The sequence below is a fragment of the Scomber japonicus genome, chromosome 3 (genome assembly GCF_027409825.1).
Source record: "Scomber japonicus isolate fScoJap1 chromosome 3, fScoJap1.pri, whole genome shotgun sequence".
Taxonomy (NCBI): domain Eukaryota; kingdom Metazoa; phylum Chordata; class Actinopteri; order Scombriformes; family Scombridae; genus Scomber; species Scomber japonicus.
In genome coordinates, this window is record NC_070580.1 from 2,389,432 (window position 1) to 2,450,379 (window position 60,948).

A 60,948-nucleotide genomic window follows, 5' to 3' on the forward strand; every position below is an offset into this window, starting at 1 on the left:
TGTTTGCAACAGAATCATATCCTCCTGACTCTACCCTGCTACTGCATTATCTGTCTATTACAGCACTCTTGTCCTCATACAGATAATACCAATATCTTCTTGACAGGGACCGGGCATGCTGAAACGGTTTAATATATCATCTTTCTCTCTGTCAGTGCTGCTGCATTATCAGCAGAGTAACAGAACCTAAAAAAATGTGATTACATTTTTTTTAAAAAGGTAAATTGGAGATTAGATAAATGTGGATAAATTTAAGATTAGGGTGTCAGGGTGTTTATGCTTAACCCTAAAGAGACATACTATATATAATTAAAACTATTATTTAGTGTCAAATGATTTAATGGTATAATGTCAGAGAGATAGTTTCAGATAGCTTCAGAGTCCCTTTACTCTGCAAACATGCTTGCTGAAGAATAATGGCCACCAGACCAGTGTCACTGGGAAAATAGGAAACTTATCTAGATGGTAAGTACTGATAAGGGCAGGGGATCTGTCAGGACTTATCACAATGTGAGTGTGTTAAGTAGTTGTGTCTGATTTTGCACCTTCACCAGAATTGAACATTTTCCTCTCACCATTTCTTCATTGCCTCTCATTTGAAAATGAGAAGGAAAGGAATAAAGAAAGATCAGTGGTTGCACTTGATTTTATTCAGTATGCATGATTTGATTATTTATTTATTTATGAATTACAAACATAATAAACAAATAACATGTTAATGTAAAAACACTTATTTCAAACACATTCCCAATATGTTAAAATAGAAGACATACATGACAAAACTACACTAAACTTTTCTGAAAAAAGTATTTCACCACAAAATGCTGCATGCTAGTAATAATATCTAAGCAGTCTATTACACAGGTAAGTTGTTACACATGTACCAGGCATGTCAGCATAATTCTTGTCATTCTCTATGCTCACCTACATACGTACATTTTCACTTTCAATTTAATGAATCTTTTATCCATAATTAGATCATTTTTTTCAAAATGCATGTGTTTGTATAAGGTGGCAATGAAGCATGAAGTAAACTGCTCACTCATACACACAGACATAAAATAACCAATCATGTACATCAGAGAGAGAGTAGAAACCACTAACTGTCAAGATGTGATGACATCACATAAATTTAATCATAAAAAATAATACGAAAAAATTACCTCACCGATGTCCCGCCCCCTCCCTTCCGGTCCTGTGAGAGGCAAAGGCGTGAATTCAACAAAGGGTGTCTTCTTTGATAAAACCATGATGTCATGGTTATTCTCTTTCCAGAGAGATAATGATGTGTGATAATAAGAAACAGGGGTGTTATTGTATATTTTGGAAAATGGATGTGTGTGTGTGTATACAGCGATGTGTGTATGGAATGGTGGCCGGAATTCTACAAGTGACTTCATGAAGTCAATGGGGTCATTGACATAAGAGTTACCGTGATTGATATGAATGATTAACTTTTGACCTGGATGACGTAGTTTTTCTCTTTCCAGAGACAAAGTAGGCGTGGAAGTATATACTAGTGTATATAAGATAATGTAAACTGTGAAGTCGTTACTAAAAAAAAAACATGGAGAAACATGTGTTCAGGAAAAAGACTTGGCAGCTTGATGGTGATCGTGTGTTGTCAGCCGAGTTTAGGAGTGGGGGGCTATCCCCATTCGTCAATCTATACAGCTATGAAACCACACCGGAGGTCTATCATCTGAGAATCTACCCAAAAGAATTTGCTGGTCTGAAGGCTGCTATTGAAGAATTTATTGATTATATGGAACGTGTTGATAGTCGTGAGCGTGTACTACTTGACTCTATGTCTGCAAGTATACTGACGGGGACTGATCCAGAAGTACGCCCTCTAGGTGGTACTTTCGTGGTGGACTGTTCCAGATCTCACATCTGGTTGTTGGTGCGATTTCGGAGCGATTTCCACCCTGAAGAAAGACCAAAGACTGTGATGGAGAAAGAGCGCTACTACCCAATTCGGCTGGCGTTCAAGGTGGTAGACTTCCCAAAGATGCGTAACCTCTTAAAAGAAATCAGGTGTTTTTTCAGCGAGGAAGAAATGAAGCGAAAACGTGTGCTGTTGGAAAAGAGGTTAACAACTCGGTCTGGAGATCACATTTCAGAGATAACTTTCAAACGGCGGATAACGACCGATTCGTGTATCGAATTCGACGGAGCCTGCGGGGAGGAGACTGAAACTAGACTGAAACTAGAGAGCCCTCCCCTCTGACCTTCCCCTCAGCCCCCGCCCCCTTCCCGTAGGAGTGAAATATATACTTGAATGCTTGAAGCACAAATAGAGGGCTATACTCATACACTGCACCATGTCAGATTTTTCAGTCAATGTTACGCACTCACCCGAGCATGATCTTCACGATGAGGAACTTCTCAGCCTGCTGCCGGGCCTTTCTCAAGAGTCTTCAGTTTCAGAGAATCAGGTTGATTCGCCCCTTCACGCAATGTGTAAAACCGAAGAAGAAGCGGAGGTGTCGAACGATTGTGTTGAAGGATACATAAGCTCGCCATATGGGGCTGGATATAGTAGACTCTACTATATCCAGCCCGACTTTCTCCAACGTATACTTGAGAGCCGGAAGAAATTCCCACGATAGCACGTCCACCATTAACTCTTCAAAGTTAGCATAGAAATATCCTCGGTCGGGTGGATAGAGACACGAGTGCTGTTTTTGACTCGGATGATCTACTTGACACCCATAACAGTTTTTCTTTATATGGGCTTGCACGACAACTTGCACGGCTCTAGCCACACAAGGTTTCACAATATCTAGGAAATCGCCACTCGTTGACAATCGAGACTGTGCCAGAGGTGAATTATACCCCGCCACAAGGTTGTTGAGAGTGGCCGCGGTGTAGACTCTACCACCCAGAGGGTCTTCAAAACTCTTATACCCCTCCCCCCAGTATGAGCAGTACGGGGGAGGACCACATGGTACATCCCACGTGCCGTCCGCCGTGTGAAGAGAGTTTGCAGAACATGATCCAGCATATGGCGAGCTTATGTATCCTTCAACACAATCGTTCGACACCTCCGCTTCTTCTTCAGTTTTACACATTGCGTGAAGGGGCGAATCAACCTGATTCTCTGAAACTGAAGACTCTTGAGAAAGGCCCGGCAGCAGGCTGAGAAGTTCCTCATCGTGAAGATCATGCTCGGGTGAGTGCGTAACATTGACTGAAAAATCTGACATGGTGCAGTGTATGAGTATAGCCCTCATACACGTAGAGTCTACTATATCCAGCCCGACTTTCTCCAACGTATACTTGAGAGCCGGAAGAAATTCCCACGATAGCACGTCCACCATTAACTCTTCAAAGTTAGCATAGAAATATCCTCGGTCGGGTGGATAGAGACACGAGTGCTGTTTTTGACTCGGATGATCTACTTGACACCCATAACAGTTTTTCTTTATATGGGCTTGCACGACAACTTGCACGGCTCTAGCCACACAAGGTTTCACAATATCTAGGAAATCGCCACTCGTTGACAATCGAGACTGTGCCAGAGGTGAATTATACCCCGCCACAAGGTTGTTGAGAGTGGCCGCGGTGTAGACTCTACCACCCAGAGGGTCTTCAAAACTCTTATACCCCTCCCCCCAGTATGAGCAGTACGGGGGAGGACCACATGGTACATCCCACGTGCCGTCCGCCGTGTGAAGAGAGTTTGCAGAACATGATCCAGCATATGGCGAGCTTATGTATCCTTCAACACAATCGTTCGACACCTCCGCTTCTTCTTCGGTTTTACAATTTGCGTGAAGGGGCGAATCAACCTGATTCTCTGAAACTGAAGACTCTTGAGAAAGGCCCGGCAGCAGGCTGAGAAGTTCCTCATCGTGAAGATCATGCTCGGGTGAGTGCGTAACGTTGACTGAAAAATCTGACATGGTGCAGTGTATGAGTATAGCCCTCTATTTGTGCTTCAAGCGTTCAAGTATATATTTCGTGCTTCAAGCTTTCAAGTATATATTTCACTCCTATGGGAAGGGGGCGGGGGCTGAGGGGAAGGTCAGAGGGGAGGGCTCTCTAGTTTCAGTCTAGTTTCAGTCTCCTCCCCGCAGGCTCCGTCGAATTCGATACACGAATCGGTCGTTATCCGCCGTTTGAAAGTTATCTCTGAAATGTGATCTCCAGACCGAGTTGTTAACCTCTTTTCCAACAGCACACGTTTTCGCTTCATTTCTTCCTCGCTGAAAAAACACCTGATTTCTTTTAAGAGGTTACGCATCTTTGGGAAGTCTACCACCTTGAACGCCAGCCGAATTGGGTAGTAGCGCTCTTTCTCCATCACAGTCTTTGGTCTTTCTTCAGGGTGGAAATCGCTCCGAAATCGCACCAACAACCAGATGTGAGATCTGGAACAGTCCACCACGAAAGTACCACCTAGAGGGCGTACTTCTGGATCAGTCCCCGTCAGTATACTTGCAGACATAGAGTCAAGTAGTACACGCTCACGACTATCAACACGTTCCATATAATCAATAAATTCTTCAATAGCAGCCTTCAGACCAGCAAATTCTTTTGGGTAGATTCTCAGATGATAGACCTCCGGTGTGGTTTCATAGCTGTATAGATTGACGAATGGGGATAGCCCCCCACTCCTAAACTCGGCTGACAACACACGATCACCATCAAGCTGCCAAGTCTTTTTCCTGAACACATGTTTCTCCATGTTTTTTTTTTAGTAACGACTTCACAGTTTACATTATCTTATATACACTAGTATATACTTCCACGCCTACTTTGTCTCTGGAAAGAGAAAAACTACGTCATCCAGGTCAAAAGTTAATCATTCATATCAATCACGGTAACTCTTATGTCAATGACCCCATTGACTTCATGAAGTCACTTGTAGAATTCCGGCCACCATTCCATACACACATCGCTGTATACACACACACACATCCATTTTCCAAAATATACAATAACACCCCTGTTTCTTATTATCACACATCATTATCTCTCTGGAAAGAGAATAACCATGACATCATGGTTTTATCAAAGAAGACACCCTTTGTTGAATTCACGCCTTTGCCTCTCACAGGACCGGAAGGGAGGGGGCGGGACATCGGTGAGGTAATTTTTTCGTATTATTTTTTATGATTAAATTTATGTGATGTCATCACATCTTGACAGTTAGTAGTTTCTACTCTCTCTTACATCCAGACATGTATCAGCCAATGGGGCGTTACAATGATGGGTTGTGTACGTGTTCATGTGACTTCAGGCCAATCATTGGCAACATCTCAAGTCACAATGCTGCATCCACGTTTCCCTCACTCAAGTCTTTTCCTTGCTTCTCTCTGTGGATGCACAGAGTAGGAGGAGAGAGAAGATGAGGAGATATGATTTTAGAGACTTGAGATGACCATACCTGTCAAGTATCTCGTTTTGGCCGGGAAAGTCCCGTATTTTACCCTTCTTTCCCGCCGTCCTCCCGTATTAGTATTTTCCCGTAAATATCCCGTATTTTAACCTGCGTTACAAAAAAATAATAATACCGGGCCCGGGCGGAGTAAAAAAAAAAAAAAAAACATCCCCTGCCCTGAGCTCTGTCACTGGCCTCGCGATAACTGCAGTAGCCTAGGTGTAGGTGGCAGTTGTCGCGAGGTTAGCGTCAGATGATGGTGACAACGCGAGAAGTAACAGAGAATAGGATGTCACTTGATAACACAACTGCTCTTCTCTCATGCAAAATCAACTACTCTGGCCCAGTTCACACTCCTTCAAAAACAGTATTAAGGAATGCTAAATCTGCAACAAACTTGTACAACAAGTCTCTAAAAGAGTAAGAAAAGTGAAAACTGAAAAGATAAACTGTGAAAGAAAAGCAATATGAAATGAAAAGAATGTATGGAATGAAAATAAAATGTAAAGACAAGCAATGTTGAACAGAAAATATGCAAATAAGACATTGAATAAATGCTTTTCATATATACCCTTTTGTGTTTTCATTTAGGCTATAATGAATGTTCACAGCATGTCAATGTCAACAAAGGTAGGCCTAAGTGGTTGACAAGTGGTGATTTTAGCTTTCTTGTACATCTGTCTTAAAATGTAAGGGATACTGGAATTTGGTTGGGGTGGTGAGACTGCTCGTGGCGGGCGGCGGAAAATTTCCCTTATTTTCAAATCCGAAACTTGACAGGTATGGAAATGACGTTTACTCCAAACCATCACATGAAGCAACGTATGTGTCTGATGTCAGTCAGCTTTAATAGCTGCAGCAACTATTGACGGAGTTTGCGTCTGCACACACAAGCACTGTTCAGTTCAGTTGCTTTTATTGTCCCCTAAAGGAAACTTGACTTGCAGACAGGTTAAAAACTATCAAAAACATAACATTATCACATGTGAAAAACAAGACAGACAAATCACAATCAAGTCTGGCTGAATTAAAACCACTAAAAAGAGAATTTAAGACTGTGAATCAGTATTGTGTAAATTTAGCAGGGTTATCGCTCTGGGGACAAAGGAGTTTCTGGTCCTGTTACATTTGTAAAGTGGAACTCAAAATCTCCAGCCTGAGGGGAGAGTCTCCAAGTTGAAGTGGTGCAACTTCTGTGCTAAGGTGCACAGTTATCACTGACATATCAGAAGTGTTTTCTTTCTGCAGACTGTTATATTGCAGCCTATATTACCTGTTTGACAAACGCCTGCACATGAATAAAAACCTGCATTCCTGGTGTGAAGCCTACTGTGTCTTGCTCAGATCACTGATCATCAGATTGGCGGTTTGATTCACGGCTCCTCCAGTCCACACTGATAGCCGGGTTTACATGGCGCCTATTATTCTGATCAGAATCGGTTTAGAAGCACAAACCAAATGAAAATGCTTCATGTACACACACGGAGTGTCAGAGGGGTAAAATATTATTTTCCCAAACCGATCAAAAGTAAAATGTTATCATGTGAACAGGGAAACAGAAAGTTATCTCACTTTCGTTTCCTCACTTGTATGGCGGCTTCCAAGCAGAGCAACTGGTCCACGGTGGAGAGCTTGTTTCTAATTCAAACTCTAAAAGACTTAAATATTATCACACGTATTATCGTACGTCTCTTCCTTAGTGCCTCCAGTATTATCAAGCTGTTGCTGGAATAAAAGTGCCAGCTGCAAAACGTCTGTTCTGATTAAATGTGGTGGTCCGTGTAAACACCAAATCAGATTCATTACGATTGAATGATTTCAATCAGAATGAAAAAGTCTCCATGTAAACCTGGCTGATGTCATCAGTGTGTCCTTGGGCAAGATACTTAACCTAAAGTAGCTCCTGATGGCTGCACTAATGTTGTATGAATGTGTGAGTGACTGTTAGCTCCCTCCTGATGAGCAGGTTGACACCCTAGATTTAATGGCTATTTTCATTTTATTGGGAAATATGCCTGTTTGGAGTGACTGGTTAAAGATATGGATTAGTGGTTTCACTATATACACTACATGATATATTTTACTAGTGTCATATCAATATCATTACAATCTGTGTCTTTTTTATTCTCAAAATCATATACAGTATCAATTAATATCCCTTTCTTAATGTTTTTGGTGATTTATATCAATAATATCCTCATTTATATCCTCCTTCATTTTTGGTCATTTTTGCTAATATCCAGCATTTACAAAGAAAATATTAAATGCATTGGAAATCTGTTGTTTCAGTTCATTTTTGGTTGATTATTTGTAATCGAATAATTTGGATACATTTATTTTCCTGTACCTTCTTTGATTATGCTGTTAAGTACTTTCCATGTTTCTTTTTATGCTGTTCCAATAGTTCTCAAATCTCATTATAATTGTCAATTTGTTTCTATTATTATATTTATTTTCTGCTTCCCTTTTTCTACATTTCAAGAACTGTTTCTTTTTACAGTCATTTTCTATTTCCCTAGTGATCCAGGGTTCATCCTCATACTTGTGCTTCTTTCGAGGTTCTTATAGGTGGCTTTCATATTGATTTGTAAAAATAGACAGAAATTCATTGCAGGCTTTGTTGCATCATTATTTGAGTAAACCTCATTCTAGTTTTGCTTTCTTAAAACCTCCTTAAAAGCTTCTTTTTTCTTATTCATTTATCAGTGTCATCATTTTTATGTCTTCCTGAACTTCTGCAAGGTTGCAAGAACAGGAAGGTGGTCACTTATGTCATTAATAAGCAGCCCACTTACCACTATCCTCGTCAACTGAATAAAAATATAAGTGTAGCACTGTCACCTGTTACTCTGGTTGGTTTTAAGATAGAGGAGAATAAATGTATACTGCACATTGTGTCCATAACATCTCTATTGTTTTTGTGCCCATTTAGATTGAACAAATCCACTTTAAAGTTTGTCATTAATCTTATCATACATATCAAGCGAGACAGGTTCTATTGTTGTTGACATGTATTTAATTATTTTGCAGTTGAGGTCATTATTCACAAGCTCCTCCATCTTTTCTTATGTTCTATTGATTGTGAATAACTCATAACCCTCAAGTTCAACATGATCTCTTTACTGTGCCAAGTCTTTGATACAGTAATACATTAAACATGGTGAATTGCCTGAAATAATCCTTAATTTTGGAAAATTGCTATTAAGACTACTATTGTTGAAATGTATTACAATGCACCGTCCATTATTATATTTCTTTTAAATTGTTCATCTGTATAATACTCAGTTATTGTTGTTATTATTGCAGTTGTGACTCTCTGCATCACTGCTATTCTCAATATCATACATTTTGTGCTCTGTAAAGTCAAAAGTTTAGTTCAATTTCTTCAAAATCATTATCGTCCACATCATTAAATGGAAAAGAGCAATCATTTTCTCTTTTCATCGTAGCAGTCATTGTCTATTCAAAATTTATTCCAGTCTTTGTCATTTCAGTAATTCTACAGTTCATGTCAATGTCTGACTGATGAGTCCCATCATCAGTACTGATCCGGGCTTCTCTTACCAAGTCAGTGGACACTGTGGATGACGTCTAGTAGTTTACTTTTGAGCAAACCCAAACATTTGCAAATCTCAGCATCTGTTACACCTTGACAATTCTTGGATAGAGTTACAGCTCCATTTTTTTCTGCCACTTTTTCTGTGCATACGATTAGCTATTTCATATATTTCCTTAGTTTTTGTTGCAATCGTATTCTGGCCAATTTTGTCATCCTCAAGCATTGTTTTGCCCTTGCTGGGGATCTGTGGGAATTCATATTCATGGCAGTACATTTGCATTAGTTGTTGGGAGCCATGGGATTGTCAGTTCAGATACAGAATATTGAATATTACCTTTTTGTTCTTTTTTGTTTTATAATCTAAGGTTGCTTTTAGACTTAATATGCTGCTATAGGCTTAGACTGCCAGGGGACTCCCATGATGCACTGAGCTCCTCTCTCATACATCTTAGGCACATTGCACTTTCTCATTTGCATCACACATCCACCATTCCATCATGGTGGCAGTGCCAAAATTCAAAACATGTTCTTTCTACATGGAAATAAGAATAAAAATGAGTGTGACAAAATCTGTGGAATTCTGTATTATTTCATTATGTCATTTTACATATTCAATGCATTTTCTTACACTCATCTACCTATTCATATACAGTTGTTTGTTGTTTTGTCTTAAAAACCTGCAACAATTCCATTCTACCATAAAAGATGTTGTTGTATCTAACAATGGCCTGCGACATGATGGTATCTCTGAACAGGCCAACATATTATTTAAAGAATTAAAGGACACATTATGATACACATAGCTAAGAAATGTTCCTGTAACAATTAGACTGAGAAAACCAAGCTAAAACATGGTTAAAAGGGGAATTATTTCTTTTTCTTCCCACATTAACATAATAATCACTGAAATTGCATTTATCAGTGTGTTTATACTAACAGCAAATCAAGGACTGTTTAATGTGAAAGGTTACTTGAGTATTATCACCTAAATTAAAGCTTTCTAGTCTCTTTTTGCTCTTAGTTTTGGTTTGCAGGCCCATGAACAACTCTCATGGACCTCATTTGCTGTAACAGCTGTTACATAGTGAGTATTTAGTAGCAAATGTGTTCACCAGTACACAAGCAGGACTCCATATGAGTGCTAGTGCTTTGTGTCTCTAGTTGTGTCAGTAGGCAACATGTATGTTGTATATCATGTTTAGTAAGCTTGTCTTGATATACACCAGTGGTCAAAACATAACTTAATGTAGCTTTACAGATATCAGTTTCAGTCGGGTTGTTTCTTCCACTATACTACACATTTTTGGAATAAAAACCAGCATTGAATGTTTAGATAAAGTATTGGGTGTTTAAAATATTTGGATCAGTACGGCCTTCAAATCACACATCATCCATGTTATATATATGCAGCCGTCAGTGACTCCCTACAGGCAGGCGTGGCAGGCAGATGTAGGCCTGAGCAAACAGGTTAATGTTCAGGGGGTTGCCATCCAGACGAATGTCTTCCAAGTTGCGTCGAATGAAGTTGCGATCATGGAGGTTGCAGAAGGTGTCCTCATGCAAAGACTGAATGCTGTTGTTCTGATAGGAGGGGTACAAGGACGTTGAACTTTTAGCCATTTTACATTTTACTGTACACTCTACTTAGTTTTGCCAGACGTGTGTGCTCCTACCTGCAGATGTAACAGTCTCAGGCTCAGTGGCAATGGTGTAGGAATGTAATCCAGGTTATTATTGGACAGATAGAGGAATTCTAACTGGCTCATATCCTGCACAGAGAAAAAAGAAAAGGAAACCCATGAAAATATTCATAACAGGGAGCACAGTACCCACTGAGTGTCAACTTTCTACATCTTGAACAACTTATTGAATTCAAGCATGGTCGTTACATTTTCTATGTTTTCCATCCAAGGATACTCAGATGTATTGCGCAAGAAGAATAAAAGGAGGACTCTGTTCCTGTTACCTATGTTGGCAAGCAGTGGCTATATATAAGCATTTTATGGCTGCCATAGGAAGAGAGATAGTCTCTACACTATGGATGGTTACCATGTAGAATAGATATAAAGCTTTATTGTCATTATATTAAACATATATATATCATGTCAAAACAAGGACTCTGTAACACACACTGCCAAGCACCAAGCCACACCTGTGGGAGTGTGGCAGTTGAATTCGAATGAGATGTCACCGCCATCAGAATCACTCGTGCTCAAACCAAGGAACTATTTACAAATATACACTATGGAAATGGGTGGAAGGTCACCTAGCCTGCTAGGTATGTCTAATCTAGAAAGAAAAGAAAAGGTGTGTTTGGCTATGTTCTACTTCACTAAGCCTAGCACATGGTCAGTGAATGTGCTGGCTGCCACATTCTTGCAGTAGAACCTAATAAAGGTGGATGGGTTAACCAAGACACTGCCATATACATATCAGACAGAGGGGCACAAATCCATGAGGTACTAAGTTCCCTCAACCCTTCACTGTCCCGAGGAGTGTAGAAAGAGCACAGCTCAATAGACTGACCCATGTGGGACTCGGAACAGACCTTACTGTGGATTGCAGGATTTGAACGCACCTGGCAAGACGTGGCAGCATTCCTCATGCACTGAAAGGACATGGAGCTCTTCCAATAAGAAGGCTATCTTGAGAAAAAGTCTTTTCAGCTCAACTGTTTCCAGTTCCAAGTGATAAGCCAAATGGGAGGACACAGAATTCAAAGGTCCAGTGGTGACCCTTAGGTAGTGTCTGTGCCCCTCCCATTATCAGGATCTGAGAATACGCATCCTCGTGGTCAATTGTGGCAACCCAGTCGCTTTGAAGTATGGCCTGTCGAACCCTCAGCACAGTCAATAACTTGCATAGCAGGTGCCTCAAAAACTTGTTGAGCCCCCTCAAATCCAAAACCAGGCTGAGTATCCCACCTAAGTAACGTTAATGAAAAACAGCCTGCTGATTGGCCTGCATCACCTCCATCATGGCCTTCTTCACCAAGAGAGTGCAGATTGCTACAGCCAAGACCTCCTTGCACTGAGAGTCTGCCATCACTGTAAGGCACAGACAGATCAATAAATCTGTCTCAGAGAGGGTGGGGACAGAAACTGCGAACCAATACTAACATGGAAACAAAAGTATAGCCTGTGTAGGCGTGATTGTTTTTCTTTCATTCAGATTCCTATATGTGGCAGATATGGCACTGTGTCAGGCAGCACTGCCGCTGACACAAGCCACACTTGGCCACGGTTGTGTAGCGATTATCTGTGAAGCTGCCCCTGTTACCTCCGACAATGTTGAATTTCACAGGAGACAATGACTATGTGGTCCGGCAAAACTCATGTCACAACCACACTATTACCAGGCTAAGTTAGGCTCAGGTAAGTTAATAATACTGCAGTTAAATACATCCAACACACAACTGCTTGCAGTGGAAATCAGAGACAGATAAACAAATCTAATAAGCTTCTTAAAAGTCTAAGTAGGGTGTCTACCTTGAACACTTCTGTGTGCAGTCCCCGGCTGATCAGCCTGTTGTTGCGTAGATCAATGTGCCTCATGGTGACTGGCAGCTCAGGCATGACCTGCAGATTGTTATCAGCCAACAATAACTGATGGAGCTGCAGCAGAGAGCGAAACGCATCCTCATCCATCTCTGAGATCTGGTTCCCAGTTAGATCAATAGACTGGAGCTTATCTGTTAAACAAACAAAAACATATACTATATCTACCATTATTTGAACAAGCTTTTATCTGAGACTTTACAAAAGACTTCATTGTGTCCTACTGAGGTTGATGAAGTCTGTGTTCTTGACATGTCGAATCTTGTTGAAGCGTCCATAAAAATGGGTGGTGTCTTTCGGCAGTGGTGGGATCTGTTCCAGTCCGGTGTCGTCACAATACACACTCCCTCCAATACATACACACAACAGGCAGGTAGGCATTCCTGCATTTAGACAGAAGACAGTGCCACATGTGCAAACAAAAATCCACACAAAATATTATCTCTTTCCCAGGTCAAGGATGAGGAATGCCTTGTTTGTGAGAATATTCAGCTCACAAAGGGCACAGAGCACTATATCTGACACAGCTGGCAATGAATAAAACAAAGACAATTTATCTGTTACACTGTTAACCTCAAAGTTCTACTGTTCATACTGTTGATGTGAAACACTTGAATGAACATGAAATTACAACTTAACACTGACAATGTAATATGTTTATTATAAGGGACATATGTTTGCACTTATATATTATATATATACAAAGACATTCAGATACTTTTAATAAAAACAAGAACCACATGAAATATTCAAGTTTATATGGATGCATTACTTTTGACCCACTCATGTTACTTTTGTCCTGACTGACATGGTTGAAAGTAACAATACTCGACTCCTGTTCCACAACATCACTGAAGTTGTTCCACATTTCTACAAAATAATGTGGTAAAGCTGCAACTTTCCAATAGTGTATGGTCCCTTGTTTGGTCTGTATCTTCGGTTGACACGCTTAGACAACACACAGAGTCCACGATTCCTTTTTGTTGTGTATTTATTTTCCGTTTGCATTCAAACACTGTCACTGTGGTCATGTTTTTCCATCCGTCTTGACAAACAAAGAGGAGCAGACACGTCAAATTAAAGGACAAAAAATGAACTTGTATCTAGTATCTAGATTCAAGTGGTCAAAAAAACGTATTGCTACATAACCAAAAGAGCGACTGTCACTTACGGCTCCTCATCTATCTATCTAAATACCAACAGATACTACCTGACTTGCAATTAATTACATCCTGATCAGCTGGCTGATTGAGTATGACGGTCCCACTGACAATCAGCTGATCGTCAAAGTGCATGCATGTCACAAACTGATTGAACTAAAATCAATGACTGTCAATTCTTAAAAATAATAATAATCTTTTACATAATTCCGTAAATTATCAAATTATACTTTTGGCTCCAACATGTGGTACTGATCACATGTGGGTTGTTGATCACAATGAATTTAGTTTGTCTATGGGTCAATGACGTAACGCTACTTTTTTTGTTTCCATGTGGTTTAGTCAAATTTAAAGGGGTTAAACTTTAAAAATAAATGCATGAATACCTTGCACACATTATTTTCTCGTGGAATGAGTATAAAACTTCTGCTTTTAATCCATTTTGAGAGAATATATTAGAGGATTATCGCAAAAATGTCCCAGTGGTGTAACCATAAAAACTTGAAACAAAAAATGACACTTGCCCCACCACATCAAGTAGTTTAGCATAATCTTACATTAAAACTCTTTCATATTAATTAAAAGTTTTAAACATTAAATATAATTTGGGAAATCATGTCAAGTCAAGTGAACCACATGGAGTGTCTCAAAGTGTAACCACCATTTAAGAGGCCATTTTGTTAAAATTGTGAAGAAGAAAAAAGGAAACCATGTCACTACGTAGCGCACTGACCCACAGAGTAAGCACAAAAATCGAGAAAATTGACCAAATCAACAATGTCTGAGCCAGTCAACAAAATCAGGTTATTTAGTTGCATTGCTACTGCAGCAATTACAGTAGCCTACAGGCACTCATTTGGCTTCAACTAGGATGCCATACTGTACCAACAGTGCAACTTAATTGAAACGTTGGGACCTTCTTCTGCAGGAACGGTATGACAGAACATTTTAGACTTTTTCATACCGTGATATACCTTGAAACCGGTAACCGGCCCATGCCTAGCGGAGAGGCGACATTGTGCTACTCAGAGAATTGTGGCAATGGAAAGATGTATTGCTCTTCTGTGGTTGTAAATGCTGATAACTTACTTTGCTATTTCAAAGCATAAAGTAGTCAGGGCTGACAATGATAATATTAACCACAATAAACAGCAGAGCTATAGGCTAGCTACATACTGCCATTCCCACATCACACACTACATAGCCATGAGGCCACACCTACAGTCATTGCTCTGTGTTGCATTTTTCAAATACACTGAAATGGAGGGAGCTAATATAACAGCTTTTCATATTAAAGATTGTCAGACATTTGTGTACATAGATAAACACCCAGTCCTTCCTTTGACATACCCAGTCCAGTTTCAGGACCAAAGAGACCTGGTCCCTTGAAGTCCAGGGTGACAGGAGATGGAGGCAGGGTGGCCAGGATCACCTCCTCCTCATGGTGTTCAGCTGTGTGTTGGTTGGCTGGTGCAGGAGTGTCTGGAGCTACCGTACCCACTTCAATCTGTCATTCGGGTTATACAGACATTGTTTTTTTTAAGATTCCACCCAGACATATGAATATGCTGTTTTTTAATTTCAGAAGTGCATTAGCTAAACAAATGCTGTCTTCTGTTTCACTGAAAAATCCAAAAAGACTCCATATCACACTTCTGTAAGTTACATACTGGATCACGTCTGACTCCAACCTAATTGTGATCTCACAAATCACTTCTTAAACTGAGATTAAGGGTGAGCACCAGTGACGGCAGGTGACAAAAATGTTTGAGGGGGGGGGGGGGGGGGGGGGCGCAGTTTGATGTGCTGGTGGTCCTAGGGTTAGTGTCAAACAAACCGTAGCACCACTTCATACCATAACAAAAAAATTAAAATAAGAAAGGAAAACCAATCTAAAAGCAACACAACACATTATAATGTCCCCTGGTTTGTCTCTGTATGATATCTCTGACCCACAGAGAGAGGAATAAAAAATTATAATTAGATATGATAAAATGCCCATTTCAATCACCTAAAGATACCAGCAGTTAAAGCAGAGTCATCAATAAGGTAAAATGCTTAAAAAGAGACACCACCACATATATTTTACTTATTGTGTCATAAAATCTTGATTTTACTGTAATATGTTAGTTCTTGCAATACCTAAACATGACAATAGATGGCGCATTAAGCACTATACACCGCTCTGATAAGGCATAACTTAACTTCTTGTTATAATAATGAAATGTACCTCAAATCAACTGTAATAGTCAACATTACCTCCATCATTCCTTTCCTGCATTTATGCATTTTAATTTTCTACACTTCATAGTTATGTCTTTTATAAAGTCTTTTTAACCGTTTACAATATTAATAACAGGAATGCAGCTACTACCTGATCTTTAGTATGTCCTGTTGGAGCTGCTGGATGCAGCCACTGATATGGACTGAATCTATGTTTCTCTTCTAGAGCTTGGCATAGCGGTCCAGATGTGGCCAGCTGCAGAAAGAGCTCAGCAATGCTAAGCCTGCTAAAGCCTGCTAGACTGTAAAAGAAAGGCTAAAAACAACTTAGCTCCATGCTATTGTCTTGATGGCTGCAGCTACTTTAGTGTTTGCATTTTTCAGAAAGATGTTTTAGGTCTCGTTCCCCTGTCGTTGTCCACAACGTTTCGGTGCTGACACTTTAAATGAGTAAACAGATAAAGCAATAAAAGAATAACTCACACTGCATCCAGCTAGCCAACTCCATTTATCATAACAGTAGCAGTAGAAGCTCCGGGTCTCAGCTCGTCCTCCATCACCTGCTGCTGCTGAAGCCGGTCCGGTCTAAACTGCTTTATCCTCTTATTGTCTTCTAGTTAAAGTCTTGTGAAATTATGTTTTTGTAGAGAAACAAATACTCTTTAATTTCCGCTGCTCCACTTTAACGTCATCTCCTGAAACTACATACTATTTCATAATTATTTAGCATTATCTAATTAATTTATATTTACTATGTTTAAGTAATATGTTTAAGTAGACATATTTGCAGCGCCCCGTAGGCCTATTAACCAGCCGCCACTGGTGAGCACAGAGAAACCTTCCTCCTTCAGCTGCTGAATGTGAAAACAGACTCTACACACACATTATTCTGCACAGAGATGAACAGCACCAGACTGAAGTAATAATAAGAAAAACATAAAAACAAATAGTAGGCTCCCTGTTGTGCTCTTTGGTTAATTTAGCATGCTGCTGGCTAATCCAAGGAGCATTTTAGAGTGGAGCCTTCAGCGTCAAGCAAAACTACATTTCTATTTGTTGCAATAAATGGTTTGATCTATGACAAGAGTGTTCCTGACTGAAATGAAGCACTATGTTAGTTTTTGCAGGACATGAAAGTCATACACTCCAGCTATGAGCCAACAGTGCCAAGCAAAACTCTATTTCCATTTGTTACAACACATTTCATGTTTAAACTTTTTAAAACAATGTTTTCCATTTTGTCACAAGTTGTAAGGACATTTTTGTTTGTCTGAGGGCTAAACTGTTTTTTAATAATGAACTGAAATTTGACAGATTAAGTTACATGAAATAGTGATGAGGTTCATGATAGCAGTAAAATGTAATTCTATTAAAGACTGGTTTATTTGAATGCACCAGTAGTTATTAATTTATAAACATATATGTTTATACAAGTTACTCAAAACATCAATCTACTTTTATTTGAAATACTTACACACATATTACTCTGTGTCGGTCCCAGAGTAAAATCTTTTAGGCTTCAGATCTGTGCTCCCTGCTGTGTGTAATGAAAGTTGCTCATCTTGCACATTAAACTTCAACATCAGTTTGGTCTGTAAATACTGAAACATCACAGCTTCTAGTGTCTGAAATACTTCTGATCAACACAGTTAGGGTCAGGGTGCTTCGGTAGTTGCTAATGTGAGTAAATGGTAAATGGACTGTACTTATATAGCGCTTTTCTAGTACTTTGACCACTCAAAGGATGTTTACACTACAAGTCATATTCACCCATTTATAAAATGGTGACAGGAGCTACCACACAGGGTGCCAACCTGCTCATCAGGAGAGAAACTTACCATTCACACACATTTATACACTGTTGGCGCAGCCATCAGGAGTAATTCAAGGTTAAGTATCTTGCTTAAGAACAAAGCGACATGCGGACTGGAGTAATCGAACCACGGATCTTCCGATTTTGAACGACCAGCTCTACCTCCTGAGCCACAGCCATCCCTAATCTTAGTCACCCCTAGTCTTAACTAGCCTAGACTGCTTTTGACACTAACTGTAATATTGCTTGTACTTTCACTTGGTCATTACTGATCAATAAAAAAATTCAAAACAATTAGATTTTTGACTTCTTATTGTATATTGCTGAAAGCATGCCCCCTAACCTGGTCCTACAATAAAAACAAAGAAAACTGTTGGCTTTCTGGCTGTTACACTTCATGTGTCCTACTTGTCTGTTAAATGGATCATGATCAATTTAATTGTTAATAAAACAATACCATATTTCTTCAAATAAGGGCCAGGGACATGGTCAGCATGAATAAATAAATGTTGGCCCAAAATACAGGCCAAGGATAAAACTAAGGAAGGATAAATTGGTGAGTGGAGCGGAGCGCTACGGGAGTAGAGCAGATACATTTTGGAAAGAGCTTCTTTTTTTCCCCCCCAAGGTTGGAAAGGACAGATCGTTGCACTGTCCCACTCCAATTTCACTTCTGATACCACTCACATCACAAGTCTGAAGCATGCCCAAACCTGGATTTGGATTGGATGTGGATTTTGTACGAGGGCTTTTAATAGGGCAAACTGGAATGGATCAGAAAAAAGACCCGTTAGACATACCTTTCTTCTCAACCCTTTAAAGCAGTAATCAGATCACTGGGTTATTAGCTGGGTCAGTGGAAAATAGAGAATTTCTGTCACCGGCACTTATCAAGTGATGTACATCCTCTTTCAACAGGGGCTGTAAAGAAGAACCAAGCTGCTGGTATTGAGTGGTACGCTGTCGGATGGTTTAACTTGGTGTGTGATGAGGGAGGCTGCAAAGATCATGCTGATCTTCCTCAACGGCACACATATCTTTTTGTTTTTCATATAGCACACACTTTGAGACGTTGTTTACTCATTTGAGTGCACACATTTTGGTCATTAACATTTCTTGCTTGCTTTAAATATTGTTCAACCTTTTTGTTTTTCATGGATCCAGCATAGCCTTTAGCCTGGCCAAAAGATTTAAAAAATTAATTTTAAGATTAAAGGTAGAATATGTAGAATGAGCAGAACAACGCCATCTAATGTCTCGAGATCGTAGTCGCAACAACCAAAAAGTAATTCCAGCAGTCGGGTTGCCAGGTCCGGTGCCGGATTTTATTTTAGCTCTAACTCTGTAAATATACCACTTTATCTACATGTCTAACCTTTTTAGGCGAGAAAGTAGCCCTTTAGATCCACAATGTGACGCTAATTTGTCCAAATAACATCTGCTTAAAGTTTTGTTCCTGCGAATTCGGAGCCACTCAAGTTAGCCGTAGCGAGTAACGCACTTCAGGTCATTTTAACAAAATAAAACACCCGTTGCCTTTTATTATTAAGAAAACCATAACGATAGAGTTAGTGCTTTTATTTTGAAAACAGGAAGCGAACATACCCTCGCTGTAACTGACTTGAAACCACCAAGGTACATTACATTGTAACGCCAATGGGAGTAGCAGTTAAACCTGGGGAGCGTACCTATGTTCCCCGGGTCCCATGTTCCCCAATTGCGGCTAATTCAGCTGCTAGCTCGGCTGCTAACTCGGCGGCTAACTCATCTGCTAACTCGGCGAATAACTCAGCTAACTGGTTAACTGTAGACGGGATCATCCCTATGTTCCCCGGTAACATACAAAGCGTAGGATATAGGGACATAGGACCCGGGGAACATAGGGATGATCCCCTACTTATGTAGCAATACAGTCATACTGCACATCAAATTAAATAGGAGAAACTCCGCTACAGGCACGTCATTTTTACACACACCAAACACAACTCAAACACCAAGCATATTAATGATCAAATATCAAAATCCGAATAGCGTCAGAAAGTAAACCCACTCTCCACATTTCCATTGCTACCGTTTTGATACTTCATGGTACACAAACAAATAGCATCTCATATGAAAGCTAAGACCCTGCCAAGTTCAACAGTACCATTATTAAAAACTCAGTGAACCAGCAGCCAAAGAATACAAAGGTAAACAACCACTTATTTACAGCGACTAACAGATATTCTGTCTTACCTAGTTTTGTGATGAAAAGTTGTACTTGAGAGCAAAAAACGCTGGTTTTAGTAAGTCCAACACGGCTCTGCTTGTTTACAACTCCATTTCACCCAGTGCCAGCCTACAGTAGCTGCGCCGGAACAACAGACAACCCTGGCAACCCGCAATTCCGGCCGCTAAATGGCTGGTACAATGTACACAGAACGTGTCAGAACGTCATTGTCGAACCCGTCAAAAAATTTTAAAATGATTAATTCAGACTAAATTTTTTTTATTTATGCAATACTTTCATTCTGTACCCCTCAAAACGCCCCGTGGCTGTATTATTTAAAAAAAAAAATATAGCTTTTAATAAATATTCTACATATTCAACCTTTAAATTAAACTGTAAATAAATAACTCGTTTTGCTTTACAAGGCTTGTTACAGGTTTAAAAAGGATTTAGCCTAATTTGTAAACCAATGAAGGAAACTAACAATATCCAACATCTACCTCATGTAACATGCAATATGTGCGACATGTGCAATAGACATTACTTTTCATTGGATAATGAATTTAAAATTAAAAACTACTTCATAATGAAAATAATCAGCAGTTTGGGCCCCATACTAATTGATAAGCAACATACTTGGAAAACTTCAATCTAAATGTATTTTGGTACAGTGTATGTTTGACGTTTCATTCTGACGCAACAGAACACATTTTAATAATTGTAGCAGTACTACAAATTTCCCACCCTGCAGTCGGTATGTGTGCTGAAAACAAATTGTTGGGGTGCTGTTACACATAAAATGCACAGGTTAACCCAATTTGATGTCATATCACACCACAAATAGAGTACACATCACTACAGATTTGACAAAGATGGCAAATATCTTTGGGATCTTTGAGCCATGCCTGGGGTGCAGTGAAGCTGTGACTATATCTGTTCTTTTTCAACCTAGGGTGATAACTTTCCATCCTCCTTATGAAAAATAAGTGGAGAGGTGTTTTTCATTCCTTGTGTCCATGTGTGCATTTTGCTGTTACTGAGACAACACAGGAAACCTAAGGAAGTTTACTAACTGTCACAGACTGCAAGCCCAGTGTGTTCTTTTGTCTGCTCATTGGCTGACTCCTTAGACTTTGTGATACAGTTCACCCAGATGCCTTTTGCAGGTGTTGCTCTGTTCAGTAACCCCTAGACAGGTGGTGCTCAATGACCTCATCACACCTCTTTTACCCAGTCAACATTTGGGTCTGACTCGCTTTTTGCACATATGTGGGCCAAGTTGGTATATAACATCCGTAATGGCCTTTGCTCATTGGAGTGTAGCACTTAGAAAATAGATGTAGGAGTTATCTGAATGTACAAATAGTTATTTTTCTGTTTTTAACCAGCAGAGTTTTTCTGTTGAGTTGGCCCACACCTATATACTCTATCCCTTCTCCCTCTTACCTCTTGGTCCAATTCTTCATAATCATAACTGTCTCCATAAATGTTGATGTCCAGGTTCTCCCAGTCTGTCTCACTGTTCAGATCATAGTTCTCCATGTCAAAACCCTCATCATCTGGTTCACGTGGAGGGGCTGCATTGCCAGGGCATGGGTCCAAGAAGATCAGGGCCATGGCTAGAGCCACCATCAGAGAGTGTAGAGACATCCTCAGCTCAAATATGGAAACCAACTCTGCAAGCATCAAGACAGGGTTGTTCTGTTGTACCCCCTTCATTGTGTCTCAGACAAGGATTATAATAATACAATGAAAAATGAAAATGTATATAAAGTGAGTATTTAATTGGCAGCATCAAAAGAGGCTCTCTGTCCACTGGACTAGTTGTTAGCAGACTCTACTGACATGTGACCTGGTTTTATATTTTCAAATTGTTTCAGGACCCCTACTACTGACACTCCTAAAGTGAACTGTTGCATGTGGAAGTCCTCAACTCCCTTTTTAGACTCAACTCAAATTATCTTTTTGTCACGTCTGTTCACCTTCTGAGATGATTTAAATGTGTGCATAGCAGTGCTGTTACTTTTTGATAAATGAGCCAAAAGAGCATTGTTGGCAGTTTGGTCAGAATGCCAGAGGAATGTTTGCTTTGTAAGCTGACATGACTGTGTGAGTGTTGGCCTGCTGGGACAGCTCAACAGACATTAGTGCCTGGGTGAAAAGAGAGCTGTGGCTATACTGTTCTAAGTTATATCCTGTGCATAAATGGACGTGATTACACAATGGCCATTGTCATGCTATTGATTACAGCACAAAGGTCTGTAACAGCTACAGTATATCTGAATGATAGTCAAACCAGTAGACATTCTTTAGTCATCTAAAGACTAGATGTGCAGATATTTTAGTTGTATGTGCAAGTTAAACTACTGAACTACAGTGTGTAATACAAAGTACCATTCTGTCATTGTAAAACTATGAAAACAGAGCAGTTTGTAATCCTGCACAGTAAAGCTGTCTTCACACAGAAAGAATTAAGAATTCCAGAAGTGATTACACTGTACTTTGTCACCACAACAGAGACAACATCAGGGAACAAAAAGGATCAAGCAATCATGGAAGAGAACTTACTGCTTTGTTTCCGCTTTAGAATCCGAAAGAATCCACAACCTTCAGTTCTTTTGTTCCTGTGGTTACTTTCTGCTGATTCATCCCCTGGGGGCTCTCAGACTGGACCCAGAGTGCCCGTGGGCCCCTGTTGTTCACTTGGCCTCAGTGTGGTTTGTGGACAATGCGTCATTATGAGGGGAGAGGAGGGGGGATGACGCTGCAGAAAGAGAGGGGGGTTGTACAGGTCCTTTCAGTCAACGTGTACTCAGCTGTGACCAGTTCTTAAGACTGAAGTTGAGGAGAGCCCCACAATGAAAAGCACACCTTACCCTCTATTCATTATATGAAAGTGCATTTAGTTAAATCAGTAAAATCAGCAGGATAATCTCTATAATTTAGACTTAAACAAAGGATTTATTTAATCAAAATCTTTCCGTGTGGATGAGACTGGGGCTCATCATACTCTATTCCAACTTAAATGGCTGTTCCAACTGTATTTGCTGGTGACAGGTCAAGAGTTTTCTTGCCTTCCTCTTTAAAGCTGCATTCACACCAAGAGTGTCTGACGTGAAAAAATTGCCTGAATCGCTTCTATTGCACCGCTTGATCATGAATAGCAATTTTTGGATCATCGCTTCATTCGCGCTTGCGTCACGGATCTGACATTGGATTGGTTGTCGCAGCCAATGTCGCCTGAAAAGTTCAATTTTTCCAACTTTATTCGTGCCGCTTCAGGCGCCACCTGATATGAAATTGCGTGTTATCGTGCCATTTACATTGATTTTCTATATAGACTTGCTGCTCAATTTGCGTCAGACGCTTTTGGTGTGAACGCCCCTTTACACTCCTTTTAATGATAATAATAATGATACTTTTTTGTGCTTTTCAAGGTACTCAAAGAAGCTTTACATGAGCTAAAAGGATCATAAAAATACAAAAAAAACAACCACATTAAAAAAACAAGGTGGCACACAGCATTAATCACATATTCAAAGTAGCTCCTCTGCAGGTGAGCAGCAGACTTTGGATGGTGTGCCATAAAGAGTGCTTTTCCAGTAGTCAATTCTAGATGTTATAAAAGTCTGTTAGCATAATCTTGCTCAGAAAGTAGACGTCACCCTGGTGCAAGAGATTCTGGTGGCTAAAACTGCACCAGCAACACAAACTTGGCAAGTCTGACCACATATGGACAGAAAGATCCACGTAGGAAAAACAGAAGGACTCATGCTTCGGGTTCCTAGTATCATGCTAGCTAACAATGTGGCAGGTAAAGCCAAAACAATAAACTGCTCCAGTAGCAGGATAATGAATCAATCCCAGGAGTCCTGGAGCTAGCAAGAGAGGGAACTTCTTGGCAGGTGAGGTGCAGAGGTGGAAAGTAACGAATTACATTTACTCACGTTACTGTAATTGAGTAGCTTTTTTGTGTATTTGTACTTTTTAAAGTAGTTTTAAAAATATGTACTTTTACTTTTACTTAAGTATGTTTTGTGTGAAGTATTGTACTTCGCTACATTTTAAATCACATCCGTTACTGAGTAAAAAATGTTGGCCGCATGTTTTTTAAAGCAAAGAGTATCGTACAGCATCATTAACCAGCATAATACAATGACTTAACATTCATGCAGCCTGTTACACCTGGCAGCTAGCTCTCATAGCGACATATAAACTCTAACACAACACAACAAACTAAAAGAAATGTCCGTTAGACGTTGTGCTGTCATCTGTCTCACTCTTCGTGTAGGACGAGGCATTGAGCATGATGCGTTCACATGTAAAGGACAGCGTCGGAAATGAGAGAATTTAGCGAAAGCTGCACAGGGGCACAGCCTTTTAAACATGGGTACTTTGGGTAAGTTTGGTCTTCTTTGGGTCATTTAAAGAAAAGTTATTGCTCTTGTGACTTTGACCCGTAGTGATTCATAGATATGTAGTATGACTGTTGGTTTACAACAGGGTGATTGTAGGACTAGGATCAGAGCTTTAGAGGGGCTCAGCTCCTAATGAGAATTTGACATTCAATGCCCTGCAAGTGTTTTAAAAACCCCCAATAATCATTCATTGTTTCCCACACAATATTTAGAGACTATGGAGGGTTTATCATTTATTTTTAGGGGTGTTAAGATCAAATTTAGGGGTGTTAGAAAATCAAAAAAAAAAAAAGTCTAAAATCGCTCCGAGTTTACAGAATCCACAATTATGCCACCTTCAATTTAATGGTTGTGTTATTTGAAAATGTTTTATGGGATGGTCTTCACTAAAATGACACATATCTCCATAAATGTTTTAAATGTTGTGTGTCGACATATTTTGTCATTGAAGCTGAATTTGTAAATGTATACCTTTATCTTTAATTAAAACAACTAGTTAGAGATTTATGAGCCATCACTTTGTCCTACAGCCGCCCCCCCACCCACCCACCCCCGTTATAAAAGTAACTAAGTAACTTTTACTCAAAGTATTTTTTTAACAAGCTACTTTTTACTTTTACTTGAGTATATTTTTAGACCAGTACTTTTACTTGAGTCAAATATTTCAGTACTCTTTCCACCTCTGGATACACAGCTTGGAAATGAAGATGTGACTAGGATTCAGGAGGACAGAAGGAATGCATTCAGATTCAAAGAGAGATATAAATAAATCAATTTCTCTTTGTCCAATTATTGAATTTATTCCTTATCTCTTCAGTACTTTTTAATGTATAATGACCAAAATGCCAAAACATGACCAAACTTGTCATAACTTGAATTGTCCTGTATCATGGTAAATGGAATGTAATTATATAACGCTTTTCTAGTAGTTATGACCACTCAAAGCGCTTTTACATTACGTCACATTCACCCATTCACACACTTTCATACACTGATGGCAGGGGCTACCAAGCAGGGTGCCAACCTGCTCATCAGAGGGAAACTAATCATTCATACACCACTGGCATAGCAACGGGAACAATTTGGGGTTAAGTGTCTTGCCCAAGGACACATCGACATGTGGACTGGAGGAGCCGGGAATCTTCCGCCAATCTTCCAATTGGTGGACGACCTCTCTACCTCTTGAGCCACAGCCTCCCAATATCATATTTCAGGTATACTCCAATAGAGTTATGTATGCCTGGTGTTCAGTGGACAATCTGACCAGTGATGTGTGAGTGTTGATAAGTGTACTCAATCATGGTTGTTTAAATGATTTTGCAAGATCCCTCATTATTCCTGTTCTGCTTCTATGTGAACAATGAATCAACTGATTGAATCAATTAATTCAATTTATGTTTTAATATATCTTATATATTAAAACTATAAATATGCAAAGGTTCTACTTTTATCATTTTAAAGGAAACTGAGGATATACAAGACAAATAATTTTTCTTCATTTAAAAAAATGCTTGACTCTATAGTGTATATTTTTAGTAATCTGTTTCTTCTGTTGCTCAGCCTTCTTCACTGTGAGCTGAGTGTTTATTGTCATGACCTTCAGGCCTTTGTCTTGGCCACAAATCTCATTTCATGTCTGTTATTGAAATACCAAAATAGTGACCAAACCCAATCTGTATGTGCACATTCGAATCAACATTTAGGAATTTTACTAATCTTTATAAGACCAAATCTCAATACAAGAGGTGGATGAACAGGAAGAAATTCATGAGCAATGTGTGTGCGTATGTACATGTTTATTGGTGCATTTGTGCTGGTACCACACACACCACCAACCAATGAACAGTGATGCTGACGCAGGAAGTGTCACCCTATAAGAGAGACTTTTTGCTCAGGAGCGGGGATGTGGGTGTCAGTTAGCACAACTGCCAGCTTTCAACACACAGGTAAGACCAGACCATCACATTTCATCTCCACTCATGTTCTGTGTCTCCAGGAGGTCTTTGGTTGATGATATGAGGATATGGTTACCATGGTTAAGGTCCTCATAGTTCAAACACTAGTGTGTGTGGGTGTGTATTCTCATGTATGCCAAAGTTTATGACAAACAGTGGTCATAGTCAAAACATCAACAGTCATGGTTTTGTTGTTAAACCAGACAATAGCACAGGCGCTAATTTAGAAGGATCAACAGTCATAATGGAAAGTACATCATTAGCATGTTATTGGAGGATGGACCAGTGGCATAATGATGAGAGAGTGCTTGTCACTGAATGTTGTCACTCAGTGAATGACAAAAAAGTGAGACAAGACATAGAGTACATGCATGTATTGCCTGTTTTCTTACTGTAATGTACATAAAGAAAACTGGTTCCTTTTTTCTGATCCTTAGTATCCACAGTGAATGTAATAATAATGGACAGGATGGTGTCATAATAAAGGGTAATTGGTCATTGAAATAAAGGTCATTAGTAACTTTACTGTATTGTATTTGCTGTGTTTCATGTTGTAAGCCTCAGGGTGAGGATAGCAAGCAGAGAGGTCGACATGATAAGTTATTTGTAATGTGACATTTAGTTGTGTGTGATGGATGTGCTAAGATGAAGTAAGAATTAGACAGAGAACTGTTAAAGGTACTGCCCATATATTTTCTGAATATTTAAGCATGAACTATTTATAACAAAGCACTGGTATGTATAATTGAATCTAATCAGAGTTATCAGCATGTAAATTAGAAGGTAGTTGGTCCAAAAACTGAAATATTAGACAAATTAAATATGTGACTTGATGATGGCACTGGATGAAAACTCATCAAAATTGACAGGAACCATGAATGTCAGACTGCAGCAAATGTTGAGAAATTTCAATTTCAGTTCAATTTAAAATAGTGTGATGTATGTATCTTGTTGATATACAAACATGTGACTCTATCTTAAGCAAAGCATTTACATAATTTGCTTAAAGGACCAGTGTGTAGGTTTAAGTGGCATGCAGATTGCGACCAACTGGATCACCCTTCTATTTCCTGTTTCAAGGGTGTGGGAGAATATACAGTGGTTGTGAAATTTACGAAAAACTCAACTTGGTTTGTCCATTCTGGGCTTTTTTAGAAACATGGTGGTGCAACATGGCAGGCTCTTTAGAAAGGGACCTGCTAAATGTCTCATTTTAAACAAACAAACGCAATGACTCCTTGTTTCAGATGATTATACACTAATGAAAACATGTTTATGATTATCATAAAATTGAAAGTATTTCAAACGGCGTGTGCAATTGTAAAACATCAGATCCAACTTAATGGTTAATGAAAACTTTGGTGGCTGAATCCAAAAGTGAAAACCTCTAACATAACTGTGCATTGCAAACAAAACCATGGACGTAAACAACAGGCACTACTGAATTATTGATCAAAAAAGTTTTTTCATCTCTGCAGGGTGTGTTGGTGCAGAGGTCAAAGCTAGATGTTCCCCAGCAACCAGTTTCCAGTTGCACTCAGTCAGACTCTGTATGTGGACTGATCCATGTTATAAAACAGGACAGGACAAGTAAGGTCTCAGTACACAAATGCGGAAGTCACTGAGATTGATTTTGTTCCAATTTATCTTTTTGTGACTAATTATGCTTGCTTAGGAAATACCCTCAACAGAAGAAGAATAGTTGTTTGTTTAAAACATTAAAACCAACCAATGTTTATATGTTTGGGAGACTGGGAGACTCTTGTCATGTTGCTTTGCAATGCATGTAGACTGATGTAAACAGCCAAAGATGTCAGTTGAAGAGAATTTCTGCGGAGTCATCGATATTTATTCCCCATATGATATGCCCTCTATGTCAGTAGGATGCTGCTTGACATCATCTTTTTTTACCAACATACTTTTTATTGTTTTCACAACACAACAGATATGATGAAGATGATGTTGTTGATGTTTTAATGTGGTAGATAGCACAGACAGCCACCTGTTTACTCTTCGTCTTCTGGTGTTATTACTCTCTTTGCAATTAATATGCTTAAATCTACAAACATTCGTTGATTTTAAAAAAAATGCTTTGAATACATTGTTTCACTTCTTGCCAGAATTTTTGTATTTCCGTACATTGTGTTGTGTACTTTTTTCCTTCTCACATTTGGTACAAATATCAGGAATAGCACTATTATATTTATGAAGCTTTTCTGGAGTTATATACGTTCGCATCAACCAGTTGTATTGCAGGAATTTCAGGCGGGTGTTAGTAGTTCTTGATTGTGCTTTAGTACATGCCTCTTCCCACTCCTCCACCGATATGTCTTTCTTCAATGTTTGCAATATCTAAATATCTATTCAAGGTTTAATATAATAATGATATTTCATTACATGCACCTATTTATCGCTCACTGTGGTTGCTCTTTCTTATAGTTTCTTGTTGCTATATTAAAACTGAATTTCTGAAAGTGAAGCATAGAAATGTATGCGACTACATACAATGTAAAGAGTAAAAAAGAAACCAAAAGGAGAACTTGCCATACAAAGGTTTAGAGATTGATGACAGAAGATATGACCATTTCTATATAGAATTTATATAATACATACAATTATATGTTTCCCAAGAGAACATAACAGCAGTGCAGGAAATGCAGACTAAATCCATTCGTTGTAACCTTAAAAGTCAGAATGTTGTCTGAAATTAGATATACATAACCAGGAGCCACATGTTGGTTACGGGCAAATGTCTGAAAGGGTTAATTGAAAAGTATTGAAAAGTATGAGTACCTGTAGCTGCAATGATCTCTTCAGTCTCATTTGCTGTTGACTGTCCTCACAGTGCTCAGCTGAAAAGTAAATATTTCAAATGTGGCTTTTATGCAGTTGACTAAATGATGATTTATGAGTGTAGTAGAGTCAGTTACTAGTTTGAAATGAGATCCACATAACGAAGGTTACAACAATGTATGAATACCTGTAACCTGAAGTATCTCCAATGACCTCGTTTGTGTCTTTCACTGGTGATCGTTCTCATGTTGCTCAGCTGAAAAGTAAATATTAAAGTGTGTTTTTTTATGCAGTTGAGTAAATTATAATCTATGAGTGTAATTGAGTCATATAGTTGTTTGAAATTAGATTAATGTTGTTACTGAAACACCCCTAAACTGCCTGAGTGAAAACCAGCTGCAATGCCACATTTGTCCACGGGGAGGAGCAGTGTGTTTAGACCCACTGCTCATAGAAAAGACTAGGCTGTCCAACGATTAAAAAAATTAACTGGATTCATCACATTACAACCCTGTGATTAAACCTGATTAAAATACTAGGCTAAATATTATATACACTAATATTACTTGTTTTACTTTGATCTTCTGTATAAAGTAGCCGAATGAAGGGTACAATATAGTTAATCCATTAGAAAGATGCAATTGAGGCTGCTGTACATCTGACAGGACACCGTCCGTCACAGGAAACACTCGCAGACACTTAACAATTCCTCTGACTGATCACTGATCACTGATCACTGTCAAACCAAGACATAGCCCATGAGACAAACCCAGTCTAGTGATTTAAAACAGGACGCGCTATTAAATACGTAGTAGGCTATGTCAACGGACGGTGACAACCACATACTGGGTTTCCGTTATCCGGTAATTACAGGACTCTGGCCAAATCTGCTGGTGAAAATATTCCCTCCAAGCAGTAAGCACAATTTAAATTGTATTAAAATAAAATTTATTTTTAAATGACGAGCTGGGGTTCTGGTTGACTGGTCGGCATTGTAAAGAGTAAATGAGCTTTATTGTCAGTATACAATGAATGTACAACAAAATGACAGGTTAGAATGGAGGGATGGATGGATGGATGAATGGAGAATGGATTTTAGGTCCAGGCCCACCCATTTTGACCCAGGCCCATAGTATGTAGTGCGTGATTTCGGACACAGCATTAGTTAGTTTTCATTCTAGCTGTTCATCCAATAAGCAGCCTGAGGAAAGCTTTGAGTGAAAGCTCAGCGGCTTCTACCCCTTAAGTCCGCCCACAGGCTGGTCGTCACCAACAAGTGATCCAATGAAATGAATGACCTTTTTTCATAAATTGTTGTCTTTTTATTCCCTGCGTGCTCGCCCCGTGAGCTCGCTTCATTCATACTGGTCGGTTTCTTTTATACAGTCTATGGTGTCTACATTACACCGCGTTCCAAATTATTATGCAAATAATTCACAAGTTCAATGGATGCAAGAATTGTGAAGGTGATATCACAGAAGGGGTCCTATGTTAACATGTAACTTGGCCTGTTAAGATGCTTTTTTTATTGAAATAGATTTTGATTTCAGTAATTATGACCTCCTAATGCTGCAAATTCAACAAATGACCATTTTCAGTTCTTTACAACCTATAAAATGTTTTGAAACTGTGTTGTGCATAATAATTTGGAACAGTGCATTTTGAGTTTTTTATTTTTGAAAAAAATACTGTTATCAGGGACGTTTGTTCAATAAAATTTGAATTATACTCTAACGGTTGATGACTTGAAAATTATACTGACTGTCATTCTCATTGACTATTTAGGAAAATCTGAGAAAAATATCATTTGCATAATAATTTGGAACGCGGTGTAAATCAGAAGCACTCACACTAGGCGATCATACCGTGCCCAAGCACGTTTGCCCCCTAAAATCCGGATTATTTGGCTGGTGTGAGTGTAAGTGTCCGGTGCTTGAGTACAGTACACTTACTGGCCCAGTACGGTTGGAAGAGGTGTGCTTGAGCACTGTACACTTAATTAATTAATATTAATACATATTTTTAAAATATTTAATATTTTTCCTGGGAAATCAATGATTTTTAAAGGGCAACATTAGCTGAGCCCTGGTCATTTCAAGTAACACTAAATGCAACAAGGAGACATTATGCATATATGGGTTCCCAATCCGACCATTTTTGTGTGTATTATTTTATCATTATTAAGGCAAAATAACTCAATGTATGTCCATCCACATTATAACGAATAGGATATAGGCTCAATATTAGTTTGCATCCAGCGTGCTGCGTTGACTTCATTACATCTGCTGCACCGCTGTTATCACAATTATGAAATGCTAAGTTTCTACAGTCTGTAACTGTGACCCTCATAAAAGTAATATTTTACAAATCTGCATTATATAAACTAACGAAATTTGTTAAAGCAAGTCATTTGGCGACTTCTAAGTCATTCAGTTAAACTAAGTCGGTTCTATAGCTGCTCCGCTGGAGAGGCTGCCAGCGTGAATGATCACTGGAGTAAAGAGTTGAATCAGTACGTTTTCTTTTACACAAGTATCTGTAGTAGGCTACTGCATGACTCAGAAGAATATGCTTGCACTTTTTAATCATAGTGCGTTGTGTTGTCCACACAGCATGCGTTATGTTTTTGCGCAATGTATGTGTCGGAGGCACTTTGAAAGACAATGGGACAGCCCTGCAACCATCCCCCTCAACCCATCACCTTCGAGCTGGACACCTCCCCCACCGAAAATTAAGATCAAGACACTGTTTGTGCCCCCACTATATCCAGCACATGCTCCTCTATGTGTGGTTGAGTTTTCAGTTTTACATCTTTTCTAAATCAGTGAGGTGTGCAGTTGTAGATGTGTGTAGTGCCCCCACTCTGTCCAGCACGTATGTGTGGTTGAGTTTTCAGTTTTACATCTTTTCTAAGTGAGTGAGGGGTGTAGTTGTAGATGTGTGTAGTGCCCCCACTCTGTCCAGCACGTATGTGTGGTTGAGTTTTCAGTTTTACATCAATAGTTAATTAACTAGTTAGTTACTGTAATAATAATAACTAATCTGAATTTAAACTCAATTTGTCTGACTTATATTTATCTTTTTCATATAATTAATGCTCATTAATTAATGCATGGCTGCAGCACCATGACAGTATTCTTTTCAATTTTATTAAGCTATCTACTTTTATTTCTGTTGTTCTGAACAGAAAAGTAAGTTTGTCATACACTTTAGGGGGCCCTTTATAGTCTGTATTGCTCTCAGTTCAATTGTATTGGTTCAAACTAAATTTGCAAAGTAGAACATGTCAGGATAAATTCCTTATATTGATTCTGCAAAGCTGCATTTCTAATAATTCAAAATCTGTTTTTCATCAGACATCCATGTCTTGCGTGAAATAAATTTGACTAAAATAACCAAAGATATATTGGTATTGGGTAGACCAGATTTACTAATGCTGGGCTTACACCAAACGATTTTCACAGTCCCAGACTAAAGACTGACAGTCTTTGGTAAATCTGAGGAGTCAAACTGGAGTCTCGGCGCGCTCCCGTCATCTCGATCGTTAAATTTAAGGTGGTAATCTGCAGTCTACGACTGCGTTTCATACCAGTCTTTCCCTAGTCTTGGGCTTGTGTTAGATATTATCGCAAGTCGCAGTGACGTAACACGATCAACAACCAATAGATTAGATATATACAGTGTTTCCTCTATGTACATTCAGCAGCGGCGCACCGCTTCTACCTGCTCACATCTCACAGTCAGCAGTAGGAGAGGAGGAGAGCAGCAGGGGAATCTAGCGCACATAGTTTGTATGGAAGCCTAATGATGGAAAAAAGTCAAACTGACTACAAAAATGAACCATTATTATTATTTATCTTTTATTTACAGAAAATACCTAATTTTGTGTAGCATACATGTGTGTTATTTTGTTAAAGCTATCAGACATTAACATTTACAGTAGTTGTTTTGTTTAAATTATTATTTATAATTTAATATTACTTTAACAACTCAGGGACTTCCAAGCAGTAACATGTTTGAGCACTTTTTTGCATTGTCAATTTGAAAAAGGAGGAAGAAATGGTGGAGCTGTGGGCAGAGCAGCCATGCCTCTTTGATATAAACCACTGCACAGACAAGAGCAGCTGTAGCTAAAAGCTGATTCTCCTCCATTTTTCTAAAGTTTCTGCTGTGCATGATGGGAAAAAATTGCATAGTGGGAAAAAAACCCTAAAATAATCTAGTTGTAGTCTTGTAAATAGTGACCCTATAAGATTCACAGTCTTTGTAAAATCTAGTCTGAGACTAGTCTGGGACTAAAAACTCTAAACACTAGTCTTTAGATGTGAGCTGATAGTCTTTTAGAGTCTCTTCTAAATATTTTCAAAGTCTTCTGGTATGTGGGTAGCATAAAATGATCAATATAATCTTACAGCTAAAAAAGACTAAACTGTCAAAAATGTTCATACACTAAATAATAATGGTTTTCTTTGACTAAGATAAGACAAAAATACCCAGACTTTTTGCCAACTGAAATTTGTCCTAACAAAACGGGATGAGGTTATCTAAATATGAGCACATTTGATTATTTTCTATGTACAGCCGTTGTAAGTAAAGCCACGCCATTACCCTATTTCCAGTGTTGCTGCCCCTGACAAATTTCTGTACTTTGTTGACCCAACTACAGATGTTATTTACCAGTTTACTTGTAGTTTTGACTATTTCACTTGCACCAATATCTACAAGACAACAAATAATTAATTGTTGGTTGATTGGCTGCCTTCACAACATAACCTCACTGCTCAGATTATTAGGCTACAATAGGCAACTCACTCATGACATATGGTTGTTCTGTGATGCACTCATAGAACAGCCCATTCTCACTGCCAGCCCATCAAATACCAAGTAGGTCACACCATTCTGTGTCCATACCAATGTGTAATATCATTATTAGAAGCCATGACACAGATGCCATCTCTATAAAGGTAACATTTTCCTTCTTAGGTGACAGCAGAAATAAAGGAGATAGCAGAAGAAGAAGATAGACTTTTTACACTTTAGACACCACTGTTTTTTCCCACTAGTAAACTTTCATGTTTCCAAGCTTTTTGTCCTGGTGATCATTTTAACTCAAACCACGATCTTTCCCTGACCCTATCCAAGTGGTTTTTTGTTTTTTTTGCCTAAACCTAACCAGACCACACAAGTTGTTATAAGTGTGTCTACATTGCATTTGGTTGAAAGCCTGGTACATCACTATACAGATGCCAAAGGGTTCCTTGTGCATCTACATGAGACACCAGAGGGGAGTGATGAAGCATTGGTATTTGATGACCTGGGATGAGAAGGGGTTACATAGAAGTAGAGTTAAATCCAGGTAACTATCATATTGTACTGCAACGCTTCCTATTGGTGCTAGGGACAGAACTTAAAGTAGCTGTATGTAACAAATATATTCCAAGTAATCATAAAATTGCCTTAAATATCACCAGACATTAAGGAATCATGTTAATTTCAAACACTGATATCACTGACAGTAGTAGTCCAGCCAGAATATTTACATTTCAAGTAATGTTTATGTTGTCATTCTGTGTTTTGGCCTGATGCTCCACCCACCACCTAGCTACCAATCACCAAGTCAGTAGTGTTTCAGCAGCCAGGTTGCCAGTTGCCACTGAGCTGCAGCTAAGAACACTGCATATAATGTCTGATGTTACAAAACCAAAAAAAACTCATTATGACTCTCAAATACCTCGTGACAATTTGAGAAACAAAACAAGGGTATGTATAGGAGATGCCTTTGAAACATGGAGACGGTTACAGCGTCATACAGCACTAAGCTGCACCCGCTGATATGGAGGAGGATATGCAGGATCAAGTCCAACAACTGGCAACCCGCATGAAGTAGACTCTGGCAGGGAGGGGGCGAGGAGTAACAGCTCTCTCCAGTGTTTTGAACGTGGGCCACAGTACCATTTCTAAACACTCAACTTTAATGTGTGTCATGCATGGTGCTATGGTAGTGATGTGTTTTCAGCTTTATAGGACACTTTGAACAGTCAGCATTTAGTTTTTTAAAGTTATTTAGTGCGATATTCAGTATGTAGCTAACTATCTGTTTAGTGTTTATTTCCATCATTTCTCTCTACTTGCACAGGAACTTCCGCAGGTCTGTCATGATGCTACGACTCCTTGTTGCTTTGACGGTGGCTGCTTTGTCAACAGAGGTCTACTCCACCAACAGTGTAAAATCCACCAACTACAGTGAAGGTACAGTAAGGGCCTGATGAAGGTCTGCGTGTGTGAAAACTTGTGCAAACTTGACATCACCCGCAAAAAAATGTGCAAGCTGATCTACTAACGCAGCACACTGAGGTTTGTGTCTTTAAAATGTGCAAGAAAATACATGCTGTCCATCTAGTATGTTCGCCATAATGAATATACAATGTGGGGTTTTTTTTTTTTAAGATTTTTTTCAGCATAGATACCTTTATTCAACAGTAGTCAGACAGGAAACATGGGAGAGAGAGGGGGGGGTGTCATGCAACAAAGGACCTCCGGCCAGGATTTGCACCAGGGTCGGCTGTGTAAGTGGCATGCGCTCTAACCACTCGACCACCTGTGCACCTGATGTGGGGCGTTTTAACAGTGTTCAAATTATAGGGAGGAGAAAGTATAATATAATATAAAATAATATTTTTGGAGTGGAATATTATTGGTTTTACTGACAACATTGACTTTGTCACAAATACTCTCCCATATGTCATTTTTCTGGTAATATTTGTTTTTGTTATCTCTTCCACTAGAACCTGCTCACATTTAATTTTGTGCTTGCATCTTTCTGTTCATTCTAACTCTGTTGCTCCTGTTTTTGCACCCGCAAAATGCACACAAACTAAATGTGCAACCCTAACTCTAAATATGGGATTTTAGTAAATCAGGCCCTAACTGTTTTGGTGGCTTGAAAAATAATAAATAATAAACATCAATTCATGACTCTGGATTACATTCTATCAACAATTATCATTAAGAGTGTTTAGCTACAGTACTGTGGGGCACTCACCAAGGTTTAGCTCGGGCTCATACAGTTATGAGGTCACATCTGGTTATCCTCCATTCCACCAGCTTCTGTAACTCAATGGGATCCCTCTTTCATGCTACATACAGATGTGTCTAAACCGCAGACACTCGACTGTCCTGTTGTTTTTTATGGAGTCCCAATTCAATCATAATTCAATTATGAAATACTATTAGGTCCATAAATATTTGGTGAGTGGCACAGTTTTCCTAATTTTGGCTCTGCAGACCACCGCAGTATATTTAAAATGAAACAATCAAGATCAGACTTTCAGCTTTAATTCAAGGGGTTTGACAAAAATATAGTTTAAAAATATTGTATTGTATTGTAATGAATTGTAAGCATTTTATACACTTATCCGCTTATTTCAAGGGCTCAAAAGTAATTGGACAAACTAAATAATCATAAATAAAAATGTTCATTTTAAAACTTTGGCAAGAATCCTTAGCAGGCAAGGACTGAAAACCATGAACGTCACCAAGTGCTGTCACCAAAAAATAAAATTAGAATCTGAAAACAGTAAATGACAAAAGTAATGGGATACACGTCTTAATCATTAAATTCAGGTGTTTCATTAAGACCCAGTAGCTCCTGCAGTTGCATTAAATTAAGCAACAAGAGGTGCAGTCTGCACTGTCATAAAATTCCACCTTTGCAAAAAGTCAGTTTGTGAAATTTCTTCCCTGCTAGATATTCCACCGTCAACTGTAAATGGTATTATTGAAAAGTGGAAGCATCTCAGCCACAAAGTGGCAGACCACATGAAGTCACAGAGCAGTGTCAATAAGTTTTGAGATGCACAGCGCGTAGAGGTCATCAACGCTCTGTTGACGCAATAACTCCAAACCTAATTAACATTAGCACAAAAACAGATTTGTGAAATGGGTTTCCATGGCCAAGTAGCTGTATGAAAGCCTTACAATGAGCACAACGTCAAGCATCAGATGCATTGGTGAAAAGCACGCTGCCACTGGACCCTGGAGCAGTGGAAACGTATTCTATGGAAATCAAATAGGAAAGGTGAAGGAGTGACTATTTTGATCAGCAACTTATCACAATAACATATGCACAATGATCCAAAAACACTTCTCTTTAAAGCTAAAACAATTTATTAACAAATTATTAATTAACAAGTTAATCAATTAAAGCTACCCTTACCTTTGTTACATTTTTACACCTTTTTTTTGTTTAGGTTAAAATGCTATTAATAAGGTAATGGCATTCTAAAATGTTAGCGAGATGCACCAGGCATAGAAACTCATCATTATTCCATTCTCATAATATTCTGTGAAAACTCTGACCAATCATATCATTCGATCCGAATGGTGAGGAGGGGGAACAGCACGGTACCTTCTGAGGCTCCTGTACTGCAATACAGGGTGCTGGATACATTACCACCCATCTTGACAAACTGAGGTCAGCTTTTCCTGCAACAGGGGTGGCTGAATGGTATTAAATTAGGGTTAGAAAATTCTTCCCTTTTGAGAGCTACTTCCCACTGCTTTCTCTGCTCTTTTGGCACTTTTCCACTATACAGTTCTAGCACTACTCGGCTGGACTCGACTTGGTACGGTTCCAGGAACGACCTTTTCCATTACAAAAAAGGACCTACTCAATGTGGGCGGGGTCGTCATAGCACGGCTCCACAAAACTGCTGTGACTTCGTTTTATACGCGACACAAACACATAAACAACAGAGGACATGGAGGCAGTGGTGTACTTGCTGCTGTATGTGGCTTTCTGTCACACACAAAGCAAGAGAAGAGAAACAAATTGCTGTAACGCTGTTGCCGGTATTTAAAAATGGCGGGTTTGATTCTTGTGTGGGCTGGCTCATGACTCTTCCAGCGACAACTCTTCTGAGCAATCAGCGGCCGGCAGTCTGATGATGTCACATTTAGTATCGGCTTGGCTTGCTTGGAACCTCAGCAGAGCAGGTACTAAAAAAGTACTAGGTACCAGGTACTATCACTAGTTGAAACGCAAAAAACACTATCAAATACATTTAGGATGGACTAGAATGGAGATTGCGAGCAGGCCTTCTCATCTAACATCAGTGCCTGACCTCACAAATGCTCATCTGGATTAATGGGAAAAATATTTCACAGACGCACTCCAAAGTCTTCCCAGAAAAGCAGAAGTTGTTATAGCTGCAAAGGGGCGACCAACTCCATATTAATGCCTATTGACTTGGGAATGAATGAATGGGATGTCATTAAAGGTCCTGTGGGTGTAATGACCAGGTGTCCCAAAACGTTTGCCTATATAGTGTACAGGTGCATCTCAATATATTAGAATATCGTGGAAAAGTTAATTTATTTCCATAATTCAATTTAAAAAGTGAAACTCATATACTATATGGATTCATTACACACAAAGTGAAATATTTCAAGCCTTTATTTGTTTATGATTATTACTTACAGCTAATGAAAACCCAAAATTCATTATCTCAGAAAATTAGAATATTACATACGACAGTTGGACAAAATGAAAAGTAATAGTGAATGTTTGAAAGGGAGGTGTAACTTAGAGCACTATAAATGAGCTGGAATTGGTGCTTTCTGCCTTTTACCTGATATGCATGCATATGTGTGCGGGCTGGGAGGGAGGGGGTACATGTGATGTGCTGGGTCCATCTCCCAGACATATATCTATGCGTAATGGAATGAATGTGTTTATTTTATGTACTCTATGTGTTTTATATCTTATTCTTACCAGTGAGACCAAAGACAATTTTCATGCAGGACACGACAATAAAGTATTTATATTACACATATACAGTGATTGTATTAATTAGGTCTGTAATAATCAATATAAAAGTCATCAGACCACTAAAACATCAGGCTAAAATATTTTCTGCTGCTTCAAGCTGTGAGTGAAAATATTTTAAGTTATTGATTTTTGTCTTGTTTGTTTGCAGATCAGGTCATACTGAAAGCTCTGAGAGATTTAAGCCATGTATCAATACTACCATCAACAACGTTGTCTGGAAATGTACCTGCTGATAAAGTCCAGTCAGCTGATAGAAAGTTTCCCAGGGCAAGATGGTGGATCCCAAAGGTTATCCTCCCACAGACTGTCAAGAAACATCAAGACATGTCCTCATACAACTTCAACTCCTTTGGTCTCCGTTACGGAAAATGACTTATGTCTGTTGTTATTCTATGTTAGATCTGATATTTTCACTGACTGTATTTTAGTTTAATTTATACATTCAGAGCAGGGAAAGAAAATAACTGTCACTGTTAAAGGCTCAATAAAAATGTCATTAAACGATTATAAAAGAATGTTTTTTCTCTTCAGGGAACAAGGTGGAGAGACATGAGTATATTCCATTTTCCTGTGGTTGAATAACACTGGAAATATATAAAGACAATAAAAATAAATAAATGAATAAGATGTGCCTCAGGTTTCCAGTAGATTATTGCTTAGCAGATGCAATAGCATTGTAGCATTGTGACAGTGGGAAACATGGAATCCGATCCAAGTGAAAGTGTCAGAAGTCAAACTACTGTCATCCTAACAAAAGAGGGGTTTTCTCAGTGTCAAATTATGACTAAAGGAAGGGGGTAGTAGAGAGAGAGAGAGAGAGAGAGAGAGAGAGAGAGAGAGAGAGAGAAAGGGAGAATGACATTATGAGAATACTGAAACTGTAGACCTGAACCAATTGATTACAACTTGATAAAGGGGAAGTATCACTCCATTCTTCAGAGACATGTTTATAGCAGGTCTCGCTGCCACAGTGAGCTCCCTCAGCACACAGCACAGACATGACTATCTGATCACAGACAACATCCTCTTTATTTACAACTCAGGCGCACAAGCAACACATTATAATGAGGCGCCAAGAAAACCATTTCCTGGCAGCTTTTTGGTAATCAACACTGTCACGAATTGCTGTATATTTACGGTGGATTTACAACAGTATCCTACTGTATTTTATGACAATTGCAAAATACTGTTAAATATTCATCCCTCACATGTAAATTAACAGTTAAATCAGTCATTTAACAATAATAGTAGATAACTGTAATTTAACAGCATAAAACAGTATTTATAATGAATTGCTGTAAATTTACAGTGGATTACTACAGTATCTTACTGTATTTTTAAATAATTGTTAAATATACATGCTTACATGTAAATTAACAGTTCATGCTCAGTTAACAATAAAGCATAAAACAGTATTTTCTGTCAAGCAGTGGAGACATCCCTTCTCAAGTCCAGCCATTATCTATCAGCATCTTACTGATGATTGTGGGCTTATGTTTCTATTTTAATGATAGCACTTCTTTACTGATCAAACTCCTCAAATTCCTCATTTTTGAGTGACAATACTGACTGACTATTCCTGAACTTCACTTTGAAGAGCACAGCTGCTTATCTCCTGAAATTGGTAGTGTCACAGTGTTGTTTTGTCTGCATGATTATTGAACTGTTGACATTTTAGATATTTTATAAGTTTGTTTCATTAGTTCAGGTTGCCTGTAAATAACAATTACCAAGCCATAGATTGATATGCACATTTTATTTTCATTCACTCCTGGTGTACTTACAAACTTTTCAATGCATCAATTTATGAGTAAAGACCCTAATTGTACTACTGTAGAAGTTTGATAACAATCCAGGCATTATTAGTGGGGTCATTTACAAGATACACTGGTGGTCCCGTTAGCGCCTGTACTAAACCATTCGGCTGATGGCTCTAACTCCACTATTTTGCGACCAAATGAAAAAAAGGGCTGAGGTGGCGATTAGATAGACCTCATGGTGCATATGACTAGGCTAGGTCGAAATTATGCCAAACCATCGCTTTAACTCGCGGGGAGGGCTTTTCACTTGCCTGGACAGACAGGCAGACACACACATTTTGCATTGATACCTGTAAAGCATCAATGCAAAATGAATTGCAAAACCGAAAACCCGCAGTCCATAAGGGTGTATTGTTCCGTGCAGAGCGGACCGAACGGAACCTCAAAGAACCAGGGTCTTTTAATGGGTCCTATGGATGGGTGCAGCACCTAAAATATAAGATGAACAATTTCAGAAGCAAACTTCGAGGTCTCGGCTGCCCTGAAGTTGAAGTGAACCCACTCAAGAGAAAAAAAACACATGCCCAGTCTGGCAAAGAATCTGAAAAAAACAAAGAAGGCGGAGGTGAACTACCTACCCCCTCATGCTCAACGTGAAACTACTGCAAGTTTGGAAAAAAAGAGAGTGGAGCTCATAAGTGAAGTGACGAAAAGGGACAACTCCAAGGTGGTAGCTCAGAAAATGGCCAAGATGTTCAGCCTTCGACGGGAAGAAATAGTGAAAGAGGTCCCTGCCATCAGTGACTTCATGAAGTGCTGGCCTGTGCTTTTCAGTGAAGCACTTCAGCGGTGGTGTATTTCAGCGTGAGAAATGCCATGTGTGGCGTGAGACCATGAGAATGGCTTAAATGTGTGAGTCTCACGGCCATTGCGTGAGACTTGAGACCCCTGTTATACATGTTGGAAAATAGGTACAGAAAACATGTAATAACTATGCAGTTCTGAATTATGCTCCCAGATCCCAAGATCCTTTGCGCGGCGCTGTTCAGTGCCGCGAAAACACAACAATGGCGACACCAACAGGTGAAGACTTTTCATTCAAGTGTAAGTATTGGTTTGTTTTATTTAATTATTTGTACTTATTACTACTTATACTTTTATACTTTTACTAATTACTTATATTTTATTACTTGACTTATATATATATGTATATATATATGTATAGATTAAGATGAACAAATTTAGATTTTAATAAAGAGCTACGTTTGGGATTATCACTATTATATGTTATACTTCATTATTATGATAATTTTTTGCTATATTAGAACCCTTTTGTCTGTTAACATAGCATCCCTGTGTTTACCTTTTCTCTTGCTTCCCTCTGTGTTTAGAACAATACTGGAAAAGATGGGCATGGAGGGGAAGGTCCAGCCCCACCAGGCGAAAAAGAAGTGGTGATTTTATGTTAATGTTATAAAATAAAAAATATTGTCAATTGTTACACGTTGTCTATTCCATTTAGTATTTACAACTTAAGTACAATTTATAACAGGGTTAACAACAAACGGCATAAAGTGCTACTGTTCAGGAAGAACAAGGGATTAAATATTTTCTTTTATTATCAAGTGATGAAATATAACGTCTTAACATTTACAAAAATTACATCAGAAATAACTATTTACAGTAATAGGCTGAGCAGGACTCCCTGGCAGTGCTGCTGGGCTGGATGGGATGGATGGGATGCCACAATGTCAGTGGGACATCATCCGGGCTGGTATTCAGGGTGTTTGGTAACATCATGATAACATTACTGTGGGTTAAAATAACAGGTTTACCTTTCGGTCCCCTCTTAGCTGGCGGAGCTTCTCTTCTTCCTCCATTAAAATGTTTGTCAAAAATAAAATAAAATGTCTGTCATCTTTTTCTTTTTTGGTTTTCTTCTTTCTGTTTTCTTCTTTCTTGTGTGTTTTCTTTCTTCTTTCTGTCTTGTCAGTTTTCTTCTTTTCTCTTGTGTGTTTTCCTTCTTCTTTCTTTCTTGTCAGTTTTCTTCTTTTCTTGTGTGTTTTCCTTCTTTCTTTCTTGTGTGTTTTCCTTCTTTCTTCTCCTTTCCTTTATTCTTCTCCTTTCTTCTCTTGTTATTTTGTCTGCTTTTTCACCGTGTGTCGGTCGAGACGTCTTTCTCGTCTTATGGGCGGGAACAGCTGGTGACGCAACCAGGAAATGCCTCGAAGGCTAGACCGTCTCATTTAACAACGGTTGATGCAGCTTCGGAGGTTCCTCAGAAGGCTGCATCCTTCGAAGGCCGCAAAGGCCGCGTACTTCGAGGATGCAGCCTCGCAAGTGGGACCAGATTGGGACACAGCCAGAGAGTCTGCTCTCCTCAGTGGTTTACCTGCCTAGTGGCCAGTTATTTTTACTACATCTAACACTAGGCAAGGCAAGGCAAGGCAGTTTTATTTATATAGCGCATTTCATACACAATGGCAACTCAATGTGCTTTACATAAAACTCAAAAACATGTCATTTGAGAAACTTAAAATGTTAAGTGCTTTAAAAGAGCTCAATCATAAGCACAGGAGAAGAGAAATGTTTTTAACCTGGATTTAAAAGTGTTCAGTTGGGGCTGATTTCAGTTCTGCTGGTAGTTTGTTCCAGTTGTGTGCAGCATAACAGCTAAAAGCTGCTTCACCATGTTTAGTTTGAACTCTGGGCTCAACTATCTAACCTGAGTCAGTAGATCTCAGAGCTCTACTGGGTTTATATTCGACTAACATGTCATGGACCTAAACCATTCAGTGATTTGTAGACCAGTAGCAGAACTTTAAAATCTATTCTATAGCTGACTGGGAGCCAGTGTAAAGACTTTAGAACTGGAGTAATGTGCTCTGATCTCTTTGTTCTGGTTTAAACTCGAGCTGCAGCGTTCTGAATGAGATGCAGCTGTTTAATGCTTTTTTGTGGGAGTCCAGTCAGAAGACCGTTACAGTAGTCAAGTCTACTTGAGATGAAAGCATGAATCAACTTCTCCTGGTCTTTTTGAGACATAAAAGATGTCGAGATGTTTACTGACAGCAATCCTCTTCTCTTTATTGCCAAAAACAATGACCTCAGTTTTGTCCTGATTTAATTGAAGGAAATTTTGGTTCATCCAATTAGTTACTTGCTCTAAACAGTGACACAATGACTGTATTGAACTGTAGTCATCTGGGGACAGTGCTAGGTATATATCTGTGTGTCATCTGCATAACTGTGATAGTCTACATTAGAGTTCTGCAGAATTTGACCCAAGGGCAGCATATATAGACTGAACAAAAGGGGTCCAAGAACTGACCCCTGAGGAACTCCACATGTCATAGCCACTCGATCAGATTCATGACTTCCAATGGTCACAAAATAACTACGCTCTTCCAAGTAGGACCTGAACCAGTCTAGGACTGTTCCGCTGAGTCCTGCCCAAGTTTCCAACCTGTTCAACAGTATACTGTGATCCACGGTGTCAAACGCAGCACTGAGATCCAACAGGACCAGAACTGACACCTTGCCTGAGTCAGTGTTCAACCTTATGTCATTTAACACTCTAATAAGAGCTGTTTCTCTACTGTGGTTAGGTCGGAAGCCTGATTGAAATTTGTCAAAAGGCCACTGGAGTTCAAGAAATTGCTGAGTTGATTAAAAACCACTTTCTCAATGATCTTGGCTATAAAAGGAAGATTTGAGATAGGTCTGTAGTTGGTTAACATGGAAGCATCCAGCGTTCTCTTTTTTAAGAGTGGCTTAATGGCAGCTACTTTTAGGAGTTTAGGAAACACACCTGATTTAAGTGAGCTATTTATTACTTGTTGCAAATCTGTTTGGACAGAGTTCACAATAGTTTTAAAGAAATCTGATGGCATTGTGTCAAGACAGCATGTTGATGGTTTTAGATGCTGCACTGTTTCCTCTATGGTTTTTTGGTCAACTGTTTTAAATTCTGACATTGCAGTTGAGTTATTCCTGGGAGGTCTGAGGGATTGCATAATTTTATTGTTTTGTTGATTTGTGTTGATATTTAACCTGTGGACTGGATTTTGTCACTGAAAAAGCAAATTCATTGCATTTTTCTGTGAAAAGGAGTTCTGGAGCTACAGTATCTGTTTAGGGGGGTTTGTAAGCTTATCAACCGTAGCAAACAGAGTACGAGTGTTGTTGATGTTCTTATTAATAATTTCAGAAAAGTGTTGCTGTCTAGCTTTGAGTAACTCATATTTAAAATTACAAAGACTTTGTTTGTAGAGGTCAAGGTGAATTTGAAGTTTAGTTTTTCTCCACTTACGCTCTGCTTTCCTGCATTCTGTTTTTAAAGCCTTTACCATCATAGTGTTCCTCCATGGTGCTTTCTTTCTGCTCAAGGTTGTCTTAGTTTTAATAGGTGCAGCATCCATGACATTTGAGATTTTCCAGTTAAATTTATCCAGGAGTTCATCAACTGACTCTGCACTCACAGTTGGTGACATAGCTATAGCCTCCATAAGCTTTGCACTGGTATTCTCATTTGTGTACCTTCTCCTAACAGACACAGAGGTTAACTGAACATTTGGAATGATCTGTAAGTCAAAGAACACACAGAAATGATCAGAAAGAGCCAAGTCCTTAACATCAACAGAAGAAATATCAACACCTTTAGAGATAACCAGATCCAGAGTGTGGCCTCGAGTGTGTGTGGGCCCTTTCACATGTTGCAAGAGGCCAAAAGTGTCAAGTAGAGCAGAGTCTTTTGGCGTTACTGTCCATTTTATTGTCTACATGAATGTTAAAATCTCCTGTTATGATAAAAAAAGTTGTAGTCAGTGCAGATAACTGACAGCAGTTCAGCAAACTCATCAATGAATTTTCCTGAGTATCTTGGAGGTCTATAAATGATTAAAAAAAGAACTTTTGGATCACCTTTTAATAAAAAACAGAGATGTTCAAAAGAGCTAAAATCACCTAATGTAATTTCCTTGCACTGAAATACAGATTTAAAGATGGCAGCAACTCCCCCGCCTTTCTTACCAGTTCGACACTTGTTCATAAAACTAAAATTTGTTGGTGCTGCCTCATTGAGAATAGCACAACAGCTACATTCAGTCAGCCATGTTTCACTAAGAAGTAAAACATCTAGATCATAGGTCATAATGACGTCATTAACTAGCAGTGATTTGTTGGCTAGTGCTCTGATATTGAGTAGAGCTAACCTTGTGGAGATAACAGGAGACACTGGTATATTTTGAGGTTGACATGCTATACTTAATAAATTAGCAGATTTAATTGAACTCTTGTTATTTCTCACCAGTTTAACCATTCTTCTGTTACCTGTCATCACAGGGATTGAGAAAACTACCTGAACTCCATAGGGCCCTGACTTTTCCTGGGGGAGAACATAACTGGTATCAGTATTGCAGCCTGGACCCGGCACATATCAGTCAGACTCACAGATGATCTGAGTCAAAGGAGGGGGGGGGGGGCTCTGTAACTCTTGGATGATGGTTGTTTCCAGCGTGGTGGAATGGGAGGGGCTCGACGATGAGGGAAGTTGAGGGGAGAAAAAATGGGATTTGGGCGTGGTGTGAGTTGGATTCCAACATTGACAATGTCATTCATCCTGTTGGTGAAATCCAGAAGTGGGGAGACCTGACTGAGTGGAGAGAATGAAAGGCTGGATGGGGTCCTGGTGGGTGAAAGTTGGGAGTCTCCTGGTGGGGCTAGGGGAGACTCCACTTGTTGGGTTGTTGGGGCTGGGGGAGACTCCTCCTGTTGGGTTGTTAGGGCTGGGGGAGACTCCTCCTGTTGGGTTGTTAGGGCTGGGGGAGAGTCCTCATGTTGGGCTGTTGGGGCTGGGGGAGACTCCTTGTGTTGGGGTAAGGATGATGACGTTAAATCCTCTCTCTGGGTGTGCTGACTTTCATGGTCAGTCCTTATCTTAGGCGGTAGAAATTCTTCTCCAGAACGCTGTCTTATCTGTTGTTTTGGATTGTCTCACCTCTTGTCCTTGGCAGGGACTGCTGGTGACTGACGCACAAAATAAAAAATGTTGTAGCTTAACAGCTGTACTCCTGACTTGTTAAGGCAAAATCCATCTGCCTTAAAGAGGTGTCTGCGTTCCCAAAAAATGTTGAAATTGTCAATAAAATTCACTGATTGAGCGGCACACGTATCTTTGAGCCATCTGTTGAGCATCATCAGCCTGCTGAATCTCTCGTCTCCTCGCCGAACTGTCGGTAGAGGTCCACTGATAAACACCTCAGTATTCAGACATCGAACTTTGTTCAGCAGATCATTAAAATCCCGTTTCAATACCTCTGATTGTTGCTTGATAACATCAAGCGCTCATGTGTGTATGATGAGAGATTTCACTGTCGGATGCTCAGCAGCTGGAAGATGACCTTTCTTTTGGGGAGTCAGGGTCTTGTAAAAGCGGAGCAAATCTGTTCTCTAGTAGAATCCCTGTGTCTTGGGTCGGTTTGCTCTTACTTTTTGTTTTTGCCACAGTCCACGGCTGTTTTCTCCTTGGTACTGGGGTTGAGGAGACCCTCCTGTGCGATGGCAGTGCAGGCCACTCAGTTTCATCACGAGTCTCCGGGTGCTGGGTTCTGCCTGTTAACCGTCTTCCCATATCTAAGGGAAGCGATGATTTATTCTTTGGCTTTGCACCAAGAGAGTTCCAGGGAGGACTACTGGTTGATTTACTGCCGTAACCACCAGCCTCCTGCTTCTTGGTGGTGCTAATTAGCTGTCTGTTAGCCTGCTCCTGTCCACTGATTTGGGTCATCGGTAGAGTGGTTTCATTCCCATATTGTCCATTTACCTCCACGTTGACTTCAAGTCGCTCAATTTTCGTCTCCAGTACCGCTATCTTCTGGAGAAGTTTGTGGTAATCATCCGTGGAAAAGGGAGGCATCTTGCTGCTAATTAGCTTAGCTTAGCTGAGCTCCTCAATCCCAGTCACTATAGTGCAGGCTTGTGCTGCTGATAGGCCACGCTCACTAAGTAAAAGAGTTTAAATAATAGGTAGCCTTGAGATACTTTCACTACCACTACTACTACAGTCTACACAGTTAGCCAGTTAGCTGAGTTAGCCACCGAGCTAGCAGCTGAGCTAGCGGCAGAAAGCTCTCAGATGTAGCGTCCATGTTTCGGGTAGAGGTGGTGACTTTGATTGACAGGTGACACTTGGTAGGGGGCGGAGTCTCAGTGAACTAGGTGGGCACTCCAACAGCGTTTGGGAACAGACGAAAAGGCTGATTTTTACACAACTTTGAAGCCTAATTTCATATATTTGGCGATTTTTTTAATCATTCAAATTTGGCAGGGTGGTTAACAACACACTTTTCTGTGGTATGTCAAACTCAGAACACATATTTATTTATTCAGCAGTAGACAGACAGGAAACATGGGAGAGAGAGAGGTGGGTGTGACATGCAGCAAAGGACCTCCGGCCTGGGATTTGAATCGGGGTCGGCCACGTTTGTGGCATGCTCTCAAACCACTAGCCAGAACACATATTTATTATTATTACCATTATGTTTGTACTGTGGGTTGATACAATGAGGATACATGTCCACAAATTGAAATAAAATAAATAAATACATGCAAAAATAATGAAATAGCCTTTTTCATTTCCAAAATGTACTTTTTTTCACATTTAAATATTTATTTCTGCATTTATTTATTTATTTGTTTATTTATACTTATGTCACATTTGGCCCTTCATACTGGTGTGCCCTGTAGATAAGTGAAGATTTCAAGAGGATATCAACAGTTAGCCTTGAATCGACCTTTCTGGCCAAGATTGACCAATGCACCCCAAAATTGATGGCCTTGACCCAATCAAAAGGAGGAGCTGCAGCCCTGAAGATAAGGCACATTAAGGACATGCTTCTTGAGGTATAATGATGAACTTTATTATGAATAGACCTTTATTTTAAATATATGTTTCTGCCTCACTGTTTCATGTTAATTGTCAAAATGGCTGCTATTGAACAAGGTCAATTGCATACTAACACTATTTTTTTTCAAATTGTCATGATTTGGGTTACACTTGCATCTGATATATTTTTTCCTTGAATCAGGACAACCCAGTTGAAAGGTGGAGAGAAATTGCCATTCGCTGCCTCATAGTCTATCTTGGAGAGAAGGAGGAGGACCTTATCAAAAAGTACTGCGTAAGTAATTCAGTACGCTTTTAATTTTAAATTTAGTTTTAACTGCATGCAGCCTTCCCACGTGGAGATATGGCCGTTTCAATCCCGTGCACCAGCCTCCTGTGGGCTAGTCGTTGAAGTACATGGTCACACTGCATTCCCTTGTGCACGTCACCCTGAAGAGCTTGAGCCCTGTATTTTATACAACTTAACACCTTTTAATTTCTTCTACAAGGATGTGGAGGAGTTCGACGCAGACCTTCCCATGCAAGTGATGAAGATTGCCATCATCGGTGATGGGGGCGTGCAATCGGTGATGGGGGAGTGCAACCATCGTAGTCGAGGGAACCAAGATCCTGCAGGGGATTGATGTCACCAGATCCTGGTCTTTGCTGATGGGAGTAATCTATGCTCTTAACCTTAACTATCCCAAGTAGTTGAAATTTACCTTTAAGGCATTCTAGAAGCTATGCCTTGAGCTTGATGGACAAAAAGCCAGCTCTGAAGTAATTAATCTCAAGTATGGTATTTTCGAGAGTGGACTTGATCAACCTTGTGTGAGGGAGAAGCTCACATCACACACAACTCACGCTTGTTCTTTTGTTTCTGTAATAGTATGAATACCTACTGAGTGAAAACCAAATCAATGGAAGTTATCAGCATAGAAAAGGATGACCTTTGTTCTCTGAGGGTGTTAGTGTATTTTGAACTTTATATGCAGTTCCTTCTTTTGCTGGATATTTTTGCTGGAGTTAGTCAAGAGTGTGATCCAGTGATGCGCAGGTCGGCTTTTTTTAAGCCCGCCCCAACCCGACCCACCAGGAGATCCAACCCGCCCCGCCCGACCCGCAAAAAAAATGCGCTGATCATGACCCGAACCCGACCCGAGGAAAAAAAAAATAAAGCCAGTACGTATTGCCATGGAACCTACCGATGAGAACTCATTTGTGACACTGTAAGCCATAGATTATTATACAATTTCATGAAAGATTAATTGAATACCAAACATCAACAAAAACACTGTAAGATTGATTTTTACATCGTTCTTTATTGAACGATTGCGGAAAGCATCTCTCTGCTGTGCGCACAAATACAAACACACACAAGTGTGCACACATGCCAGACATAGTCAAAACTGTAATATCTGCTGTAACATCAGATCTGAGAGCTTACATTTTAGTGAACTGATCTTTGATCACTTGTTTAAATTGAAGTAATAGATCATAGAATATACTGTAGGTGTAGCATGAGGACTGATCCAGAGCCGGGTCAGTCACAATGGAATGCTTTGATGCCCCTGGGGAGGGGCCGTAAAATGATAATTCACTCTATATGAAGGAGCTGGTTTGTTTTCCTTCACCCCTTCTTCCTGTCACGAGGTAGGAGCCTTGGGCAAAAGGGCTTGAAGATGGACCCTTTTCACGATCCCCACAAACTTTTCCCCCAGCCACAAGGGACCCCTGGCTTCTCTCAGGGGCCTCTTGAAGAGACTCTTGACCTACGTGTGAAATCATCCTGTGTTCTGTGAGGCAACACAGATAACATGTGTTACTTAAAGGAGAATCACCCTTTTGTTTCTCCAACCTCCAAATGAACCCTTATTTCTTCCCTCAATGCAACGGACAATCAAGATAATGACTTTAAAATGACATGTTACCCTTTTTATTAATGAACAATGTGATCTCTGTAACATTATATTTCTGTTTTACATTTCTTTGATGTCTATGTTATCTCGGCAAATCCCATATGAGTGTGACATGCTGAAGACTATCATTTTGGCAACTACAAACAGTGTTAAAATCCAACAGGAATGCAGAAGTTATAATATGAGTAAAGTTTGTTACCTCTGCTAACATAAGATCAGCATAATCTTATTTGGGAAATAACTGGGACTGGAATCTAAGAATATCTACAAATGTGATGCCAATTCATATCTGTTATGCCTGTATTAGGGTGAAGGATTATTTTATTCCCCTCGTACTGATGAGACAGCAGTGATGAGACATTAAAGAATTAAGTCCTAGTATTTCGATTAAAACATTGAGACGACCCCTCCTCCCTGCTATCAAGAAGGAGGAGAGAGGAGCCCCTCGCACACCGGATGGTGGGCGTAAACCCCCCCTCCTCGGTGATACAAAAGCGCGAGCATTCAAAATTTCATTCTCTTGTTCTCTCGTTTTCTTCTGCTCTCTTGTTTCTCTTGTTTTTCGCTCCTTGCTGCTCGCTTGTAATCTCTTAATACTTTTCTATTAGTTAGTCTTTCTTTAGTAATTTCGCAGTTAGAGCATTTTTCCTTTGTGCATTTATCCTTGAGTTTTATTACAAGTCAATCAGTCGTACTCCAGTTAAAGTTGCGGCCCTTTTTGATTATCCTAGTGTAGTTTATCTACCTTTTGATCTTTTTCTGAAAGCCAACGTGCCTTAATTTTGTCCGTTTCAGACTCAGACCGCAAACCTCATTTAACTCCGTCACTCCAAGGCTCATCACAAGCCTGAAAAGACTTTTCTCTCTCAGTAACTCAAGCTGAGCTCCAGAGAACCGTTTTGACCCTTTTTGTCAAATTAGTTACGTCAAGTAGACATCGGCTTTTGCTGGCCAGCCTTTAACCGAGGTCTAATAAGACGACCACTAAGGGTCAGCCACCACCTCTTCACCGCCTGAAGACCCGCTCCAGAAGAAGCAGCCTCAGAACCGGCACGCCCGAGAGCCAGCCTCACTGAGAACAGGACGCAGACCCAGGAGGACCCCGCTGACGAAGGCCATCGAGACTGACCTCCCGCTGGGCTTCGTGAACGCGTCTCCATCCGTGGCTGGCGATCCGAAAATCTGCTGCAAAAGTAGGGTGACCTTTTACATCTCATAACAGGCTGGTGATAAGCTGTAGCTGACCCCTCCAATTCAACTGCCTCATAATTTTAATAGCGACAGAATAGCTTTAAATAGTGTTTAGGAGTTTAGACTGTTCAGTCATCACTGCTGCATCATAAGTAGGATCTGCTATTAACCTTCCCCATGAATAATTAACCTCCCTATTTGACGATATATATATGTATTCTTCATGACGCTATGTTAATTGTTGTTTAATTTATGTGTTTAAATAAATAGCCTGTTAGTATCATAGACAAACGGTGTGTGTGTGCAAATTATTTCTGGTCGAATACACTATAAGTTCCCTGACGCCTAGAGTTCACGAGCCTAAAGATATTTGACTGATTCATTAAATTTACCTTAATCAAATCTAGTTAATTGAGTTATGATTGTTCAATTAATCATAATTAAATAATCATAACTTCCGGATCTTGCGTCCGGTGGTGCCCCATTTCAACGAGTGTTATTCAATTCCGCTACATAGGTAACAATGATATTTCAACAAAACGTATATGTTTAAATTGAAGAAGCGCAGAGCATATAATGATATTTATAGCTGATGACTCTCACAGATCGAGAGGTGAATTAATCTTCTGATCACAACTTAACTTTAGCGTCACTAAGCTATGGAACACATCCGTGTAGGTTATTATTGATTGAGCACAACCCTAATGTTGATTCGGAGTGACACCCAACTGTGTTAGGACATAGCGTCAGGTTTGATGTGAAGAGATTGTGGATAAACCTGCGGGTCGACCTGCGCATCACTGGTGTGAGCAGTCTGATATTGATGTGAGTACTGCCAAAGTTGATTAAAAGAAGCTTTGCTCATTTGATGTTGAAATTAGTGCCTTTAATATACAGTCATCTGTCTTTAGTTTTGAATCATTTTCTTTTTGTGATCAAATGTTTTTTATTGAACAAGAATACATAGTGACAACCTTGCAAAAAACCAAACCAAAACGACATAAAAATAAAACTAATACATTAATTAATTAATTAATTAATTAATTAATGGAAACAAAAAAAAACAACCAAACAAAAATTAATTAATTAAAAAAAAAATTAAAAAGGGAAAGGAACAGGGCACCACCCCCCACCAAAGCACCGCACTCACATTAGTACACTCTCAAGTGTACTGATATCGTATGGAGTATATCTGTCATGTACACACACACACCACAATCAGGAGAAACAAGGAGGTTAAGAGTCTCAGAAAAAAGGCATTAGGTAAGGGAAGAGCTCATCTTATAAGTTCCTTCAGTGAGTCAGCTGCTGAACACCAGTTGTGTATGGAAGCCTCACTAGCGCCATTAATTCTAGCAGTTGACAATTCTAGATAAATTACATCTGATACAGTGTCTGATGGTGAGAGAATGGGGAGGTTGCCATCGTAAGGCTAATTTAAGGGTAACTTCTTGGCAGCTGTCAGCAGGGTTCTAAATTAACTTTTTTGATCACTAGCCAATGTGAATTTCCACTAGCCAAACTCTTTTCGGTGAAAATAAGATTATGAATGCATTTGATCATTTTATTAACATAGTTTGCATGAAGAACACACAGAAAGTACAATACATACAACACAATATACAAAGAAAGGGCAAATATTTAATTAGGGCCCGAGCGCTGACCAGCGCGAAGCCCTATTGTAATCGTCCAGATTATTAGGGCCCGAGCGCTGACCAGCGCGAAGCCCTATTGTTTTTGCCATGATTATTAGGGCCCGAGCGCTGACCAGCGCGAAGCCCTATTGTTTTTGCCATGATTATTATTCCCCTTTATTTTTCTTCTGACAAAGTAACGGCCTTTTTGCCCCCCTGAACGTGCCTGAAAAGTCACCAAAGTTTCCACGCAAGCCAGACCCGGTGAAAAATTTGATATTTTATGGTTTGCATAAATGGGCGTGGCAAAATGGCTCTCTAGCGCCCCCTGCAAAATCAAGAAAATCGAGCCCCTCGCCACAGATTGACATAGAGAAACGAAATTCGGTATACATGTTCATCATGTCAAGACGCACCAAAAAGTCTCTTGGACCCATACCCTAACACCAACAGGAAGTCGGCCATTTTGAATCAAATTATTGATTTTAATGCAGATTGTGGCATCATATTTGAGCGAACTAGTCCTAGAGTTTCCATCCCATCCACTTCAAATTCACACAGAGTCATCTTGAGACATTGGAGATGAAAAGTTATCAAAAGGTTTTTCCCCCGTCATTCCTGGTTGCCGTGGTGACGTGGCGAATTTCGATCCTTCGCCATGAAAATTCAAACCCTCATAACTTGACTCCACATGGTCTGAGCTTTTCCAAATTTAATATGCTTGTTCAGCGTCCCAGTCTGAACACATGTACAGTCTCATATTTAGTGACAGTCATAGCGCCACCTACTGGCAACAGGAAGTCACTTGCTTCATTCTTTCACTGATTACTCCCATAATCTTAAGTATTTCCACCTGAAATTAACTCAGCTGAGACATAAGACCTTGGTGATGCTACATTCTGCAACTCGTGACCCATCATCAAATACTGTTGCCATGACAACGCATTCAACGCCATGAAATACGATTACACTTTTCAGGGGCAAAGGATGCCTCCACGGTAACGAAACTCAACACACACGTCTGGAGTGGGGTCATTTAACATCCTATATACTTCAAAGGGATGGGCGTGGCTAAATCGCTCAATAGCGCCCCCTTGAATATTTCAAAATTGAACCTCAGCCTTCCTGATTGACATAGAAGAATGAAACTCGGTAGGTTTATGTAACATCTCCAGACGCACACAAAGGCCATTTGGACCCATACCCAAAGTCCAACAGGAAGTCAGCCATCTTGGGAAAAATGCTCAATTTTGGTGCATTTTTTGGTCATTTCCAGGCATCATATTTGAACAAACTAGTCCTAGAGGTTTCATCCCATCCACTTCAAATTGACACAGAATCATCTTGAGACATTGGAGATGAAAAGTTATCAAAAGCTTTTTTATGACTTCTTCCTGTTGGGCGTGGCTGTGCAAACAATTTCGATGCTTCGCCATAAAGCAGGAAGTCCTTATAACTCCTACAGGCATTGTCTGATCTACACCAAATTGATCACACACGTAGAGGGTCCTGCCCTGAACACATCTATGCATCAATACTGTGTCAAACACACAGCGCCACCTACTGGACACAGGAAGTCAGCCTCATATGACAAACATTATCCGATTTACATGAAATTTACAGGATGTGTTCTCCACAGCACACACTGCAACATGACATGTAATTGGTGGGTGATCTCTAGCGCCACCTAGTGGACATATGCAATGTGACTTAGCCCCATCACACAACATTCATTACAAGCCCAGGTGCCAAGACGTCTACGTGCCCGCTGTGTCTGCCGTGTGACTGCAGCACTCACCGACATGCGAGTACGGGGCGGTGCATGGGGGCACGAGGGCCCGTTCATCACTGCTTGCAGTTTTAATTCTCTTTCTTTTTATTTTTCTTGTGACAAAGTAACGGCCTTTTTGACCCCCTAAACGTGCCTTAAAAGTCACCAAAGTTTGCACGCAAGCCAGACCCGGCGAAAAATTTTATATTTTATGGTTTGCATAAATGGGCATGGCAAAATGGCTCTCTAGCGCCACCTGCAAAATGCAAAATCAAAAAATCGAGCCCCTCGCCACAGATTGACATACAGTAACGAAATTCGGTACACACGTTCAACATGTCAAGACGCACAAAAAAGTCTCTTGGACACATACCCAAACATCAACAGGAAGTCGGCCATTTTGAGTCAAATTATTGATTTTAATGCCAAATTTGGCATCATATTTGAGCGAACTAGTCCTAGAGATTTCATCCCATCCACTTCAAATTCACACAGAGTCATCTTGAGACATTGGAGATGAAAAGTTATCAAAAGCTTTTTCGCCCGTCATTCCTGGTTGCCGTGGTGACGCGGCGAATTTCGATACTTCGCCATGAAATTTCAAACCCTCATAACTTGACTCCACATGGTCTGAGCATTTCCAAATTTAATATGCTTGTTCAGTGTCCTGGTCTGAACACATGTACAGTCTCATATTTAGTGACAGTCATAGCGCCACCTACTGGCAACAGGAAGTCACTTGCGTAATTTGTTCACTAATTACTCCCATAATCTTAAGTATTTCCACCTGAAATTAACTCAGCTGAGACATAAGACCTTGGTGATGCTACATTCTGCAACTCATGACCCATCATCAAACACTGTTGCCATGACAACGCATTCAACGCCATGAAAATACGATTACAGTTTTCAGAGGCAAAGGATGCCTCCACGGTAACGAAACTCAACACACACGTCTGGAGTGGGGTCATTTAACATCCTATATACTTCAATGGGATGGGCGTGACTAAATGGCTCAATAGCGCCCCCTTGAATATTTCAAAATTGAACCTCAGCCTTCCCGATTGACATAGAAGAATGAAATTCGGTAGGTTTATGTATCATCTCCAAACGCACAAAAACGCCTTTTGGACCCATACCCTAAGTCCAACAGGAAGTCGGCCATCTTGGGAAAAATGCTCAATTTTGGTGCATTTTTTGGTCATTTCCACTCATCATATTTTAACGAACTACTCCTAGGGATTTCATCCCATCCTCTTCAAATTCACACAGAATCATCTTGAGACATTGGAGATGACAAGTTATCAAAAGCTTTTTGCCCCGCCATCCCTGGTTGCCATGGTGACATGGCGAATTTCGATGCTTCGCCATGAAATTTCAAACCCTCATAACTTGACTCCACATGGTCTGAGCTTTTCCAAATTTCAGATGCTTGTTCAGTGTCCTGCTCTGAACACATGTACAGTCTCATATTTAGTGACAGTCATAGCGCCACCTACTGGCAACAGGAAGTCACTTGCGTCATTCTTTCACTAATTACTCTCATAATCTTAAGTATTTACACCTGAAATTGACTCAGCTAAGACATAACAACAGTTATCAAAAGCTTTTCTATGACTTCTTCCTGTTGGGCGTGGCTGTGCAGACAATTTCGATGCTTCGCCATTAGGCAGGAAGTCCTTATAACTCCTACAGACATTGTCCTGTCTACACCAAATTCACGATGCATGTAGAGGGTCGCGCCCTGAACACATCTATGCATCAATACTGTGTTAAATACACAGCGCCACCTACTGGACACAGGAAGTCAGCCTCATATGACAAACATTATCCGATTTACATGAAATTTACAGGATGTGTTCTCTACATCATACACTGCAACATGACATATAATTGGTGGGTGATCTCTAGCGCCACCTAGTGGACACATGCAATGTGACTTAGCCCCATCACACAGTGTTCATTACAAGCCCCGGTGCCAGGACTTCTACGTGCCCGCTGTGTCTGCCATGTGACTGTAGCATGCACCGACATGCGCGTACAAGGCGGTGCATGGGAGCGTGAGGGCCCGTTCATCACTGCTTGCAGTTTTAATTAGGGCCCGAGCGCTGACCAGCGCGAAGCCCTATTGTTTTTGCCATGATTATTATTATTAGGGCCCGAGCGCTGACCAGCGCGAAGCCCTATTGTATCTGTCAAGATTATTATTATTTTTCTTCTCCCACAACAACGGCCTTTTTGACCCCCTGAACGTGCTCGAAAAGTCACCAAAGTTTGCACGCAAGCCAGACCCGGCGAAAATTTTGATATTTTATGGTCTGCATAAATGGGCGTGGCAAAATGGCTCTCTAGCGCCACCTGCAAAATCAAGAACATCGAGCCCCTCGCGACAGATTGACATAGAGAAACGAAACTTGGTACACATGTTCATCATGTCAAGACGCACAAAAAAGTCCATGGGTTCCATGACGTCACTCCAACAGGAAGTCGGCCATTTTGAATCAAAATATTGATTTTAATGCAAATTGTGGCATCATATTTGAACAAACTACTCCTAGAGTTTTCATCCCATCCACTTCAAATTCACACAGAGTCATCTTGAGACATTGGAGATGAAAAGTTATCAAAAGCTTTTTCCCACGTCATTCCTGGTTGCTGTGGTGACGCGGCGAATTTCGATGCTTCGCCATGAAATTTCAAACCCTTATAACTTGACTCCACATGGTCTCAGCTTTTCCAAATTTCAGATGCTTGTTCAGTGTCTCGGTCTGAACACATGTACAGTCTCATATTTAGTGACAGTCATAGCGCCACCTACTGGCAACAGGAAGTCACTTGCGTCATTTGTTCATTAATTACTCCCATAATCTTAAGTATTTCCACCTGAAATTGACTCAGTTGAGACATAAGACCTTGGTGATGCTATATTCTGCAACTCATGACCCATCATCAAATACTGTTGCCATGACAACGCATTCAACGCCATGAAAATACGATTACAGTTTTCAGAGGCAAAGGATGGCTTTACGGTAACGAAACTCATCACACACGTCTGGAGTGGGTTCATTAAACGTCCTATATACTTCAATGGGATGGGCGTGGCTAAACGGCTCAATAGCGCCCCCTTGAATATTTCAAAATTCAACCTCAGCCTTCCCGATTGACATAGAAGAATGAAATTCGGTAGGTTTATGTATCATCTCCAGACGCACAAAAACGCCATTTGGACCCATACCCTAAGTCCAACAGGAAGTCGGCCATCTTGGGAACAATGCTATATTTTGGTGAGTGTTTTGGTCATTTCCACGCATCATACTTGAACGAACTAGTCCTAGGGATTTCATCCCATCCTCTTCAAATTCACACAAAATCATCTTGAGACATTGGAGATGAAAAGTTATCAAAAGCTTTTTCGTCCGTCATTCCTGGTTGCCATGGTGACATGGCGAATTTCGATGTCTCGCCATGAAATTTCAAACCCTCATAACTTGACTCTACATAGTCTGAGCTTTTCCAAATTTAATATGCTTGTTCAGTGTCCCAGTCTGAACACATGTACAGTCTCATATTTAGTGACAGTCATAGCGCCACCTACTGGCAACAGGAAGTCACTTGCTTCATTCTTTCACTAATTACTCTCATAATCTTAAGTATTTACACCTGAAATTGACTCAGCTAAGACATAACGCCAGTTATCAAAATCTTTTTTATGACTTCTTCCTGTTGGGCGTGGCTGTGCGGACAATTTCGATGCTTCGCCATGAGGCAGGAAGTCCTTATAACTCCTACAGAAATTGTCCCGTCTACACCAAATTCATCATGCATGTAGAGGGTCCCGCCCTAAACACATCTATGCATCAATACTGCTTCATATACACAGCGCCACCTACTGGACACAGGAAGTCAGCCTCATATGACAAACATTATCCTATTTACATGAAATTTACAGGATGTGTTCTCCACATCACACACTGCAACATGACATATAATTGGTGGGTGATCTCTAGCGCCACCTAATGGACACATGCAATGTGACTTAGCCCCATCACACAACGTTCATTACGAGCCCGGGTGCCAAGACGTCTACGTGCCCGCTGTGTCTGCCATGTGACTGCAGCACGCACCGACATGCGCGTACGGCGCGGTGCATGGGGGCGCGAGGGCCCGTTCATCACTGCTTGCAGTTTTAATTAGGGCCCAAGCACTACCAGTGCGAAGGCCCTATTGTAATCGTCAAGATTATTAGGGCCCAAGCACTACAGTGCGAAGGCCCTATTGTAATCGTCAAAATTATTATTATTATTCATCTCCCACAACGAACGCGTTTTTACCCCCCTGAACGTGCTCGAAAAGTCACCAAAATGTGCAATCATGTTCGGCCCGGCGAAAAATTTCATATTTTCTAGTTTGCATAAATGGGCGTGGCAAAATGGCTCTGTAGCGCCCCCTACAAAATTTAAAAAAGCGAGCCCCACCCCTGAGATTGTCCTAGACAAACGAAATTCGGTACACATATGTATCGTGTAAAGACGCACAAAAAAGTCTCTTGGACCCATACCCTCACTCCTACAGGAAATCGGCCATTTTGTATCAAATCTGCGTTTTTGCCGCGATTTCGGCGATTTCCACGCATCGCATTTGAGCGAACTCGTCCTAGGGATTTAATCCGACCGACTTCAAATTCACTCAGAAACATCTTGAGACATTGGAGATGAAAAGTTATCAAAAACTTTCTGATTAGGGATCCGGTTTGGCCGTGGCAGCGCCGACAATTTCCTTCACCATTCGATCCTTCGCCATGAAATTTCAAACCCTCATAACTTCACTCCACATGGTCTGAGCTTTTCCAAATTTAATATGCTTTTTCTGCGTCCTGGTCTGAACACATGTACAGTCTCATATTTAGTGACAGTCATAGCGCCACTTACTGGCAACAGGAAGTCACTTGCTTCAGTCTTTCACTGATTACTCCCATAATCTTAAGTATTTATACCTGAAATTAACTCAGCTGAGACATAAGACCTTGGTGATGCTACATTCTGCAACTCATGACCCATCATCAAATACCGTTGCCATGACAACACATTCAACGCCATGAAAATACGATTACAGTTTTCAGGGGCAAAGGATGCCTCCACAGTAACGAAACTCAACACACACGTCTGGAGTGGGTTCATTTACCATCCTATATACTTCAATGGGATGGGCGTGGCTAAACGGCTCAATAGCGCCCCCTTGAATATTTCAAAATTGAACCTCAGCCTTCCCGATTGACATAGAAGAATGAAATTCGGTAGGTTTATGTATCATCTCCAGACGCACAAAAACACCATTTGGACCCATACCCTAAGTCCAACAGGAAGTCGGCCATCTTGGGAAAAATGCTCAATTTTGGTGCATGTTTTGGTCATTTCCAGGCATCATATTTGAACAAACTAGTCCTAGAGTTTTCATCCCATCAACTTCAAATTCACACAGAGTCATCTTGAGACATTGGAGATGAAAAGTTATCAAAAGCTTTTTCGCCCGTCATTCCTGGTTGCCGTGGTGACGCGGCGAATTTCGATGCCTCGCCATGAAATTTAAAACCCTCATAACTTGACTCCACATGGTCTGAGCTTTTCCAAATCCACCAAAGCAAGCCAGACTTGGCGAAGAATTTGATATTTTATGGTTTTTGTAAATGGGCGTGGCAAAATGGCTCTGTAGCGCCCCCTTGAGAAATGAAAAACATCGATCCCCTCGCCACAGATTGACATAGAGAAACGAAACTTGGTACACATGTTCATCATGTCAAGACGCACAAAAAAGTCTGGGGTGCCCATGACGTCACTCCAACAGGAAGTCGGCCATTTTGAATCAAAGTATTGATTTTAATGCCGA

General features: G+C 40.0%; 2 protein-coding genes across 2 annotated transcripts; one reads left to right on the plus strand and one right to left on the minus strand.

Annotated features, from left to right (window-relative positions):
• Positions 1-10,361: 10,361 nt before the first annotated feature.
• optc (opticin) lies at positions 10,362-22,598 on the minus strand. The gene is made up of 7 exons (XM_053315940.1): positions 22,479-22,598; positions 21,357-21,584; positions 15,016-15,172; positions 12,730-12,888; positions 12,437-12,639; positions 10,622-10,717; positions 10,362-10,529 (listed from the first exon to the last, which is right to left on the minus strand). The coding sequence occupies exons 2-7, from the start codon at positions 21,558-21,560 to the stop codon at positions 10,362-10,364; spliced, it is 987 nt and encodes a 328-aa protein (XP_053171915.1). The 5' UTR covers positions 21,561-21,584; positions 22,479-22,598.
• Positions 22,599-26,248: 3,650 nt separating this feature from the next.
• Positions 26,249-39,412, plus strand: LOC128355627 (uncharacterized). The gene is made up of 3 exons (XM_053315942.1): positions 26,249-26,274; positions 35,213-35,325; positions 39,054-39,412. Exons 2-3 carry the CDS (start codon positions 35,232-35,234, stop codon positions 39,275-39,277), a joined length of 318 nt encoding a protein of 105 aa, XP_053171917.1. The 5' UTR covers positions 26,249-26,274; positions 35,213-35,231; the 3' UTR covers positions 39,278-39,412.
• The last annotated feature ends 21,536 nt before the right edge of the window (positions 39,413-60,948 follow it).

Coding starts and splice junctions, on each gene's coding strand:
- optc (XM_053315940.1), bottom strand. CDS start 21,560: ATGTCTCTACACTCTCTGATGGTGGCTCTAGCCATGGCCCTGATCTTC. Junction 15,173..21,356: donor ATGAAGAATTGGACCAAGAG/GTAAGAGGGAGA, acceptor CCCGAATGACAG/ATTGAAGTGGGTACGGTAGC. Junction 12,640..12,729: donor CACAGACTTCATCAACCTCA/GTAGGACACAAT, acceptor TTTGTTTAACAG/ATAAGCTCCAGTCTATTGAT.
- LOC128355627 (XM_053315942.1), top strand. CDS start 35,232: ATGATGCTACGACTCCTTGTTGCTTTGACGGTGGCTGCTTTGTCAACA. Junction 35,326..39,053: donor ATCCACCAACTACAGTGAAG/GTACAGTAAGGG, acceptor GTTTGTTTGCAG/ATCAGGTCATACTGAAAGCT.